Source organism: Miscanthus floridulus, chromosome 3, assembly GCF_019320115.1.
Source record: "Miscanthus floridulus cultivar M001 chromosome 3, ASM1932011v1, whole genome shotgun sequence".
Taxonomy (NCBI): domain Eukaryota; kingdom Viridiplantae; phylum Streptophyta; class Magnoliopsida; order Poales; family Poaceae; genus Miscanthus; species Miscanthus floridulus.
In genome coordinates, this window is record NC_089582.1 from 94543001 (window position 1) to 94613996 (window position 70996).

The 70996-nt window shown below is 47.1% G+C and overlaps 2 protein-coding genes, 1 long non-coding RNA gene and 2 pseudogenes across 12 annotated transcripts; 1 reads left to right on the top strand and 4 right to left on the bottom strand.

The window, feature by feature from the left end:
* Positions 1 to 4693: 4693 nt before the first annotated feature.
* Positions 4694 to 23338, bottom strand: LOC136541922 (lysine-specific demethylase JMJ26-like). Of its 9 annotated transcripts, none has more exons than XR_010780539.1 (12): positions 22580 to 23338; positions 22391 to 22496; positions 21806 to 22112; positions 20114 to 20177; positions 19265 to 20009; positions 18767 to 19096; positions 18139 to 18435; positions 17985 to 18057; positions 17811 to 17896; positions 17577 to 17696; positions 9512 to 9626; positions 5102 to 5197 (listed from the first exon to the last, which is right to left on the bottom strand). XR_010780539.1 is itself a non-coding variant. In XM_066534108.1 (12 exons), the coding sequence occupies exons 1-12, from the start codon at positions 23119 to 23121 to the stop codon at positions 9226 to 9228; spliced, it is 2673 nt and encodes an 890-aa protein (XP_066390205.1). In that variant the 5' UTR covers positions 23122 to 23338; the 3' UTR covers positions 9176 to 9225. The 9 variants fall into 9 exon arrangements, 6 of the variants coding, with proteins under 6 accessions (XP_066390201.1, XP_066390203.1, XP_066390205.1 ...); XM_066534108.1 differs by lacking the exons at positions 5102 to 5197; positions 9512 to 9626 and adding an exon at positions 9176 to 9333 and having other exon boundaries at positions 21806 to 21940; positions 22046 to 22112; XM_066534109.1 differs by lacking the exons at positions 5102 to 5197; positions 9512 to 9626 and adding an exon at positions 9176 to 9333 and having other exon boundaries at positions 19265 to 19665; positions 19795 to 20009.
* Positions 23339 to 24933: 1595 nt separating this feature from the next.
* On the top strand, positions 24934 to 26944 carry LOC136544070 (uncharacterized; annotated as a pseudogene).
* Positions 26945 to 27647: 703 nt separating this feature from the next.
* On the bottom strand, positions 27648 to 28830 carry LOC136544071 (protein SOMBRERO-like; annotated as a pseudogene).
* A 12247-nt stretch (positions 28831 to 41077) lies between these two features.
* Positions 41078 to 43609, bottom strand: LOC136546169 (uncharacterized). The gene is made up of 3 exons (XR_010781273.1): positions 43520 to 43609; positions 41234 to 42105; positions 41078 to 41126 (listed from the first exon to the last, which is right to left on the bottom strand). It is a non-coding gene; the product is annotated as an uncharacterized lncRNA (long non-coding RNA).
* Positions 43610 to 44231: 622 nt separating this feature from the next.
* LOC136541923 (uncharacterized) lies at positions 44232 to 54078 on the bottom strand. 2 transcript variants are annotated; one of them, XM_066534110.1, is made up of 13 exons: positions 53355 to 54078; positions 52853 to 52997; positions 52671 to 52761; positions 52192 to 52250; positions 52035 to 52112; positions 51844 to 51927; positions 51384 to 51559; positions 50954 to 51076; positions 50777 to 50849; positions 50452 to 50537; positions 50279 to 50363; positions 45472 to 46236; positions 44232 to 45127 (listed from the first exon to the last, which is right to left on the bottom strand). In XM_066534110.1, the coding sequence occupies exons 1-13, from the start codon at positions 53894 to 53896 to the stop codon at positions 44411 to 44413; spliced, it is 3024 nt and encodes a 1007-aa protein (XP_066390207.1). In that variant the 5' UTR covers positions 53897 to 54078; the 3' UTR covers positions 44232 to 44410. The 2 variants fall into 2 exon arrangements, with proteins under 2 accessions (XP_066390207.1, XP_066390208.1); XM_066534111.1 differs by having other exon boundaries at positions 44907 to 45122.
* Between the last annotated feature and the right edge of the window lie 16918 nt (positions 54079 to 70996).

Genomic DNA, 70996 nt, shown 5'->3' on the forward strand with positions numbered 1-70996 from the left:
ATCTTTTCTTATAAAAACCTTTAGTGAGGGTTGTAAATAAACACTACAACCGTAGCGTGAAAGGAATCCTTTCTAAGCCTACCAGAAGGTTTCCACACACAAGAGTCGGCTCTATGTATCCTCCGATTACCCACAACAAGGGGAATAAAACCCTGAGTACTCGATTATACTCAGCAAGGCTCACCCGACAGGAGGAAAATAAAAGACTCCAAGGATATGCAAGGCTTATTTGGCTTGTGAGTTATTGCATCTACGGAAGCATTGCTAAACGTGCGTCCTTAAATTCAACTTTTATTAGCAGTCATCATTAGTTCATTAACTTACCATTCTATGTAAGCACATATGCTACTTTCAAGTAGGTGGTAAGCAATTAGAATCATTTTAAAACCTTCCATGTTCCAGTTTTTACTACGGTGCTAGAGCATAGCCAAGTCGGTACCATTTCGAGCAACGACGATTCACGAATCAATGTATCCTAGCTGGGTACCCCGAAACACACGCCCCGCTTGTAACCTAGGCACAAACGGAACCAACTCGTCTCACTCATGTCAAGGGGTCTAGGTCCCCGTCCAAGCTTGGACTCCAAGCCCCCAACACCTGAGACACAGTCTTAGTATGGTGCTTAGACCTCCACCTAATACCCACCCCTAAAAGCTGGTCCAGAAAGAGCCAAAACCAATAACAAGAGAGTAACAAGTCTTCCCGCTCCCATAAGCAAGTATGTGCTTAGGATAATAAGTCTGTGATCAGACTACCATCCACGGCAATGGACAATCCTCAATCGACACAGGCGAAACAAGTGCAACCCGAGCCTCACTCGATTGCCTAACCGAATCCAGATCCAAAGTATAATTCCGCCCGGTCTCCATTAGCATCCATATATATTTTATGTGATAGTAATATAACAATAACAATAATATCTTTCCTATCTCTCGCGAGTGACAGGTAATCACTCGACTTCTACCGGATCCTTTAGCATAGAAACCTACACGATCCTATCATACTAGTAAGACTCATGGGATAAGGATATATATATGCAAGTGGTTTTCATTCAACTCCTTAAAACTTAATGCCTAAGCATAAAATAAAGTGTAGAATAATATGGGTTATGCACCGGGGCTTGCCTGGGTAAGATATAATCAAAAGTTAGCATTCCATCATGGTGACCCAATCATCAAGGCACCATCCTTTCTGCTACTCCACATGACTCCACGATCCATCGTTGTTCCTATTATAATATATGTAGATGCAACGCAAAAAAACGTAATTAACCCACGACAACCACAACTCTAAGAACACGATTACGCCTCGCAAGCTAACAGGCTAGCTCTAATGACTAGCGTACTAGGCTACGTATCCATGTCATCAAGTAAGGCTTCGTTTCTAGAAAATGTTTTAGTTCTACAATCCCAAGGTGTTTTGGTATTTTATTGATTAAATATATATTTTTGAACTAGGGCTCATTTAGCTACCCTAGCAACTAATTATTATAGAGCTACAAAAATTACAGTGAGCACCTAATAATGTTAGAAATTTTTTGTAAAAATTCTAGAGCCAACACTACTACTAATTCCTCACAATAATTCTTACAAGTTAATGTTTTAATAATATTAAGTGCTTCCAATTAATTATATTACTCTTGAAATTTCCATGAAACTATGTGAACAAAATACACTAACATGTAGATCATGATTTTAGGAACTAAACAAAATTGGTCTCACAATTTTTGGTCAACTACACAAATTTCTATTGAATTTACAAGTTTGGTTTTTAGAAACTAATTTAGGAAATGCTTTAGAAAAAGGGCCGGTGTCAACTTAATCGGCCCAACAGCCCAGCTCAGGGGTGGCCACGCGCATGTCGTGATGACCCTAGCGAGGCCCAAGACTAAAAGACCCCCCGCGCGCGCATTTTGTAAAAGAACCCCTGGACTAACCGGTTATTACGCGGCGCCGCTGATCACTATTGCACAAGAAACATGTTTTACATTAAGGACCTTGGAACATGTTACCTTTACAACGGGACGGTCCCCGACATACCCGCGCGCGATGGCACGGCACACCGACGGCAACGGCGGTTATGCCGGGCGAGCTAGACCCGCCGCGACAGGAATAAAGGGCCGACCACCATCTATGGCTAAACCCGCAAGCATGAATGGCGGTTGGGAACTCAGCGGCGTATTGCTGGGAGCGGCGGCGGTGTGCCTATTTCGATGAACCTATGCACTCTCGGAAGGGTAGAGGTAGCTGAGAAGCATCAGTAACTCACCGTGGTTCACGCTCCAATGACGGTTGAAACAGGGGGAGCGCTGGGGTGGTTTGGCCACGTGCGACCGAACTGGCGACGGCTCTTCGAACGCAGCACTGTCACGTCACTGCACCCACGATGAGAAACCTAGCCAACCTGTCATGAGCACCCGCTAGAGTGGATCAACACGAGTCCAGAAACGCCACCAATTGGGTTCTTTCCCCACGGATTGGGACTTACCCCCAATCCACTAGTTGCGGCGGCGCCCATGGTCGGTGGCGAGCAAAACGCTAAATTGGCAGTCGGTAGCGCTCGACCGGGCATGGGGAAGATGGGACGCCTAGTTGCCTTCTTATGCCACCTACTAGTACGAGGAATCAAACTGTGAAGCCTTGAGCTAGGCGAAATGGAGGGCGGAAAGAAGGAGCTCAAGCGGATTAAGACAGGGTGGCTCCATTTGATGGCTGTAGTATGAGCACGTGCGCATAGGTGACAAGACCGAGGAGGGCTTGGTGCGACATGCTTGAATTGGAGCGGCCAGACCCGAGCAGGTCACACTGGTGTCTGCTAGCAGGGCGGGACAGGGAGACGTCTCATCACCACAGTGACTGGGGTCGTCGACCTTGGCTAGCATGCCAGAGGCTCGACGCGGTAGGTAGGACGAAGGGAGGGGCGAGCGCCACATCGACAAGGCAGCGACCGACGCAGCTCCGCCACGACCCCGCACACGGCTCGGTGGCTAGACGTTGGCACGCGTAGACCGTGGTAGTGGGACCAGACCACCGCCAGTCGGGTCGGGCCACGCAAGACCTGGGCGCGCCGTGGCTTGGTTGCAACGTGACCCCGACGCCAACCGCGCTGTGCCCGCGGTGACCGTGAACCCAGTCCGAATAGCTGCCCTAGGTGATGTGCACGCATTTTAAAGCATGCAAAAGTTACTAACGATCACAGTTGAGGTTCAACTAACTCCCCTATCGTAAAGTCCATGTTGCCAACGACCTAGCAACGCCATCGCTATGACCAGAGAGCAACCAGGGAAGGAGATAGATGGATGCCAATATGAGCTCGTCGCTCAAAACACTAGTTGGCGAACGGATCGCCAACACACGGTCTCAACACGTTTTAGCGAAGTTTGGTAAATTTTTAAGAGGACAACATGACACCTAACACCACTACCACCTAAGCCAAGCTCAAGTACTCGCTTAGAGGCAACCAACGGTACAAGAACATGAAGTTAGTGTTTAAACAATTTTGTTAGAATTTGAATGTCAAAACGGCATTGTCTACTTCCATTCAGTCTTAGAAAGTCAAAAGTTCACCTTGAACTAAACATCCATTAACACTTTTGCCATAATTTTTAAAATGTCTAAACCTTATTAACTTTAACCAACAAGTATTTCACACAATAGTTCATACTTCATACTAACCCATAGGAGCAAAACATTTAAACACTCTTTAATTATTTTGCTCAATATAATTCATCAAAAATAACACTTTAACTACAATTTCAACTTCTTGCTGATTCAACGAAAAGTTCTATTTAAATTTTGAAGTCGATTTTTGAGCTCCCAAAACACTAGTTGACAATATTTATTTTTCAAAAGTTAAAGTTGCATTTCCATCTACTAAACTTGTACTTCAATTTTTATTTAAGTACTAAATACAAGTTATGTTTTATTTTTATTTATAGAAATTGTTTTTCTGACAAACAATTAAAACTACTTATCATATTTTTCTTGTTAGGATTTTCATTAGCTCATTTACGCACTGAGTAAATTAACTTAGATATTTATTTGATTTCTCTCAACCATAAAAGTGAGTCGCACAAGGTTTGTTTATCATTTCATGTGTGTTTTAAAATTTTAAAACTCGATAACTTGTTTTGCTAATTTCTGTTAGGCCTTAATCTAGGTGCTAAGCAAGCTCGTAACGCCATAGATGTTACACAGAATTAGCGGTATCCAATGGCAATGTCGAATTTTGGGCCTGAATACCAACATCCAAACTGTAAACAATATTTAAGACTCTAAAAACAATATTTAAGACAAGAACTTTGGTTGCACGTGATCGACATGTTTAGTCTTTGAATCTCTCTATAAATATTACCCCACGAGAAGTATTTTTAGTATTGAGTTTTTTCAATCTTGCTATATGGTACATTTTAGACTAGTAATTTATGATTAACAAAATGTTAAGGGCATGTGAATATAATAATTTGATGTAATCCTTTATTTCCAATTATAAGACGTTTTGACTTTCATAGATATATTATTTTTTCTATATATATATATATATATATATATATATATATATATATAAATATAAATAATATATATTTAAGTAAGGATTGATTTGCTTATGCTGTTTGGCTGTGACGTGTGAGCAGCAACAATAATTAACAAGTACAGTATGTACCTTGGTTGGACTTTTCATACCACACAGGGAGCACCTAGAAGGATGGAGGGCCCATAGCTCAGCAGCACTGCAGTAGGACGCATAGCGCCAGCACCTGCTCTTTTTGTACGGCGCGCTCACCTTGCTGCCGCAGGAGAGCCAAATTGGCGCGTTTGCCTGGGCAAGGATTTTCTTGCCAGAGCAAGCTACCTTTCCAGTGATCAAGTCCGACAGTCAAGAGATTGAAATTCTGTCCTAACAGATAGTATGGCATAAATAAAATATTTAAATTTTCAGTACGCCCAGCTCTTAGTGATGCACACCATCGGCGAAATCTACCCTTTTAGTTATTCCAAGACTATTATTATTTGTGCCGACAAGGAAAGCAACTAGCACTGCTGAACGTCTACTGTCGCACAACATTGCATCATGTTCTCTAGTTTCCCTCGCTGACTAGCATAAACCCTTAGCGCGTTCAGGCGGACTCGGGGGATGTGCAAGGCTCTTTCAGAATCGCCAAAGCATGCTCAACGGCATAGACGATCATCTTCTTCACCTGCAACCATAACGAGGGGAAAAACAGTGTCAGTGGCATCTCACGGTTCTTGATTCAATCATTTGCTGTTAAAGTACAAAACTGTACTTAGCATGCGAAAGTATTTTCTATTCAAAGAGAAGGTTTTCCGCTTTGCCCGTAGAACAACCTCTACCAAAAAAAAAAAATCTTAGGTGGCGTGACGTCTTCGAGGACCCTATCCAATTTTGCACGGTGCACAACTTCGGCCTTGGATTGTCAGGTCAGCTAGGCCTAGGGAGCATCTGTGCTACACGTGACGAACCTCACCTAACCATTTAAAGTTAGTCTGTTGGTCAATTGTTTAGAAGAGGTATAGAAGAACATGTTCAATAGCCCCGAGAAATGACGTTTTCAAAGGAGCTAATCATCGGTCAATGTTAGAGTTGGTGCCATCGCTAATGCTGTAAAAGAGGCAACGAAACATTAGAGTGTGGTGATTTTTTTTTTTTTTTTTTTTTGAAATCGAGTGTGATGATTCTTGGTGTGGTGATTCTTAGTGAAATGTGTATAGTGGAGGATATGGTCCAGTGCGGTGGCTTTTCAAGTGGCATCACGAGGAGCTGAAAGGATCATAGGGCCTGTTTTCTTGCTCCTAATTCTACATGGGAACCCCTCATGCCTTGTTGGACAAGTCTTTATCTCCAGAGATGATGCTTAAGACAGTCCTAATAACCCTTAAAATTACAAGTAGGTTCCATAGTTGTCAAATAGACAACCACTCCAAGAAACTCCATGACACAAACCCCACGAAGTTGACACTGTGGCTAACAAATCATCATACTTGTGGTAAAGTTTAGCATAATTATGACAAACATATGGCTAAGAAATTTTGACATATCATAGTTATGACATGAACCAAACACACTCATGTAAAAGTGCCACATGCCAAATTCAGTGATATTTGGCTTCCATTTGGTTCTCATCCAAGTTGACCTGGCCAACAAAAAAATTGGCACCGCCCGCTGGCCTGATTGATTTGCGTTTCTATGTTCAGCGTGACTCGGGAGCGGTTCTTACAGGCCAGGCCCACTCTATACAAGTTGCAAGGGCAGGTGATTGGTTCCTGTACGAATACAACCTAACTGCAATGAGGATGCATTTGTTTGGTTGCCAAACTCTGCTGCCGCTCCTAGTTCTTTTCTAGCCGTGCGCTTCACTCTGCATCATGCATCATGCATCATGCATCATGCGATCCAGGCCTGAAGGAACGAGCAAGACTGGCTGGAGGGCTGGTTTTGCTCAGAGAAGATCAATAATAAAGCCAAATACTTAGCTATAAGTCAAGTTATAAGAGCCAAATTATACAATACTCTCTTTGTCTATTTTTAAGTGTTGCTACAGTATTCATGCCGGTCAAACTTTATTTTAAGATGTGGAAAGCTGTCAGAAGGGCCGGTAGGAAGCTGCTATTTTGAGCTTCACCGTGCATGGCCAACCAGCAAACAGGTGAAACGTTTCCGTTAGAAACGATTCTGAGTGATTCACACTTTTATTCCTACGAACGTGGAACGGTGAAAGCCTAATTTTGCAGTGATTCTATTTTCATAGCCGAACGGTCTAGTCATTCTGATTCGCTATCCGAAATGTTTCTTGAGAGAATTTGAATCTAAAACGTTTTTATAAGAAACTAAATCCCTACCAAACGGGCCCTAATGATATGTTTGGTAGTGATCCATATTCTTGTACAAACGTTTTGCATCCAGATTCTTTCAAAAAACATTTCGGATAATGAAACATGATCATTTCATGGAACAGTTTAGCTAGCTTGTTAGATTCTTAAAACTAGAACTGGGATAAGGATAAGGAGACAACAGATTCTGGGTCTTTCACGCCTAGTACAAAAATGAGAATCGGTTAAGTTATTCTACCTAAAACAATGAAACATTTATCTCTTTATTATGACGTTTGGCAGCGATTCTAATGATTCTACTGAGAATCTAAACATTTTTCTATTTCATTTCTTTCTGTTCCATTCACTTGGCCTGCTGACGCGCAAGCTCCCCCCCCCCCCCCCCCCCCCCCCCCCCTTGCCGCTCGAGCTCTGCCTCGACGGCTTCTAGGTCCGCTTGTCGAGCCTGCAGGCGAGCTACCTTCCCTCGAAGGTACGCCGCATGGCTGCAGGGACTCTGGTCTGGCGGTGTGAGCTCGAGGGCATCGTCGACGCGGTTGTCGCCGTCGATGCGGAAACACTTGCGCGATGGAGAGTAGTAGTCGACGTCGTCGGAGTCGCTCCGGGCCGTTCCCTGAAAGGATTTCGAGGAAGGCGCGCAGCGAGGGGACATCAGTCCCCGCCGCGCCGGAGAGGATGGCGCCTTGCGGCGCCTCTCGGCTGATGAGGTGCTCCGGCTCTAGCTGGAAGGACGCCGCAGCGTTCTGGATCTCGAACTGTAGGTCTGGGAGGTAGTACCAGAAGTGTTCAAGTGGCGGAAGCACCCCACCGGTGGCAATCTGGTGGTGGATCTTGGCCAGCATGTAGAACATCAGGCGACGTTCTGAGATGGTGGGGTTCGGGCCCAGACTGTTCTGTATCTGCCTGGCCAGGACCTTAAAATATGCTCTCAAGAGGCCCGACGGAGAGGACAGCGCCAGGGACTCATTGTCCACCAGCGTGGCCTCCTCAAGCGGGTGAAGCTCACCGTAGCAATCGGCGATGCAGGCTAGGCTCCCAAAGTTGAGGACCTAGCCAAGGGCGAAGGCACCGGCTATGGTGAAGAACTCGCCGGGGAGGAGGACGCCGCCGTCTGGGCAGCGCCTCCTGCTCTGGCGACGAGGCGGGTAGCACCAGCCACCGTAGAGCCAATATCACACTTGACGCGCTCCCCTACCTGGCGCGCCATCTATCGTGGGGTCAAAACTATGGCAAGTAATGTTGTTCATCAAGTGTCACTGAGTGTGAGGTCTCTGGTGGACTCAAGAACACGGAAGAACTCAAAGATCACATAAGGGACACAGGTTTATCCTGGTTCGAACTATCGAGGCCCTACGTCTAGCAGTTTGAGGATCTTTGTATTCAAGAGCACCCAAATCGAGGGGTTACAACGGAGTGTAAGAGAGAGATTTAGTAGGGAATCACTTGGTGCTAATCCTTGGCGCATCGGTAGTGAGGTCTCCTCCTCGTCAAAGAGGAGGAAGACGCTGGAAAGGGTGGAGGAGCTCTCGGTACTCCTCTCGGGGTGGCTCTGCTCTCGGTGCAGAGCTCAAGCTGTTCGGATGTGAGAACATGAGTGATTTGTTTTGTTCTCCTCGTCCTCTCCCTCTCTGTAGGATCAGACCTCCTCTTATATATCGAGGTCGGTCGGGTACATGGCGGTTTGAGTAGTCTAGTCTATGGTCTATATGTGCTGAAGTCCAAGAGGGTCTTGCAGCGACACGAATGGACCTTGAAGTTGTCGTGGAGCCGGAGAAGCCCTAGGCGTCGTCCGGCTACTCTGCTCTGACGCTTTGACCGTCAGGCTTTGTCGGCTTGGACCGGCCTCCACTAGGTGCACCGCTTCTTGGTGGTGAATGCATCCGGCTTGAGGGGCTGACGTGCGGCTCGAGAGCCCTCGAGCCCCTAAAGCCGTCGGAGGGGGATTTGTCCCCTTATGTCACGCCCCGTGCGTGACCTTATCGGAGGAGTGGTTGACAGCGCCGCGCCCGCTGTGCTGCGCTGGGAGCCCCCGAGCCCTAAGCGCTCGGGGCGCTTGCTTTCAGCCTAGGCCTTGGCTAGCGCTGAAAATCAGGGGCCAAGGACCGGGCTCAGACTCCTGTCGATCAGGAGCTCGGGCGAGCCCCCAGGCCCCGAGCAGAGGCAGAGGGCGTGCTTGGGCTTGGCCCAATCCTTGGCCGGAAGGTGCGTGCGAGCGCACCTGAGGGGTGTATCCCCCGAGCCCTCGGACGATCCTAGAAGGATCGTTCGGAAATTCTTATCTCGGGAGTTTAGCATACCCCTATATTAGGATCTCGTCAACCTGCAATAAAAACCTCACAAAAGAGGTAGATTAGAGAAATCCAAGGATGCAACAGGCCTAAGTGTGGTGCAGGTAGCAAATCCTCAACCCGCTGTAAGGCCCGCATTTTATGACACTCAGCCTTCGTAACACCCTACGGGTTAAGTTTTGCACAAGCGCCCACACCTGCAGGTTTTGCACACATCAGGTGGGTGAATGACGCAAGTAATATCATTAAGATTGCATTAGTAAGTACAGATTGTTGAAAACAAATAACTATTCCTATCTTCATATCACACGCAGTATCTAGCACGTAGCTAACAATTAATTATGCATGTTATTAAAATTGACTAAAAAAACTTACGCATAGATACCAATCATGGTATTAGCATTAGACGCGACCATGCAAGATACATGGTTACATAGAATGACCCTTATATATTTTGAGCCTTGATAGATATCCACATGCAGGGGAGGACCTGTTCATGGTAGGGGTGTGGCCGTACCCACGAAAAATCATAAAAACAATAGTTATGTTTAATTTTTCACCACACGCACTCAATAAAAATCTATGTACACAAAGACTATCGCACCTCCCTTGAATTTGATCCGGCTCCACCCGTGTCCACATGTGCGATTTGACACCCACATCCTAATCCTGCCCCCTCGATCCGTGGGTCTGATTCGCATCCACCTACCCTGACAGGTGCAGCACCCGCAGGTCTGACTACCGTCCCTAGTGAAATCCCAAAAATTTCAAGCACAAGTACGTACAAACACGACACAATAGACAAAATTTGCTGACCGATGTTCACTCCACAAAGGAAGCTAAGTCTCTACTAATGAGCGCACTACGAGCCCGATCTGTTTCAACCATATCCTCTCTTTTTTCCGAGAACACGTCCGTTGACGTGTGTTTCATTAAAAGGTCAACCCTATCCTCTCAATGAAGGTAAAAGCTTGAGCTTGAAATTACTCGAATTCCCCGTAAGGGGGTGTTTGGCAGGGCTCCACCGGAGGAGCCGGAGCCGTTTTGACTGAAAAATGGCTCCTATAAAACGTTTGGTACAACTCCTCCGGAGGAGTCAGAGCAAGGAAAAACCCTATCAAACAAGCCCTAGATGTGAAGGCCTAAATGTGAGCGGTACAAACTTCCCAGGGAGCTTATCGGGCACCGGCAATGCTAGCTGTCTGCGAGCTCGTGGCTCCAGAAGTAACAAACGCTAACCATTAGCTTGAGGGAGCCTCCAAAATACTTTTTTTTTTAATGAGAACGAAGCTTACACTTTGTTTTCTCATAGGCTACGATCCCAGCTCCGTTCGAAAATTTTCTCGACCTGTGTGAAGATTTTCTTCAAAGCAAAATGCCTAGAGACGTCTTATCCCCGTAGGTCAGAGTTTTTCAAGCAGAAGAGCATAAGATATTCAGAAACAAGTAACTGGGTAAGGAGCCAACTGTAACACCCTCGGTGTTACGCCTTAAACAAATTACTAAACCATGTCATGAGCATCATGTTTACGTGAAAATACATGTGACAGAATGAATAGATGAAGTATTGCAACCTAAAATGACTAATAAAAATGCTAAATGAAAGTTGATTCAATAGCTCATGTATATCAAGTAGGGTTGAAAACCAATTTTTATTGAGCAAAAATACTATAGAACATATATGTGGCACCTAAATAAAGCTTGAAGTACAAATTTTGTAGATGGCAATACAACCTTTGTGGTAGAAAAATAGCATTGCTAGCTAATATTTCTAATAGCTTAGAAATGGAACTTGAAATTAAATTCAACTCAAGACTTAGCAAATTCTTAAGTCTGAAAACAGTGTGACAAAGCAATGTTGGTGAATTAATTTTGGAAAATCTAGCTAAAGGTGAATGTTGTGTTTTTGCTCCTTATGGTAGACTGATTTACCCCCTTTAGCATGGTCGAGGTAGTTTAGCTTCAACTGTGTTAGGTTAGTTTTTAGACGCGCTTTAAAATTCATGCACGTCATATGCCTGGCCTGTGCGCACGGTCACCTCGCGCGGCCGCTCGGCGTCGCGCGGCTGGCCGCGTCCCGCGCGGCTGGCCGCGTCCCGCGCGCCGTGGTGCCGAGCCCGTTCGGTCTGTCTGGCCGTGGGTTGGCCGTGGCCGGCTCCAGCGGGCCGCTGTCATCGCCCTACAGCTGCTGGCCGTCGCGTTGCTGCCCCACCTCGCTGCTGCGCTGCTGCCACCATTGCCGCCCTTCTCGCCTCGCGCTGTCGTGCTGCTGCTGTCCTCCTCGCCTGCACGCGCGTGGGCTTGTCCCGGCTGCCATTGCCGTCGCCTTGCCATCGCGTCTGCGCCCCTATAGCTCTACGCCGCTGCCTGGCCCTGTCTGTTGGCATTGCCACGGTCACGCGCGCACACATGGAACACTTGTTGCCCGACCCGTGTCCGTGCTCGCAGCTGCGGTGTTCCCACATGCGCCCAAGCTGCCGTGACAGCCGTACCCCCCAGCAGCCATCGTCTTTAACTATGTCGCGCCGAGTGCAGGCTAACCTCCCTCCCCACCTTGTCGTTTTTACCCGACGCGATGTTGTTCTTTAAACCCATTAGAGAAAGGTCACCATCACCCGATTCGTCGTGCCCTAGCTCCGCCATTAACCCCCTTAGCCACCTAGCCTTGAAGCGGGCACTGCCAAGCTCCAATTTGGAGTTTTTCCCGCCGCCGTGCCGATAAGGCCGAGCTCGGCCATTGTTGTGGGCAGTCCTCCATTTGTCTACCCCGACCGAATCCAAGTGCACCACTAGCTTCGCTTCCACCTCTACGTCGCCCTGCGCTCCTTAGTCGTACCTCTACCACTACCCTGGCGCTGCTGACGCAGTCATGTCTGCCGTGGTGCGCCGCCGTGCCGCTCGATCGCACGCGGCAAGCCCTCCTCCGCCATCCTCAACTCCAACTGTCACCTCAGCCAGGTCCACGGTGAGCCCATGTTGCTCGCACGTTAGCTGGTTAGGCTTCGAGCCACCCGAGCTCACCGGAACAGTTGCGTCGCCGGCGCGGATGGCCGCACGTCGCTGCAGCCTTCCCCAGCAAGTCCCGCCACCCCTCACCGCCGCTTAGCGTAGCCACCAAGATTGGAGATGGTGATCGACCCGTTAGGTGGGACCGCGCAGGTCCCAGGTGACCGACGTAGGCGCCCAGTGCCGCCGCTCGCCGTGCCACCATGCACTGAGTTGCCGAGGGTGTGCGCGGGTGAATTAGGGAAAGATCGGGGGGTTAAGTGAGAAGGCCTGTGAGAGGGGGAAATAGTGTTAGTACTTAGTTGTGATTCGGAAGAAAATCGGGGACTCTTGCAAAAACACCGCCGTGCGCGGGCTTTCCCCATCGTGGGCCGTCTCGAGCGTGGGCCACGCTCGAGCGGGCCGCACGTTTGTGGGCCGCGCGGTGGAATTCGTTTTTCTTTTTCTTAAGGAATTAGTAATACCTTTCTATTTTAATTTCTAAGCTAGATTTGTATAATTAATATAAAATCGTATAGGTGTCAAAATTTGTGAAACTAATTTTGTTAGGTTCCTAAAATTATTGTCTATCTGCTGGTATAGTTAGTCATACATATCTGTGTTGGTACTAAGGGTTATTAAATCATTTGAAAGTGTTTAATATTATTAGGGTAATTATTGTAGGAATTTTTGTGGTAAATTGGTGATAGCTTTAATCCTGAAATTTTCACAGTAGCTCCATTGTATTATTATGTACTTACTGTAATTTTTGTAGCCCTAAGATAGACTATTTATTAGGGTAGTTAAATATCCATTAAACCTTAATATGAATAAGAGAATAATATTGACTTATGAAATTAAACACTTGTTAGGATAAGCTTGACACTTGATTTGATAGAGCTGATGGTTAGCTTAATATCTTAGTCGTTAGAGTTAGCTTGTTAGTATGGCATATATGTCCTTATTTTAAGAATTGTTGTTGCCTAAATACTAAATAGATGCATCATCGTCATCGCATGCATATAGAGAACGAGTCGACGGAGATCGTGACCACTGGCGAGCACAAGTTCGAGGAGATCGTCGAGGAGTACAAGGAGGAGATTCTCGTGCGGGAGGAGATCCCAGAGCTACCGACTGACTCAGTTGACACCGCGCCTGCCCAAGGTAAACCCCGGTGCATAACCCCTTATTTTTGTTAATCACTATATATATATATATATGATGTGCATTTACTTTACAGAAATTTTAACATGCATAGATATATCTACCTATGAGTCCTACTAGTATAGGTTCGAGTAGCTGCTATGCTTACGTTTTCGGTAGCATGAGTAACCTGCCGTTACTCGCAATGGGTGATTAATATCAATATTCTCATGATAAAATGATGAAAGAAAAATAGAGACCGAACAAGGATATGGTATGGGTATTGGTGGGTGTGACGAGTTGTGTCCCGCGGCCACAGGGCTTAGCTTGGTTACACTGTTTTCCCTGTCCGTGTTGATTGAGGACTGTCCGTTGCTGTGGATGGTAGTCAGGCCACAGGGCTTAGCTTGGTTACTTGCTTATGGAAGCGGGAAGGCTCATTACACTCTTGTCGTGGGTTCTGGCTCTTTCCGGACCGACTGATTGGAGGCGGGGAAATGTGGTCTAAGCACCATATTGAGGCCGGGTCTCAAGTGTGTGGGTTTGGAGTCTAAGTTTGGATGGGGGCATGGACCCCATGACAGAAGTGGAATAGGTTGGTCTTATTTGTGCCTGGGGTACAAACGGGGCGTGTGTTTCAGGGTACCCAGCTGGGATACATTGGTTCGCGAATCGCCGTTTCTATGAGACGGTACGACTTGGCTATGGTATAGTACCGTAGTAAAAACTAGAATATGAAAGATGGTAAAATGGTTCTGATTGCTCAACCCTTGCTTGAAGGTAAAACATGTGCTTACCTAGAATGATTAGCTAATGAAGTAATCATGACTGCTAATAAAACATGATCTTAAGGATGTACTTCTAATAATGCTTTTCGCAAACAAAAAGAAAACAACTAACCCATATTGTCTACCATACCCCTTGGAGTCGGGAAACTATTCCCACTAGTCGGGAAAGTCTTGCGAGTACATTGTGTACTCAGGGTTTATTTTACCCTGTTGCAGGTGCAGCTCGAGGAGTAGCTCTTGTATGGAGGATTCTTCTAGTGGGCACAGACGGATCCTTGTATCGTTTCCGCTAGATGTTTATTTTTATTCCGCTGTTTAATTATCGCACTCTAAACCCCGGTATTGTAATAAATAATTTCCAAGATCTCTTGTTGTATGAAATGGACTAAGTATTGTAAGCTCGTACTCATTATTGGATTCTGGAGGTAAAACGTGGATTGTTTCGAGTTCTCCCGTGGGGTGTGCTCAACGGAACTGTTCGATGTTAACTTTCGGGATACTTAGTGTCTAATGGAAGACGAGCGCCTCCGAAAACGCGTTATTTCGGACGCTCCTCCTCGTATCAAGATCCCAAGCCCAATAACGACTGCAAATTTTGTTTGCTTATTGAGCGTGAAAGGGTCCACATGTAAGTGTGTGAAGAGAATACATAAAAACCAATGCCGTGTCTTGAGCAGAAGGGCAGAAGATATTCAGAAACAAGTAATTGGGTAAGGAGTGTCGATTTGATCTCGTTGCCCGCAACAGGTGTGATAGGTGGTATCAGAGACAACTATCCTCAGCGTCGGTACCGGCAGCATGCCATGGTGGAATTTTTCGGTGCCGTGCGGTGGTAGATGGCGGTGCATCACCGACCTACATATCGGCTTGATTTGGCGTGGGCGATTGGGGATTTTGGATTATCAAAGGCTACCTTCCTCATCGAGGGTGACAGCAGACGGGGAGTTCTTGACAGAACAGGCAGCGGCAAGAGTGTCGATGGCACAGGTGGCGATGGTTTCAGATTTCTCAATGGCTTGGTGGCAATGGAGGTGAAGGTGACAGCGTCAGCGTCATTCAGGAATCTATGGACCACCATGGCGCAGGATGTGGCCCAGGTGTGGCTTGAGCAAGTGGTTTCTAGGAGGTGAAGGTGACAGCATCAGCGTCCTTCAGGAATCTATGGACCAACATGGCGCAGGATGTGACCCAGGTGTGGCTTGAGCAAGTGGTTACTAGGATATCGGTTGTGTTTGAGAAGAATGCCTACGAGGTGTTCAAGCAAATGCCCCCACGGCGACACAAGCTAAGCAAATCACGTTCTGGGCTGCAGGGGCATCTTGAGGAGCTGCACAAGGATGAGGAGCTTTGCATGGCCTAAACTTGCAGGACGGTCTATTGCAACAAGTAGCAGAGTTTAGTTAGTACTGGGGTGGTTAGAAAAGCATTCTAGTTGCTGAGCCGGCTATGATCATATGTTCTCAAATCAAACAACACCCACAGTCTCTTCAACTGGGTAGGGATGTTGCATACGAGTTGTTTGTTGAAATCTCTCTTGAGAAGGTGGCAGCAAAAGCAAAGCATAGAGACAATGTTGTACAAGTGCTTCTTGATGAAATGACTTGTGAGCATTTGGTGTGGGACAACATGTAAACCTTGCTGTGTATGAAGGATTACTGCAGCATTTAGCATTGGGCAAAGAGTACATGAATGTTCCACTTTGGCATAGATTCTAGGGATGGGTTGTCTGGTGAAATGCCCAGTGAAATTGTGTGGACTGAGCACATCCTATAATAATATTGAGACACATGGTAGTTTACTACAGCAGCAAGCCATAAGCACAAAGGATTATAGAGAATGAGAAGAAAAAATTGATGGGTGAAGCTTATTGAAGATGACATGGCTCGCTGTTATTGGTAGTTTTCAGTTATTGTAGGAGCGGCATGGATGTTGCAGACCAAATGCTTGAACATATACAGCACAAGCTAGTCGATTTCAAGGCATCGGTGCTGTCCGAGTGTGATGCCCTCAAGTTATTTGATGAAATATTTCATGTAGAGGTTGTGTGGGATGAGGACTCATTGCACTGCTTTGATTTGCATGGTGGTTATCTGCAACAAGTCACTCAATTTGGAGAGTATTTGGTAGATCGAAACAGCAAACAGATGGCCAAGGCAGCCATGGAAGATCATATCATTATTGATAGAGATAATCCCTTTATCTTGGTCCTTTGCATGGATCCAGTGGATGTGATGCCAACAAATTTTGGTGTGCATGAGGAACTGACACCTCCAATTCTGACATATGACAGTTTATGCAGTAATAAGCCTTTGGTAAAGCATATCTGGATGATGTGAAGAACAAGCTAATTGTTCGGCTAGGTGATGATAAGGTGCTTACTCATGTTGGTGATTCATCACGATATCCGGAGGTTGGTATGGTTGCCGCAAATCATGGGTTCAATAAGTTACTGAATGAAGTTGGTGCTGGTTTTGGCATTGATGTTGCGCTCTGCTGAGTCTGTGGCAGCTCACTTCTCCCCACAATATCTTAACCAACACAGTAAGGATAATTTCATCCTTGTATTTTATGAAGCATGTGCTGGCCAGGAGATAAAATGTGACCATGCGAACCTCGTAGCCTTTGATGAAAAGAAGAAAAAGGGTAGTGCTTGACATGTGGTAGCTGAATTGGCACCATCGCCCAAGAAACAGTGATATGGAAGTGGTTCATTTTTTTTCTGACAAAATACTTCATGGAATCGAAGTGGTTTAGTCCTTGTAGACGTGAGAAAAGGTTTTTCAGTGCCTATTCTGATATGTTTAATGCTAAAAGTTAATCTGCATTATTGGAAGATATTTAGAAACAAGTAATCGAGCAAGGGGTCAACATCTTTTTCCTCTAGTTTTACTCACGTCCGCAATTTGATCTCGTTGCCGGCAACGGTCGTGAATAGCCATAGGGCATCCTCAATGCCATCTTGACATTCTCATGGACCGCTGCCACCAAAGTAGATTTGAATCTTCACCATTACAAACAGCATCGCATGGTCGTGGCGCCTACTCACCGAGTAGACATCACATCTATGACCACATGAGAGGGAAAATGAATCCATGGAAGCTCAAGGGTGTGGCATCACTACTGAAGCTCGTAGCAACATATCTTGAACTAATTTACATGGTGTCCTCAAAGAAAAAATAAATTTCTGGCAGAGGCAAAGCTTGTTGGGTGTCCGCAGGCCTTGGTTACTGGACAGACACTCCTATTTGGCCTCAAACACTAACTTCTATGCAAACTGTATGTTGTTTTGCAATCCACAAAAACGATGCATTTGTGTTATTTATTAAATGCATGGCATGCATGCTATGCTGTGATGTATTTGGGTCCTTACGTTTTCTTAGATTATAAATGGCACTGAAATGCTGAAGCAATGGTGATCGACCATGTGAGCTTATCTCTGTGTATGTCCTATGATGGTCTGTCACTGATACTAACGAGCTAATAAAAGGATAAGTTCAAGATGGATGTGCATTAAAAGTTCGTACCTCTAGTTTATCTTCTTTTGCCCTGTGGCCCACTGGAAGTCTCCGGAAATCCTCAGTTAAGCTGAGACACTGCTGAATGTTCTCCGGTGATACAAAATCCAGAGCAATCTTGGTGCAAGACTGCAGTCATTACACATTCAGCCAGAACATGTCAAAATTGAGTAGAATTTCTCCTAGCCCTCATCTAGCTGCATTTGAAACTTGGGATATGTAAGAGTGCATTGGCAAGCTTACCTTTAGATTCCGTACTTGATGAGGACACCCAGCAGGTATAAAAACCGCATCTCCAAGTCTTTGCACAAAGGTCCATGGCTCGATTCCTACAACAGCACATCAAAATTTTGAGTACTGAACGCTCAACTACTCACACCAAAGGATTTATAAACACGAATAGATGGACCAACTCACCATACTCCTTCTTGAGCTCCCTCTTGTGTTTGTTAGTCAGATAAAATTTTTCCTCATGTACAGGGTTAAATATCTGCATTAAAAACAAGTGTCACAAAGAGATAAACGTCTACGGTTTTTACCAAGCTCATTCATAGATAAGATTAAGATTAACCTTTTCAACTGGACAACAGTACATATGGCGAAATTCTTTGGAATGTTTTATGAGGTACTCTTTCAGCTTTCCAACATCCTCCCTCCTGAAAATATCCCATAGTGCACCTGCTTCATCATCCTCGCAGGAAACTGATGATATATGAGCATGCTCCATGCTTGTTTCATTTCCATCTATTGATGAATTCCCCAAACATTCCTTTTTATCCTGTTCTGCATGCCTTAATTTCAAATTTCTTATCCCCTCCTTTTGTTCTTCAGAAGGCTTAACTTTGGCAATATGCATCAAAACATTAACCTAATGATGGCCAAAATTATATTAGAGTTAAAGAAAAGAAGAGCACAACAAGATGCTATGCATTCTCTATGGATAGAATAAGAGTATGCTGAAGTTCTCTTGTATCATCAACCAATGGTAACAGGTGAGATAGTCTCTATTGGGGTTACTGTTGGATCCATAGAATTCTCTGATGTAACAACAACAACAACAACAACAAAGTCACCGGGGAAAAAGGTATAATTGGAAATATTTTTTTCTGAACAAAGAAAAAAATCAAGGACTTCATGGACACAGTTCAGTATAATATAATTATGTCCACTAGATAAGTTGTTCTCAGTTATTTACTTACCGCATCAGACAAATCACAATGAAGCTTTGTAACAGAATCTCCTCTAATGAGTTCCTGTGCATAGCCATAAGCTATATATGATTTTGGGCCCATGTCAAGCTTTAAGATGTCACCAGGAAGCAATGCAGAGACATTTAGCAAACCAGATTTCAAATTTGTGTAAGGTTGAAAAGGCAAACAATTGATGTATGTCTTTCCATGGGAAGGCAAAATATTTTCAAAATGGTCTGAAGTAGGCCAATCCTTCAATTTAAGCATTTCAGGCCAACCATTAAGATACATCCGACCATGATAATACCCATTGAAAAAGTCCTCAGCACATATCTCAACCTGCATATATAAACAGAGATAAGATTTCTAACTTAATCATTTTACACTGAAAATAAAAGACCGCACTGGTCAGAGTCTATCAGTCCACTAATTCAGCCTCGATATAAAGAATCAAACTGCATAGAAGTATAGCATAGTTTTACGGTCATAGGCATGTATTTTACTAACCTCACAGCAAGACATACAATCAACGGTTTTCACAGTTTTCATGTCAGAACCAGTATTGGCACCATGTACTTCAGCCCACATTTTTTCAGGCTTCCAGCTCAAACCAGGCATTTTATTTTTTTGAAAGCAAAAATCAGACATTTTATCATGCACCCCTTGCACTATTACAGGCTCTCCTTTCACCCAGTGCTTTTGGAAGTGCTTGAGACCATCTGGCTTACCATCATTTGATATTGGACAGTATATGTAGTTATCTGTGGAGTTCTCTCTGGTGGCAGCTTTCCTTGAACTTGCATGATTAGCTGAACATGAGCATTCACATATATCTATACTGATAATATCAGAAGGTCCTATCTGGTTCCTCAGTCGCAATGCCTCCATTTCGAGCTTACTTATCCTATCTGTTTCAAAAATTTGTTTCAACTCAAGGACATGGTTACCACACCCACCAAGTTCAGATGGAGGGCAACGAATGGTCCCACCAGGATCAGCTTCCCACTTGATAGACTTAGATTGGTAACTAGACAAACCTGTTTCTCTGTCATTTTCTGAATTTTTAGGTGGGTCACAATCACCGCCATGCATATAGTCAACTCCTCTAGTTATATCCTTAGGTACCAGTCCCTCTTGACAATTGATATTAAGACAGTGTCCTCGGAGCTCCTTACTACAGGTGATGCATAGCTCGAACGAGCAGTTTGAGCAGCTTCTATGTAGATCAAATATTGACGTACTGCAATTGTTACTGGTTCACATGGAAAGGAGATGACAGTTTAAAGACTTACAATACCAAAAACTATAAGCAAGAAACATACAAAATTATTCATAATAACTGAAAGTGTCCCATACCAGAACACCCTCTCATCATTCCAGGAGACAGCTTTCTCAACAATCAATTCCGACAATTGCAATCCTGTTTGGAGAAAAGAAGGGGATAGGGTTTTTTTTGGATTACTGCCATTATAATTTTGCAAGTTTGGAGAAATGCCATTACTATTCGCCTATTTGGAAACCTACCATTACAATTCATCTTCACCTTGAATCGTGCCATTTTCTACGTATTCGACAGCGTCAGGCCCACGTGCAGGTGACTAAAGGTCCATGTATTCTCGTATGTCCCAAAATACCCCTGCTTCTTCTCTCCCTCCACTCACTGACGTGTGGGCCCCACATGTCAGCTCCTCCTTCAACCTCCAGCCAGCGCATGGTCTAAGTCCAATTCTGCTTCACGACCGAGCTCAACACGGGAGGCTACCGGACGCCGGCGGCCGCTCCTCCCTAAGCCGCCCCCCCCCCCCCCCCCCCCCCCCCCCCCCTGCCTCCTGCTCGCCCAAGGACGCGCCGCCCGCAGGCCAGGGCCTGCTGGTGGTAGATCTGGTCGTCTGCGCCATGGCGGACGGTGGTCCCATGCAGCCATGGCAGACGGAGGTCCCGCACGGGCGGTCGGGGCAGTCGTCGTGTCGGCGAGATGCCGTGCGGCGTGGCACGTGCTGCTGCCCCCGAGCATGATGAGCTCCATCATCACGAGCGCCATGGCGAAGAAGAGAGATGAGGCAGCGGATCCGGAAGTCATGGCTACTAGCTAGCAGAAGTGCGTGCTCAGGAACCTAGCTAGCTAGAAACTGAAGGCGCTTGGTTGCGATGGAGATGCAAAGACATGGGTCCTTGCCGGGCGCTCCCTCACCCTCTCCGCTGTTGCGCGTTGGTGCCATGGTCGCGAGCTCGAAGCCGAGCTTGTCACCATTGTTCTTGGCTACCCCCACCGCCGCTACCAGCACTACCAACGCCCCTAGGCCCGCCCCATCTTCTTCTCTTCCGGACGCGTGCTCGCATGAGCTTTTGCCGCTGGAGACAACCGGCCGTCGCCGTCTTCGCGACGCCCTCGCCGCCGCACGCCGCCTCTGTTCCACCGCGCCATACGCGACGCGCGACGCGCACTCGGGGTCCCGCTCCTAGCGCTCGGGCCACCGCTGGCCGGCCGCTGCAGGTCCCGGGGCCGTAGGCCCGGCGAATCCCACCGGCCTGCCCCGCTCGCTGCTGCCAGGTGCACGAGACGGAGCCGCAGAGCAACCGCACGTCGTTGAGCTCACCGCCCACGACCGCCTCTGTGACGCCTGCGGCTCTGAGATGGTTGGTGATGCGACGCGACGCGGCGCGGCCGTGCGCGCGAGTTGGAGGGGCGCGAGCACGAGGCGTGGCCGTGGCTGCTCGCCAGCTCGCCCATCGCCGGTGGCTGCTGCTCAGCAAGGAAGATGAGGAGAGGGGGAAGAAGAAGATGACTCAGTGAGTGGAGGGAGAGAGAAGCCGCAGGGGTATTTTGGGACTTAGGAGAATACATTGACCTTTAGTCACTTGCATGTGGGCCCGATGTTGTCGAAGACGTAGAAAATGGCATGATTCAAGATGAAGAAGAATTGTAATGGCAGGTTTCCAAATAGACGAATAGTAATAACGTTTCTCCAAATTTGTAAAATTGTAATGGCAGCAATAAAAAAAACAGTTCAAAAAATTGGTAAGTCATTTAATAAGAATCCGTTATACCTTGAATTTTGGCTTCTGCTTCTCTTTCTTCCATCTGGTCCTTGTTCAGTTGTGTCAAACATGGCAACAGGTAGTGCAACAGGTAGCTGGCATATTTGCGTTTTGTTTCAGGATCAACCTCCTCAGCGCTCACATCTGATGTATCCACCTCAGCCGACATGGCAGACACATTATTCATCCTATTTGTCGTCACATCTGATATACATGGTTCTGCATTACGAGCCTGGGGTGATTTCACACCTGCAGAAGTGGACCTCTTTTTCCTTGTAGATGATCCATTGCTATTGCATTTCCTGAAAACCAAGCTCTACAAGGGGAGAAAATAAACACTCTCAGAACTCAGCCAACTATGATATACTTTCAGCTTATATTACAAGAGGCCACGTCGGGTAAAATTAAAAAAAAAAGTCCTCAACCTGTGACAGAGTTCATTACGGCAATCTAACAGAATGAACACAAAAACAAAGAACAATGCTCTCTAAACATGAAACCACAGGAAATTCAGAAGCAAAATTGCTTCAAATCATGCTGAGCTGCAGATGTATTTATGTACTAGATAGAGCGGTGGACTCAGAAGGCGGTCACCTCGGGTCGAAGCTGCTTATCCTTGTTAAGACATGGGGTACAGGTGCAGAGTTCACGGCAGAAGGGGCACTGCTCTCTCACATCATCCACTGACATCATCGTGTACCTGCAGAATCACAAAGTTTGCTGACGATTCCTAGAAAGAACAAAACAGTGCGCGGTTGTGGCAACGAAGGGGTCCACATTTACCTGTTCGTGACACAGCGGACGCAGTAGATCCCCTCGTCACAGCGCTGGCACCTGATCATCATCGTCTCCTCCGGATGACTAACCGTCTTGCACTGGTGGCACGACCTCCTAGGCTTCCTCCCGCCGCCGCCTCTGCCACTGGTGCTCGGAGCCAACACGTTCTCCCCTTCCTCCTTCCTCAACCCGTCTTCCTCCTTGACTCCCTCCGCCACCACCGCCGCCGCCGCCGCCGTCGCCGTCGCCGTCGCAGCAGCATTGAAGCCCTCTTCTGGCGAAGGCTCGGCGGTCCCCGGGCACGGCTCCGACGGCGACCTCGTGGGCGACGCCGGCTCGGGCGCCACCGCCGGAGCGGAGCGCAGCCGCTTGGGTCTCGGGCGGCTCCGAGGCGCGGACCTATTCCGCTTTCTCCTTCCCTTCCTCTCCATATCGAGAACCCAGTCCTCGTCCGTGCCATCCTCATCTCCCACCCCCGGGCTCTCGTCCTCAACCTCATCATCCATCGGCCAGTCCAGCGGCCCGATCCTGAGCTCCACCGCCGTCATGGCCAGGACGACACAGCGGAAGGAACGCGGCGCGGCAGATCGGCCGACGACGTGAGATTTGAGAATCTATACCAGATCAGGCGCAAAGTCTACGCGGATCGACGGAATCGGACAATCGGTTGTGTTGGGTCCGATTGAGCTCAGGTGGATTGGGATTTGGATGGATTTTGGGGTTAGGTGCAATCGTCGTTGGCGTTGTCGTTGGCGTTGGGGCTGCGCGCCGAGCCAGGGCCGTTGGGAAGCACGTGGAGGCGTGGAGCGCGCGTAGGCGGGGGCCTTGTTATTCGGACCGGACCGGACCAGACCGGCGGTTCGACCGCTAAAAGACCGAACCAGAGCCTACAACGGTCCGGTTCACTTAAAAGACCGTCTGTGCAATCGAACCGCTATAAACCGGTTGAACCAGCCGGTTTTTTGTCGAACCAGTGAACCGGGTGGTTCCCTGCGAACCAGTGAGGTTTGGAAATTTTCCAAAATTACCCCTCTGTGCATTCAGGATGACCTTATCTAGTTAGGGGTATTATTGGAAATTAGCTCCAAATGCCTCTTTATGGTCATTTTGGCGCTGGAGTGACTCAGTGGGAGGGAAATATTTCCCCTTTTCGTTTATGGGCGGCGGCGCGGGGCTTCTGCGCGTGCGCCGTGGCGGCGAGGGACTGAGGGTCTGAGGCCTGAGGGTGAGGGACTAAGGGGTGAGGGCCGAGGCGCTCGGCGGTCGGCGCTCCTGCCGGCTGCTGGCTACGGGCTACGCCTCTGTGGGCGGGTCGCGGGACGTGGCGTCGCGCGCGACCGCGGCGAGCGGAGGGTGGCCACGGCGAGCTGCGACTACGAGCGGAGCGCGACCGGCAACCGCGGTGAGCGCGCGTGCGACAGTGCGCGTGGCGGCGAGGGACTGCAGGCGGCTTCAGCACTACGGCGAGCGACCAGTCTCCATCTCCACGACTGCAGAGCTTGCTGTTCTTCGATGATGAGAAGCATGGCTAATGGTGAGCATTACCTGGCATCTCTGTTCTCCACTCTCTAGTCTCCACTCATGCAGCCACTGTGGCAGGGTTCTCCTGATCTAATTAGTTTAAGATTGTTTCTACAAGATTTGGCTAGTAACAAATATGTTCCATTTCTTAGCTGCTGGACTGCTGGTAACTTGTCTTCCCCTTTCTTATGCATATAGTTGATTCTTCAACGACTCCAACTCCGGGTGACACTGACAGTGGCCAGAACCAAAGTGCAACACCTGCTACTCAAGAGGCATCTGCAGAAGTGAGAACAAGAAAGAAATCTGATCCAGCATGGGGATATTGTACACTGATCACTGAAGGAGGAAGAAAGAAGATCAAATGCATGTTCTGTAATGATGTATTTGTAGGAGGAGGAATCCATCATTTCAATGAGCATTTAGCCAAATGGCCTGGTAATGTGGTAGCATGTAAAAAAGTTGATCCTGAGGTTGAGCATACAATGTATCAAAACCTGGTTGATTGGACTGAGAAGAAAAAGAAGGCACAGCGGGACTATGAGGAAGGGAATGCATATGGGCCAGAACCTGGAGAACAAGATGACCTGCAGGTTGCTGACACTTCTCGGCGTGTTGCTGCTGCACCTGCAGGAAACAAAGGAAAAAAGAGACCTGCAGCTACAACTCCTAGTGTTGGCAAGTACTTCAAGCCTAGAATTGGCCCAGGAGATCAACCAACAATTAAGAGTGTTCTTCAAGGGGAAGCAGTCAAGGAGAAGACAGATTTGTGCATGGCAAGATGGTTCCGTGATGCCACTATTCCATTCAATGCAAGCAATTCCATTTTTTACCAACCCATGATTGATGCTGTGTGTGCATATGGTTCTGGATACAAGGGGTCAAACTTTAATCAGCTGCGTGGTTCATTGCTTGCAAAATTAGTTGTGGAAACTAGGAATTTTGTTGATGGTTTCCGCAGCACTTGGAGGGAAACTGGTTGCACTATTATGGCTGATGGGTGGACTGATAGAAAAAGAAGGACCCTCATCAACTTCTTGGTCTATTGTCCCAAAGGTACTGTTTTTCTCAAGTCAATCGATGCCACTGATAGCTCCAAAACTGCAGATTTCTTATTTAGATTATTCAAAGATGTGGTTCATTTTGTTGGGCCTGAAAATATGGTTCATTTTGTCACTGATAATGCCTCAAACATGGTTGCTGCTGGTAGAAGGATAGAAGATGAGTTCACATCCATTTATTGGTCCCCTTGTGCTGCCCATTGTGTCAATTTGATATTGCATGACTTTGGTAAGGAGGATATAGTGAAGACCACCGTAGCTCATGCATCAATCATTACAAAATATGTCTACAACCATTGCTTCCCATTGTATTTAATGAGGAAGTTCACTAAAGGTCATGAGATTCTTCGTCCAGCCCAAACTCGTTTTGCTACTAATTTTATTGCTTTGCAAAGCATATATAAGCACAAGGCTGATCTGCATGCAATGGTTATCTCTAATGAGTGGACAAACTGTGCATATTATAAGGAACCAAAAGCCAAAAAATTCACTAGAGCTGTGCTAGATCAAAAGTTCTGGAAAAACTGTGCTATTGTTTGACAATTATCAGAGCCACTAGTTCGGGTGCTAAGAATAGTGGACAGTGATGAGAGACCTGCAATGGGATATCTATTTGCAGGATTCCATGCTGCAAGAGATGAAATTGAAAAGAGATTTCAGCGAAAGAAAGAGTTTGTAAAGCCTTTCTTGGAATACATGGATGCACGGTGGGATAAGCACTTTGATAAGAATCTTCATGCTGCTGGCTTTTGGTTCAATCCTAATAACCAGTACAATCCTCAACTACGAGAGAAGTACAAGTTCGCTACTTCTGGAGTTCTTGATGTCATAGAGAGATATGCTGGCAAAGATGTTGCCCTTAGAAATATTTTGACAAAAGAAATGAAGACTTTTAGGAATGCAGAAGGTGATTTTGGGCGTGCAAGTGCTATAAATGATCGCTTGGGCATGCTTGCTGGTAACTTCATTCACTACATTGTTGTTCTTACTTTTCCAGTTCATTTAAGCATATTACTAACTTATGTTTGTCACATAGATGAGTGATGGGAAACTTATGGCTGCAGCGCACCAAACTTGCAGAAGCTTGCCTTGCGTGTGTTGAGCCAAACTTGTAGTGCTTCTGGATGTGAGAGGAGCTGGAGCTACTTTGAACATGTGCACTCCAAGAAAAGAAATAGATTAGAGCATCAAAGGTTAAATGATATTGTGTATGTTCATTGTAACCTGAGGCTGCGTCAAAGGTACCCCTTCTCTTGAAAGACTAAAACTTGCATAGCTAGCTGCTAGCCTATTCTATAACCTAAAAATAATATTGTCAGTGTGTACTATTTGAACATTAGGTCCAAGATCAGGACTAGAAATTATGACCCAATAAGTTTGGAACAAATTGGAATGGGAAATGAAGCTTGGATCTTAGAAGACAGTCCACCTCGCCTTAACTCGGAAGAGTTGAATGCCTTTCGCAGTGAACTATCCGCACTAAGTATACGATGCAGTGATGGTAATGTCTCTTGTCAATTGTGAAATAAATTCAACTCACATACCAATTTTTTTTTTGCTTATTTAACATCATGTCTATGTTGAAAAAATAGAATTGGTGCTGGACTTGAATGCTATTGAGGCTGATGCCATGGAAGACAATGACGAGATTCAGGACATTCAGGACCAGGAAAGGCCCCAAAGGGATGAAGATCTATTTGATTTTGATGGTATGGCATTTGATGTTGGTGGATCAAGTGCTTGTTATGCTGCACCACGAGATGAATGGGATCCTGTGAATTTTGATTGAGTACCATCTAGCTACCATGTTTTCTGATTGTGTTCGTAATCTTTTTAGCACGAACTTGTTTGGAACTTTTAGCATGTCGGTGTGTTATCAGTTAGCATGCACTTGATATTCTGTATTAAAGAACCTATGGTTGTGTTGCTGTGAGCCATGAGCCCGCGACTATTTCTATGATGTATGAATATGAACTATGTATGAAGCGAAACTTATGTTATTGTTATCAGTCACTTGATGTTTTGAATTAACATGTCATTATATATATATATATATATATGAATCCAATTATTAATTATAGCATATATATATACACCGGTTCATAGTATTTGTGACCGGTTCAACTAGTCCGGTCCAATACAATCGGACCAGCGGTTCAACCGGTTCTATACGGTTGGACCAATGAACCGACAGTCTCGCCGATTCGATCTCTGGTCCGGTCCTAAAAACTAGGGGCGGGGGGCGAGCGAGACCGGGAAACCCACGGGCCCAAACCGGGTTGTTTCTGCCAGCGAACGCCGTGAACCTGACCGGGTTTTTAACTTTTTTTGCCATTTTTACCGATGGCACACCTCCGTTTCTCATCTTTATAGGTGTCCCTACATATTTACTATCGTAAACAGTAACTCTCCTATGTTTTTGCCATTTTTACTGAGGTGGCATGCCAGCGTGGCAGAGAGCCTAGGAAGGCATGCAAAGCATGCGAAATGACCTATATACCATTGTTGCTTCTCTCCCTCCAATCGCTGATGCATGGGCCCCACATGCCAGCTTCGTCTTCAACCCCCCGCATCACCCGCTCAGCATCGGCGGCGGCACGTACAGCGCCATCCCGTCCTCGACGGTGGCCCCACCGGGCACCGTGCAACTGGCCACATCCGTCTCCATCATCAGGCGGTGTCATCGACGTGGCGGCCATCGCCGCTGCCGAAGCCGAGGACAGCGTGAAGCTCCACAGGTCGTCGTCGCTGCCAGCACCGCTGGAGCCAGCGGCGGAGCCGAGCAGCCGGTTGGCGGCGGTGGAGTAGAAGGTGAGGCTGGCGTCGTCAGCGCCGGTGGCATCGTTGAAGCAGCTACCGAGGTGGTCCGCGGCGAGCACGACGTCGTCGGGTGCCTGCCTGTTCAGGTGCGACGCCCCTAGTCGGTCCATCATGGCCTAGTCCGTGATCCCGATCCCGCCGGCGCGGTGGAGGCTGAGGAGGTCATCGACGACGACCCTGGCTACGACGGTGGTGTCGCCTAAGACGGCGTGCTACAGCGACGTCGTTAGCGCCGCTGTGGCCGCGGATGGGCTCTCGAGCGGGGGCAGCTTCATGAACCCATGCCCACCCAACAAAGGTCTCGATGGGGCAGAGGTACCTAGACGTCGCCCGCCTCAGCGGCGGTGGCGGCGACAGCAGCTCGTGCTCCTGCTTGTAGGACCTGCCCATGTACTGTAGGATCTGGTCTAGCGCGTCGTCGCTGGAGGAGTACTGTAGCCCACCGTGGTGCTGGTGCTGGTGCGCCGCTGCCGCAGCCGCAGCAGCAGCCGCACCCTTGCCGTCACCGTGCCCGTGCTCGTTGTTACTACCGTGCTTGCTGCCCCCACCTTCGCCTGATGACTCCCTATGGTGGTGCTCCTTCTTGAACACCCTGCATACCACCCACCCGTCCTCCTGCCCGCCATCCGACGACGCAGCAGCGACGACCTATCCACCACGACACCGCCTGATGATGGAGACGGACATGGCCAGTTGCGCGGTGCCCGGTGGGGCCACCGTCGAGGACAAGATGGCGCTGTACGTGTCACCGCCAATGCTGAGCAGGTGATGGCGGGGGGTTGAAGACGAAGCTGACATGTGGAGCCCACGCGTCAGTGATTAGAGGGAGAGAAGTAGCAGGGGTACATAGGTCATTTCGCATACTTTGTCGGCCTTCCTAGGCTCCCTGCCATGCTGGTGTGCCCATCTGCGCGTGCCACCTCAGCAAAAATGATAAAAAAATATAGAAGGGTTAGTGTTTACAATAGCAAATGTATAGGGGCGCATATAAAAATAGCAAACGGAGGAATGCCATCGGTAAGGATGAAAAAAAAATAAAAATCCCAACCTGACCTGGTCTCGACTCTCTAGTCTTTACTACTCCCAGTACGAGTAGTGGCTTGGTTGGTCTGCTGCAAGGTGGCAGCTGCGGTTTGCGGACTGCGGCAGCCAACAGGGGAGAGCCTCTGCTATGCTTTGACTGCCTTGGTTTTTTTTTGTTTCATTCAATTCAAAAACATAGTTAGAAAACGAAGCGAAGCAGTGTGATCCCTGACCCTTTCCAGGGCCGGCAGGGCCTGCGCGGCTACGCGCCAGCGGGTGGGCGGAGTAACGGTGATGGTCCAGCGGGTTCGAGTGTCATTGAAGAGCATCCCACACCATTGGGGTACGCGTGGCCTTAATCAAACCTCGTGAGTTGTGAGCAGATTGCAAAGTGGTTTTTTAAGTATCATTATAATTTTTTAGATACGCCACTACCATTTACATATTCAGAACAATACCATTATAATTCTTCTGTTGCCTAAAATATGCCACTTTATGCACTTTTCGAGACCTTCCAGCCCACCTGTAGTCAACTGTATTCTCGTATTGCTCGAAATACCCCTCTACCTTTATCAATCTCCATGTGACTGACGTGTGGGTCCTACTCGTCATCTTCTTCCTTCCTTTCTTCCTCCCGGTGCGATGTGAGGGCTAGGGCGCCTTCCACGTGGTTGGTCATGGTGTCAGTGTGGGAGGCCGGGCTCACGAGCTAGAGCGGCGGCAAGGCACGAGTGGTCGTGGGCCATGGCTATCGATGTCGGGGAGAGGCCTGGCCGGAGTTCCCGCGCGGCCATGGCATGAGCCGGGCTCATGAGCACAAGCGGCCGGGCTCACGAGCAGGAGCAACGGCTCCGACAGTGAGGCACAAGCGGCCGTGGGTCAGCTGCCAACGGTCGGGAGAGGTCTGGCCGAAGCACCGTGTGGCAAAACACACAATGCTCACAAAACTTTAGCTTACTAATGCTATATTCATCAAGAAGACCTCTTTTGCACAATTCATGCAATGCTTGTTCACTCATATGTCCAAGACATATGCCAAAGATTAGTAGCATCATAAATGACAACAACATCACCTGTAATTGTAGTAGAATGAAGATGATACAAATTTAGAGATTTCAAATCACCTTTCATAACAACAAGAGAACCTTTTGGCAACGTTAAGACTCCGTCTCACCGATGTACTTGTATCCTTTACCATCAAGAGTACTTGGAGAAATAAGATTCTTACTCATGTCTAGAATATGCCTCACATCAGTAAAAGTTCTAATTGAACGGATCCAATACAACAATATCACGTGGATTGTCATCACCCAATCTAACAGAACCAGTGCCGGTCCTAGGATTTTAAGGTCCCTCTGACGATCTCGTCGCAACGGCTCTCTTCACCATGTATAAAATCTTATAATATATAGGCACTAATTTTACTTACAAAACGAAAGCAAATTCAATAGCATATTTTTAATTTAACATGTCTGATAATTATCGAGGAACAATGTAGATTAAGCAATATATTTATAGATATATGATAATTATTGAGGAATAATGTAGATTAAAAAAGCAATATATTCGTTTTCTTTTCTCACCCATGACAAATGTTTCTTAGGTAACATTCTAAAATTCTAACACCTAAATTAGAAGAAAAATATAACTATATGGGTACAAAGTACTAGAAGTCTGGAATACTATACAAATAATTAATTTGGATTAAAAATAAAAAGGAAAAAATATCTTGGGCCTAAACAACTGATCGGTGATCGTAATTCATAAGAAGTCAAGAATCAAGATGTCGTCGTCGTCGTGGAGCCCTGCCTAGTTGCCGTCCTCGTGCGCCGTGTCTGTGTTTTCGGTAGACGGTTGTCTAGCTCTTCACGGCGCAGCTCGCTAGCTCTGCGTGTGTAAGACGCACGTCGCAAACTCACGATCAGAGTGTGCTATGTGCAGCATGACTCCTCGCCTCCTCTCTACCCGAGGGCCGTGGGGAAAGAAAGCTAGGAAAGAAATGCCGATGTTGTCTTTTTGGGCCGTCTAGCCAGTTCTATGTCTCTCTTCTCATTAGTTTGCTAATACCTAATGGACTATAGAACTTGGGGGTTTGTATACCTGGGCTTGGACCCCTCCTCCGCTTGGGCCCTCGGCCGTCGCACCTCGTGCCTTGCCCCTAGGGCCGGCACTGAACAGAACCTCCACCTTGTAGAGAATCATAGTTGCAAACCAATTTCTATTGATGCATATATGAAAAAGAAGCAACGGAATCAAGAATCCATTCATCACCGCTATTTGCATATCCAGCAAAAGCCACGAGCATATCACCATTGGAATTATCTGCCTTCAAAGCAGCAATGAAAGCATTACCTTCACCATTGGATTTACCTCTCTTTATATGTGCTAGCTCTCCTTTTCTTGTTCTTCAATAACACACAGTGATAAAATAATTGTCTTTCTTGCAATATTTGCAGAATTTATCTTCCTTGCTTCAAGATTTTGAATGGCCTTTGTAACCATTAGAATATTTGCGTCTATTGCCATTGTTTGATTTATTTTCTGTCCTCCCACGAATAGACAACCCTTCTCCATTTGTGAAAGCCCTAGTTTGGTTTTGGATAATTGATGAAACCTAGCATTAACCTTTTTATCATGAGTTATGGTAAGAGCTAAGTTGGTGCAATCCAAGTGTGGAGCATTGTGGTGAGGTCCATGATGGAGGTGGACATATATTGAAGACGATCAAGCTCAACTTGGAAAAGAAGAAAGAGAAAAATAAAAACTGAGATGATGAAGGCAAAGGTATATGATAGGTTTTTGTTTTGCACTCAAGACACAATAGAGGGTGTGAGTGACTTAGGATCGATAGCCGTACTATAAAGAGAGAAAATCTTTGGCTAAACGGTTTATCGAGTGTCACTTGGTGACATGACTCATGCATTGCATCTAGGAACTTAGTGTGCTAACTTTGACGCTTGTAAAATGCTTTGAAAAATGCTAACACACGTGCACACAAGTTCTACACTTTGTGATTAGCAAGTTGAAAGCAAGGGTGAAGTAGTTGTGGACTTAGAAAAAGAAAAGGAGGAAGAAGTCCACGACCGGACACTGGCCGTGGGGTGACCGGACTCACCCCGGGCGCGTCCGGTCATTTATAGGCGAGATAGCGTGGTTGGTCGAGAGCATAAGGCAGCGACCGGACGCAGGCTTGGTTTGACCTGAGCGTTCGGTCATCTTCTGGCTGGCGGCGGTTCCACGCGATCGGACGCGCAGGCCCTGAGTTAGGTGCGTGTTGACGTACGGTGACGTCAGCCTCGTGGGCGAGCTGTGAGAGGCACGGTGTGGACCAGACACTGGGCCACGTCAGGTCACCTCTGACCTGAGGTGTCCAGTCAGTGAAATGCAGCTCGGGAACCTCTTTGGAAACGATCGGACTCGGCTTCGCGCGATAGAGGAGCGCGCCCGGTCGAACTTTGACTAAGGCGCTGACCATTTAGTTACCGTTGAGATCGAACGTGTTGAATTCAAAGCGGTGACACATGGTGTGATCCACGCGACCGAACGCTGGCGCGGGCACGTCCGATCAGTACGCAGAGCGGCCTCCATTGACTCTAACGGCTCTATTCGTTTAGGGACGTCTATAAATAGTGTTTGGCCAGCTCCAAGGCATTCCTCTTGGCATTTTGACATTCCTAACATATTTGTGAGCCTAAGCAAACACCTACCACTCATCTTCATCATTGATTCATCATCATCGTGAGATTGAGAGTGATTCCAAGTGCATTTGCTTGAGTGATTGCATCTAGTGGTACTTGGGGATCGTTGTGGCTGTAGATTTGTTGTTTCTCTTGGTGGTTGCCGCTACCTAGACGGCTTGGAGCAGCGAAGGAGTTTTGGCACGAGTTGGTGATTGTTCGTGGCCGGCTCCGGTGATTGTGAGGGGTCTTGTGCCTTCCCCAGCGGAGAGCCGAAAGGTGACTCTAGTGGATTGTTCGTGTCATTAAGTTACCTCGCTTGTAGGTAGGTTCTTGCGGTGTTCAATTGTGTGGACAAGGTTCGTGCAACACCTCTTATCCACCGAACCACGGAGTGTTGGTCGACACAACAGGGACTAGCGTGCCGGCAAGCATGTAAACCTCGGGAGAAAAATCGGTTGTCTCTTGCCCCTTGGTATTCTTCCGGTGATTGAATTGGTATTCATCTATGATTGGTTCACTCTCTACGCGGCGGTATAATCACCTTACTTACTCATTTACATTCCCGCAAACTAGTTGTAGCAAACTCTTTAGTGTAACTAGAATTAAGAGCTTGCTTTGTAGCTTAAGTTCATCTAGTGGTGCTCTTTAGTGTAGCAAGTTTGAGAGCTCTTAGTGTGTAGCAACTTAGCTCTTGCGTGTGCCTAGTGATTATAGCAACTAGAATTGTTTGGATAGGTGACTTGCAACCCTAGTAGAGCCAAAGCAAAATTGTATTACACCGTTTGTCATACTAATCAAATTGCTCTAATGATCTTGTAGATTTTTAAATAGGCTATTCACCCCCCTCTAGCCATATTAGGACCTTTCAATTGGGAGTGAAACTTTTAGAAGACACCATCTGTTTCATCTTTTCCTTGGCGTGCAAAGCCTCCAAAGTAGTATCATGACTGCATAAAAATGTATCTCTGAAGTTTGCAAAAGAACTAGGCAAATAAGCATAAAAGAATGAGACCAAAATCTTCATCATCATAATCTACCTCCATAGGCTGTAGATCTGAAACGATCTCCTTGAAGACCGAAAGATGGTTAAGCACAGAACCACCCTCTTGCAACTTGTGCGTATATAACTTCATCTTCATATGCATCTTACTTATCAAATCTTTAGACATGCAAATCAACTCTAACTTGAGACATAGAGAAGCTGCAGTTTTCTCGTACAAACAATCTTGCAAAATATTATTTGGTAGATGAAGTTGAATTTGAGTTAAGACCTTACAATCTTTTCTCTTCTCATCATCGGTTCACAAGTTTGAATCTTTGTTACCAAATTTATCAAGAGCATCATCCACTTCAGCTTGTAGAAGAATAGCTCTCATCTTGACTTGCTATAGTACGAACCTTGTATCACGATGCAAAGGTGGAAGATCATACTTCACTGACATGGTGAAAAAATAACAGTAATAATTAGAAAAATAATAATCTGAAACCTGTCTGATACACAATTGTGTAACCACCCGAAATAAAACTGGAAGAATAGATCTCCTGGTAGCCTTCACGTTGCACGTAGCTACGCCAATTTTGATTTCACCTGACCTCGGTTCTCCTCGGCCCGTGTGCGTAAGCAATGATTGAACAGCAGCCTTGACGAGCGCCACCACCGAATTCGACCTGGGCCCTTTTTGATCATGGGTCGCCCACGAGGCTATTTTGACTCGAGGGCTTAAGATTAAAATCGCCTATTTGTCTTTAATTAATACTCATATGCAACTATGCATAGAGATGGATATGATAATATACGTCTTTTCTCCACGGGATCACTTTTAACTCACTTTAGCTCACATTGGAGGGGCTAATGAAAAAGAAGTGGGCTAAAGTTTAACCCCACTTTCGCACCAACATATAGAAAAATGGATTTCGTCCTCTTTCCTCGAGTCTGACTTAGGTCGTGTTTGGCCGGGCTCCGCCCGTGGTGCTCCGTCGATGGAGCCAGAGCTGGAGCGGCGAAGCCACAAATCCGGCCTCCACCCATGGGCGGATCTAGGGGTATTCCCTGGTATTCCCAGGAATACCCAACTTTTTTGAGATACTTTTATGTAGATATGTGTATATACTTGTGTGTGTGTGTGTGTGTATATATATATATATATATATATATATATATATATATATATATATATTGCAATATTCTGTACTGTTTTCGCCCATTGCAGCCCAAATGAGTCAAAAACACGGCCTTTCGGCCTTGCCTCCAAACTTCCTCCTTCCTAGGACGGCCCACTAGGCCCACTCAGGCACTCCACCCCTTCCTTCCTGGCCTCTGACCCACCCCGAGCCCCCGATGCCCCCTCGCCCCTCTGCCTCTGCTCGCACGGACATGGACGGGACACGATGGACACCGTGCGGCTAACCCTAGGCGGCGGCAGGTTACGAGGAGCGGGCTACGGCTGGCAGAGCGCGACGTGCGTGGCCAGCGCAAGCTGCAAGGGCGCAAGGCAGCAAAAGCTAGTGGCAGGAGGCCGGCGGGGTGGCAGGTGCCAGGGGCAGGGGCGCAGGGCTGCAGGGGGCGCCGCGGCGGCGGCCTGGCCAACCGGGCAGCCGGCTGCTGGCAGCCCGCAGCCACTGGCCAGGTGCCCAGGTCCCAGGACGGCAGGACTCTAGGTTTATGATCAGTTTTTACTTACAAAAATCATGGCAATGCTAATATGGCCTTATGCAGTGCAACATATAGGTCCAAGTGATCAATAACACTTATTTATGTTTTGTCTTCCCGTAAGAATGTAGCTGTTAGTGTTATAGTTCCATGCATTCTCCATATGACATGAGGGAGGTAAAGTAGTGTCTATTTTATTTAATTGCTTGAGCACACAACCTGTTTCTGTGATGTGATAATACTACTATGAATTAGTGTATTTGAAATCTAAGCTACCATGTATTGGATTTTTTTTTCAGACATGGAAATACCCAACTTTAAAATCCTGGCTCCGCCACTGCCTCCACCTCTGTACGTGCAAAAGGGCCTCGGCTCCTCTGGTGGACGGGCAAGAGCGGCTCCTCCGCCCAGCGCATTTGACGCGGCTCCTCCGTCGGAGCTGCCGCGGAGCCAGAGCCGAAGCCCGGCCAAACACGGACTTAGCAGAGGCAGCAAGAACGCGCCAATCAGATCGGCGCAGAATAACGACGGCGCAAACACGCCTTCGGTTTCCAGATAGATTCCGATGACCAGCGGCAGGGCTTGCTAAAAATACGCTTCAAATCTGTATAAAAAAATCACAAGAGAAAAAAAAGGCAAACAATAAATTATTAATTGAACTATTGTTTAATCACAAGAGAAAAAAGCCAAACAATAAATTAATAATTGAACTATTGATTATTATACCTACAAGCTACATCCGTGTGTAATGGCCTGAAATTTAAAATACCTTTCATCACATATTTGCTCTTCTTCTTCGGTGTCAGTTGCACAGCGGATCCACAGGCCACAGCCACCGTCCACCGGCCACCGCGTGGCCGTGTCAAGTCGTCACGCCACCGTCCGCTCGCTGGCCACCGCTCGAGTCGTCGTGCTGCCGTCCGCCGGCCACCGTGTCTACGTCGAGTTTTCGTGCCGCTAGGGCGCTGTCTTTGCACACTCTAGGCTCTGACCGGATTCGAATACGAAGAGACGAAGGACAGAGCAGACTCGAGGAATCCGTCTCTATTCCATCAGGCCGCCATTAGCTTCCTCCGTTCTGGACTTTTGGCAATTGAGGCCCATCAAGAGGAGCCCATGAGAAGGTGTAGAAGACCAGAACCAACAGAGTAACAAACCGGTTGGCTTGTATTAGGCCACCCCCAACGCAGGCTAACGAGTGTGTTAGCTTGAAAAAAAAGCAGGAATACACGTAGGCATGGAAGGTCCTGGACTTCGAAGCCCTCAATACAAACTACAACAATCCTAATCCACCTGCTGCAGTACTAGGACCCAGTGCACTGACGTATCCTACTTTTCTTCAGTGTTTTCTAAGCTTTACAGAGCAAAGGCACCATGTGGCCTCGTTTAGTTGGCCACCGGATTCGGCGCCGCCGGATTCGGGCGGTACTGTAGGCTACTGTAGCGTTTGTTTTTATTTGGTAATAATTGTCCAATTGTTGACTAATTAGGCTCAAAACGTTCATCTCGTAAAGTACAACCAAACTGTGCAATTAGTTTTTGATTTCGTCAACATTTAATACTCCATGTATGTACCGCAAGTTTGATGTGACAGAAAATCTTCTTTTTGTATAGTACCAAATTCTGGAATTTGTGGGAACTAAACAACCCTCTAGCAGCATCACAACACGCTCCTACATGCTGACTCCAACTTTTGTCAGATGGAGCGGTTGTATCTCCTGCAAGAGACTCTGACACCTTGCAGAGCTACCGTTTACGATGACATGGAGAACCAAAGCGAACGTGGCCTTTGGGGCAGTACTCCACGCTGTTGCGTTGGAGAAGCCCTTAGCGAGGCGTATGTATTTTATATGTATATGTATTTATTTACTGGTATATATATCATACATATATTTAGTACTTTATACAAGTTTTTGTAGAAACTGTAGATAGATCTAGCCTTTGACTGTTCTATTCGGTATAAAAGGTGAAACGGTAGATCCTAGTACGTGTAGAACGGTCTAGAGAGAGACAGGGAGAGAAGGAGAAAGGTATCGAACCTGAGACCGTAGGGGTGGAAGATCCAGTGGCCTCCATCAGGTTCGTCGATGCAGACTGCGCACGGACAGCGATGGTCGGAGAAGACGTCGATGTAGTTGCCGTCGTCGGAGCGAGGTAGCGCGGCTGGTGGCTTTCCGTCACTGGCTGCGCCCCTCTTGATCGGATTAGGGTTTGAGTGTCGGTGGGGAGCTCGGCTCAGGTCAACCTCATGATTAGAGCCGTCGGCCCCCACCTCTTTATATAGCGCAAGGTGACAGGGGCTCTCCAGCCATGGTGGGCTGGGCGCCCCCGATCAAGGCACAAATCAAAGGTCCAACTGGGTCGTTGGGTCCAGTTAGGTTGGAGATCAATCTAACAATCTCCCCCTTGATCTCTTTCCATCTTTCACTTCATATTCTTTACTTTTGTTCATTCCATTACAGATTAGCGCATAGAGCATGTTTCATCGTCACGGTCCATTGCCGATAGATTTAACAGCTACAACACACTACTCTATTCTAAAATAGATACTTATCTTTGTGCCTTCTTTTGTTCAGAAATTATAGGATTTTCCTTAAACCCATGCCGGCTACATGTTCTCTGAACACGTTGGGTGGTAAGTCTTTTGTAAGCGGATCCACGAGCATCTTTACTGTACTTATATACTCAAGACTTATGACTTGATCCCGGACTTTATCTTTCACAACATAATACTTTATGTCAATGTGTTTAGAAGCATCACTTGACTTATTGTTGTGAGCATATTGTACTGCCGGATTATTATCGCAGTATAACTTTAGTGGTCTATAGATATCGTCAACCACCTTCAAACTGGGTATGAACTTCTTTAACCAGTTCACCCGCCCCATTGCCTCATAACACGCTACAAACTCGGCATACATTGTGGACGATGTAGTGACAGTTTGTTTTGAGCTTTTCCATGAAATAGCTCCCCCTGCGAGAGTGAATACATATCCAGACATGAATTTTCTATCATCTCCCGCATAATCAGAATCTGAATATCCCACTATATGGAGTGAATCAGATCTTCTATACGTCATCATAAGGCCTTTCGTTCCTTGCAAATAACGCAAGACTTTCTTTACCAATTTCCAGTGTTCTATTCCAGAATTGCTCTGGAATCTGCCAAGTAACCCGGTAACAAATACCAAGTCAGAGTGTGTGCATATTTGAGCATATTGCAAGCTTCCGATAGCTGAAGCATATGGAACCACTTTCATTTGATCGATCTCATATTGGTTCCTGGGGCATTGAAAATCCCCATATCTGTCGCCCTTGACTATAGGAGTAGGTGAGGGACTACATTTGTGCATACTGAATTTCTTTAAGATTTTCTCTATGTATGCCTTTTGTGACAGTCCTAATACCCCTTTACTTCTATCTCGATGAATCTTGATCCCTAGAACGAACGAAGCTCGACCAAGATCTTTCATATCAAACTTTGAGAACAAAAACTTCTTTTTCTCCAGTAGTAGACTGACATCACTACTAGCAAGTATGATATCATCCACATACAGGACAAGGAAGATGGACTTCTCATTCTTAAACTTTGTATAGACACAATTGTCCTCTACATTCTCTTTAAACCTAAAATTATTTATGTCTGATCAAACTTCAAGTACCACTGTCTTGAAGCTTGTTTTAATCCATAAATGGATTTCTTTTGGCGGCACCCCATTCGTTCTTTTCCTTCTATGACAAAATCTTTCGGTTGTGCCATGTAAACATTTTCCTCCAAGTCTCCGTTGAGAAATATTGTCTTTACATCCATCTGATATAATTCTAGATCGTAATGTGCCACTAATGCCATTATGATTCTGAAGGAATTCTTACATGAGACTAGAGAAAAATGTCTCATTGTAATCAATCTCTTCTCTTTGCGTAAAGCCTTTTGTCACAAGTCGGGCTTTATATCTCTTTATATTCCCTTGAGAGTCAAGCTTTGTCTTGTAGACCCATTTACAGCCTACTGTTTTGGCTTCTTTAGAAATTATCTCTAAATCCCAAACTTTATTGGCATTCATTGATTTCATTTCATCTTCCATGGTCTCAAGCCACTTTGATGAATGATTACTTCTCATGGCTTCTTCAAATGAGGTGGGATCATCCTCCATTTGAAATTCCTTAGTGTTGTACACTTCATAATCTGCAGGAATAGCTGATTTTCTAACTCTTTGAGACCTTCTAGGGGCCTCCACATTTAGCACATCTTCTATTTGAGGTTGTTGGCGCTCCCCCTCATTTGTGACAATAGGTTCTATAGGATCCTGAAGAATAGGTCCCTCATTATTATTCATTGTTGCCACAGGCGGGATAACAATAGGTGCTGGCACCATAGTGTCTTGCACTGTCGGTGTAGCGACAACAGGTAGTGAGAAAAATGGCTCATGAATCATCGAAGTGGGTGCATACACCCGCTTCTCTTCAAGGTCAATTTCTTGAGCTACAATGCTCTCCCTCATCATTTCATCCTCTAGGAAGACAGCGTGTCTCGTTTCCATAAACTTTGTATGTCTATTTGGACAGTAGAAACAAAAACCTTTTGACTTTTTTAGGTAGCCAATGAAATGGCAACTCACTGTTTTGGGATCTAGCTTCCCAATATTCGGGTTAAATACTTTAGCCTCAGCAGGGCTCCTCCACACACGTAAGTGGTTAAGTGAGGGTACTCTTCCTGTCCACAACTCATATGGTGTTTTGGGCATCGATTTACTTGGTACTCTATTGAGAATATGAATGGTGGTTTTAACGTCTCCATCCACAGGCTCAATGGTAAGGTGGAGTAGCTTATCATACTGCACACCATATCCATCAGGGTATGGTTGCGTCTTTCAGCTACTCCATTCTGTTGAGGTTCGCCCGGTGTTAAATACTGGGCAACTATGCCATTCTCCTGTAAAAACCTTGCAAAAAGGTTTAGGAACTTGGCCATATGGGGTATGCCGACCGTAGTACTCCCCTCCATGGTCGGACCTGACTATCTTAATCTTTAAGTTGTGTTGGTTTTCAACTTCTGCCTTGAATATCTTAAATTTATCAAATGCTTCTGTTCTTTCTTTGATTGAATAAATATAGCCATAATGGGAGTAATCATCCGTGAATGTTATGAATAAATCATAACCATCCACACTCTTTACGGGGAAAGGACCATAGATGTCTGTGTGAATAATCTGTAGAATTTCCGTGCTTCGTTTGGCATCTTTCTTAATTTTCTTTACATACTTTCCTTTTATGTAATCTCTGCATTGTTCTAAATCTGAGAGCTCTAATGGAGGAAGAATATCATTCTTAACTAGTCTTTCTGTTCTCCCCCTCGAAATATGGCCTAAACGACAATACCATAATTTCGACAACGTATTGTGAGCTCTCTTTCATTTTCTGTTTACATCCGCAAACGAGGATACATTCACATTGTCGCACACAATGTTCCCATTATCGCATACAACATTCACATCATCACATAGTGATAACAAATAAAGCTCATTTTGTAAGATAGCATTACCAACACATGCATCATTATATGTTATCTTACATTTGCCATTTCCAAAATGACAATCATAACCATCGTTGTCCAAACATGACACACTAATCAAATTCCTCTGTAGGGAGGGAACATAAAGAACATCTCTTAGTATGAGTTTGAAACCATCAGCTAGCTCTAGAGAAAGATCGCCAATGGCTTCAACTTCTGCTTGGACTCCATTTATGACTTTAATGTGTCTTTTGCTTCTTTGCATAGTCCTCGTCGAACGGAATCCCTGTAAAAAATTAGCAACATAAGCAGTTGCACCTGAGTCAATCCACCAAGTAGATTTCGAATACTGTATATACAGGGATTCATTTATGAACGTAATAATGTTCTCACCTTTCTTTGCCATAATCATCTTTAGGTAATCGGGACAATCTTTCTTATAATGCCCCGTCTTCTTGCAGTGAAGACATTGATCTTCATCCACTGTGAACTTATTTTGCTGAGGCTGATGCAGCATGTGACCCTTTTCCTTTGACTTTGAGGAGAAGTTGGTATTAGTATTCTTTTTCTTGTTATCTTTCAGATAATTGATAGTGCCACCATTGGCAGCTTTTATTCTCTCCTCTTCTTGCACACACATAGCCATGAGCCTCTCCATGTCCCATTTCTCGGGCTATATGTTATAGTTGACAATAAAAGTGTCAAACTCTTTTGGCAAGGAAGCAAAAACCAGATGGATAAGGAACTTATCCTTGAGAGCCAGATCCATTGGTTTTAGCTTGGATGCCAAATGGCTCATCCTCAGTATGTGCTCTCTTATGCCACCATTATCTGAGCATCTCTCTCTGTCACCAGCTGCTTTATCAACTGGGTAGCATATGTCTTTGAAGAGCCAGTGAACTGACTCTTTATTCTTTATAGATACTCAGTGACGATGTCACACTCTGGGATTGAGCCCACAATTGCAGGCTCAATCGTGTTCTTTATCACAGCAAAACACTTCTTGTTGGCAGTGACCCATTTCCTATGCTCAAGGTCATAGGACATTCTTTGGGATGCAAAGTCCCTCTCTTTGGTTGCCCAGGCGACATCAGTCTCGTTTGTCTCCCTCACCGGTGCCACAGGCTCTGTGGGACACGGTGTGGTGACTACCCAGTCCACCTCAGCGAGGATGAAAGCCAAGTCGATCTTTTTCTTCCACTCAATATAGTTATCACCTTTTAGAGTGGGGATCTCTTTGATACAACTCATCAAGTTGTATCCGCCTGAAAACACAATTCAAATGTTGTGAGGACATAAATAATAACAATAACAATTGCATGCCTTATTTCTAACGTTGGTTAAAATTAAAACATACAATTATTCTCTACACTAATTCTACATCACCGTTGGGCAGAAATAGAATTAATGCAAGACAAAACATTATAATATTGCCATTAATCAACATTGGTCAGAATAATAACAATATTATAATTGATTAAAACATACCCTTTTTTCAAAATTAAATTCTCCCGTTGGTTCAAATTTAATAATGAAAATTACATCTTTAAATACGCAGCGGAAAATCATTCAATTTGATGAATTTTACCCACAGGAAAAAATACTTTTACTATTTTCTTTTGAGCCAATTTTCTAGAAAAAGAAAAATGCAAAACTGGACTTAATCTTTTCTGTTATGGCCCAAAACCGTAGAAACGGCTTGGCCCACTACTTCGCACGCGCGCAAGCCGCACCTAGGCCGCAACCTGGGCCTGGGCCGGCAAAGTCCCACGCGCCCGCCTGGGCCGCGATTTGGCCCATTCGATCTTGGCCGTCCGTCTGCATCCGACGGCTGCGCGCGCATCTCGCTCGGATAAAAGGCAGACGCGGCGTGCCCCGAGCAAACCCTAGCGCCATTTTCATTCGCTCTCTCTCTTTCCTCAGTCCTACCGCAGCAGTCACCGAGCGAACGAGCGAGCGAAAGAATGGAGCAGTGAGCCCCGGCGCCGTCGCCGGCCCCCTCGCCGGCGTGCGCGCTCCCCAGCGGGTGAGCACGCCGCCGTCGAGCGGCCTGGCCGCGGCGCCCCTGTGGCCTGTTCTGGCGAGCAGTTCACCCTCGACTGGCCCTTTCTTTTCCCCGTGCGCCGGTGTGCACGACAGCGAGGTAAGCCACCCCCTTCCCCTTCTTACCCCTGCGGTTTTGATTCGTTTGTTCGGATTTCATCCGATTTCCCGATTAGGGTTAGGGTTAGGGTTAGGGATGGCACATTTTGTCTTTTCCCGAATTGATTTCGGGTTTTAGGGTTCGATTTGACATGAAAAACAAGCCTTGCTTCTTCTTTAACCCAGTTAGGGTTAGGGTTCATCCGAACCCTTTTTCTTTTCTGATTTGCTTAACCCAGTTAGGGTTAGGGTTCATCCGAACCCTTTTCTTTTCTCAGATCCGAAGGGATCGAAGTTAGGGTTCAACTAAACCCTTTGTCGGCCGAAGCCCCTTTCTACTTTCTAAATCCGCACTGGATTTCTTTTTCTTAAGCCAAATCTATACCTAAACCGTGGCTCTGGTACCAATGTAGAAACTATAGTATCATAGATCTAGCCTTTGACTGTTCTATTCGGTATAAAAGGTGAAACGGTAGATCCTAGTACGTGTAGAACGGTCTAGAGAGAGACAGAGAGAGAAGGAGAAAGGTACCGAACTTGAGACCATAGGGGTGGAAGATCCTGTGGCCTCCATCAGGTTCGTCGATGCAGACTGCGCACGGACAGCGATGGTCGGGGAAGACGTCGGTGTAGTTGCCGTCGTCGGAGCGGGGCGGCGCGGCTGGTGGCTTCCCGTCACTGGCTACGCCCCTCTTGATCGGATTAGGGTTTGAGTGTTGGTGGGGAGCTCGGCTCAGGTCAACCTCGTGATTAGAGCCGTCGGTCCCCACCTCTTTATATAGCGCAGGGTGACAGGGGCCCTCCAGTCATGGTGGGCTGGGCGCCCCCGATCAGGGCGCAAATCAAAGACCCAACTGGGTCGTTTAGTCCAGTTAGGTTGGAGATCAATCTAACAGTTTTAGGTATGGCGGCTGCCAAGCCTCGCCAAATACCTGCCTCCGCCCAACGACGGTGGTGGTTGATGAACAGGGAATTAAACCCTAATTGGATCTGATATCCCTTGTTAGCAAATACAGTATAATGCAAATATAGATCAAACACGAGACAGAGATCTTTACGTGGAAAACTCTTGTGGAAAAAAACCATGGTCGCCAACCGGTGATCTTCACTATACGAGGAGAGTTGCGGCTTACAAGATGTATTTCTAGGACGCTGCAGTCAAATACAAAAACAAATCCACTAAATATATAACCCGAACCATGGGCCCTCCAGGCGTTTCCGTAAGACTCACGTTAGAATTCAGATCATATTCCATCAATAAGACTATGTTAATTAATCTTCTTCTTCTTTCAAAAGACAGTTAATCTTCTTATTGTGGGAATACATACAGAGCAGCGTATTTACAAAGAGCTCATCAGCCATACAATATACTACATTTGCAGCTGTTCCCAGAAGATCTGGAACCGCAAGTTCCTCAGCCAAAATCCGTTACAGAGATACAAGTTTCGCAATGCTTGACGCCGACCTATGCTGCTCCGGGAGCGTCCTCCACCACGCCACGAAAGACGAGCTCCCCAGAAACACGTCCTTGCCCAAACTTCCAGAGTTATACCAGCCATGTGCATCGTTCTCAAGTTTAACCACCCGGTCTCTCAGGTCCTCGAACGCCCTGCCGTCAGCCATCTCGGCCTGGAGCTCCTCGACCACCGCCCAGAAGCAGGACTCGAGGCTGGACCCAACGGGTGCGCGCTGCAGCTGCTCATGCCACTTTTGCGTGTACTTGTACCGCCTCGGACGCCCCTTGGAGAGGTAGGAGCCGGTGTCCTCATTCTTGGAGTGCCGGTAGTAGTTGGCGATGTCCAGCGGCTCGACCAGGCGACGGAACAAGGTCCCCAGGCTCACCCACTCCTCACGAGCCTCGAAGCCGTCCGGCAGTTCACGCCTCCGCAACATCTCCACTATCTCGTCCCAGAGGCCAGCTAGCTCCAGCCTCCGCACGTTTGCATCGAAGTCATGCACCTCACGTTGGAGCTTGAAGGAATCGTAGTAGCTAACACCACGGAGTTCCCTTGATCTTTTGTACTTGTTTAGGGACCCGAGGGCTTCCTGAATCTTTTGGCAGCTTTCATCTATTTTTGTTTGGTTTCTCTGTCTTTGCTTCTCCCATTGCGCAGCTGCAGAAAGGTGCAGTATAGCTTCCCTGCTCTGCGATAAAAAAAGAAGAAGGAAGTTTTCTTTTCTACATTAGAAGAATGCATGTTGGTTAGAAAATGCTTTGAACACGAAGAAAAATATGAAAATAAAGTTTATAGTCAATTACAATCTAAGATAGGATAGAAAATGCTCGTGTTAGACTGAACTACAGCAGATGGTCAATGACAACTTTAGTGATTTGCAACTATCAAGAGTGACTTCACGGTGACGAACACATGATCACTATCGTGAAGGAAATGCAAACTACTTATAATGAACATATGTACATGGCACATAAAGGAGGAGGACGGGGTGGGGGGGGGGGGGGGGGGGGGGGGGCGGTGCTAGTTGCTTACCAATTCAATGCTTCCAATGGCCACTCTGTCTGTCTGCCTACCAGGAACAGTTGATGAGATTGTTCCCAGGTAATCCACACAGATTATATCCTGCATGCACTCTTTAATTGGTTCATACTGCCAGTGAGCACTTAAGCTTCTAGCAGCAGCATCAAGCAGTTGTTGTTGGGGATCCAACTGAAGGCAGTAAAATAACAACTGCAGTACAGCATCTGAATTTGTGAGAACAATCAATTGCTCACTGCTTGTCAAGAAATGATAAGTCCCACAGGGTCTGTAAGGGGAGAGGTCAATGAAGGAAGTCAATGTCCCCAGGATGGAGCTGGTACATCCCATGAAAGAACAGGCTTCATAGCTGGCAATAGATAGTGTGCTTCTCAATAAAGTTTCATAATATCCAGGTATGACAAGAGACCTCCCAGCAGGGGAGTTGTTTGGCGTCTGAGGAGAGAACCAATCCAGAACAGCTTGAATTTCTTCTCTGAAGGACGCAAGCGGAGTCAGTGGTATGCGTGGGACAATGTCCAGTGGAAGAAGGAAATGCAAAATACACTGTGACCAGCCCTCTCTTTTAACAGCATGGTTGAAGATATTGTCTCCAATAAGAGGAGCCCCAAAGGTCACACAAAATGGGTGTGCTTGATTAACACTTCCTCGTCTGGTGCACTTCTCAAGAAACCATATAGCAGCAAGGGTGGCTATTGAACCTCCTGATGAATGGCCTGTGAATACTACACGTTTCTCCTCCGCCACAGCTCTTGATACCTGTATTTGTGGGGAAATAATTTTACTTTATGTTCCCTTCGCTGAAAACACAAATCCAAATCTAATTTATCATTTCAAGACTACCATTTTTAATAAAACATCAATCATCATGATATAGAAATAGTACCCCGTGCAACCAAGACTGTGAAAAGGCCCATGGTGATCACCCATAAGAAAGGAGGAAGGAACAGAAATCGTTACTTTTTTCCCCTCTTTTGTGTTTGTGAAATAATGCAAATATTGTTGATCATGAAAACAGCACATGATAACACTAAGCAACTGGATGGGTGGAGCTGGAGCATCGAAGTGGCAATGCTACGAATATGCTATGGAACTTACCTGTCTGAATTTTACTAATTCCTGGAATCTCATCACCTCCCCTTCCATGTTTTTATAAGCTCAAGTGAAACAAAAATAACAGAAAGCACAGATAAATTGAATATTTGCTAAAATATTTACATTGTCTACCTACATGGCTATTTTGCAGTCTAAGCCTAGATGCAAACCTGCTGCACCACCCTTTTATGAGATGTAATTATATAACTATGTTTCACTCAGACAAAAGGATACCACAAAAGCTAAAAGGCAAGTTTTATAGGACGGCGATTAGACCTGCTATGTTGTATGGTGCAGAATGTTGGTCTATGAAAAGACGACATGTTCAACAAATAAGTGTCGCAGAAATGTGTATGTTGCGTTGGATTTGTGGTCATACAAGAAGGGATCGAGTTCGGAACGATGATATACGTGATAGATTAGGGGTAGCACCAATTGAAGAAAAGCTTTTCAACACCAGTTGAGATGGTTTGGACATGTCCAACGGAGACCTCCAGAGGCACCGATGTGTAGTGGAATCCTAAGCCAGGATAGTAACGTGAAGAGAGGCAGAGGAAGACCGAAGTTGACTTGGGTAGAGGCAATAAAAGGAGACTTGAAAGGATGGAATATACCCAAAGACTTAGCCTTAGATAGGAGTGCTTGGAAAATAGCTATTCATGTGCCTGAATCTTGATTGCTTCTGCTGGGTTTCAACTCTAGCCTACCCCAACTTGTTTGGGACTTGCTTTGTTGTTGTTGTTTCACTCAGACTGGCTACTTTATTTGGAACTGTGTGACTTTATTTATGGTTTCTGCTATCCTGCCCCTGACAAGAGATCTGGGTTATGTAGTGTGAGCGAAAATGTTTTGCTTCCTTTTCTAACAAAAATAGGTAAATCAAAATTTTGCCAAAGAAACATCATGTCAAAGACCAGCCAGAAAAGATGCTCTTGGTGGCATCCACTAGAGCAAAGAAAAAACACAAGTATAGCTGTATCTCCAATCTCATACTACTGAGTAGCTCAATATCAACCAATATATACATGAACAGACAAAGTTAAACTACATTCATGTTGCATGTACGAAAATTGTGTCAGCAGATTAATATTCAAAATACTTTTAAGACATGTTAATTTTGTAGCAATTGACAATATGGTCACTGAGGAATCTACTTTTGATGAGTTTCTCATTCTAAAACATGCCTTACATTACTAGACCGAGGGTCCGAGGGAGTATTTCAATACAGCAGAAACAAGACTTAACACACCTTGAGCTCAAAACTTTAAACAATGTATACTTCATAAGTATTTTGGAAGGAAACAAGCTTCCAAACTATCAATATAATCTCATCTCCAGCTCTTAGTCTCAATATAATTGTACTACTAGTAATATCATTTCCATTAGCAACAACAATATTGGGGCACAAAAATTCAAAAAGGGTATATCAAGCTAGCTACCTCGGACTGGAGCGTCGATCCGTCGAGCAGCCGGCGGAAGGCCGCGAGGAAGGCGGCGTTGGTGCGCGCGGGGATGCCGCTCCCGACAGCGCGGAGTGACGGGAACAGGGCCGGGTCCACCTCGGCGTCCCCGAACGGCGGGCGGCCGCCGTCGCCTCCCATCCAGTCGGCGGCGGACCAGGAGGGCGGGAAGGCGAAGGCGGCGCAGGGGTAGGGGTGGGACGCATGGTGCACCTGGAAGGAGGCGGAGGGGGAGGAGGCGGCGGCGGCGGCGGTGGTGGTGGGGGAGCTGGAGGGGAAGGTGAGCGCGGCGCAGTGGGCGACGAGCAGGCGGTCGTCTTCGGACAGTGACGCTGCTGCGCTCGGCGGCGCGGAGTCCGTCGGCATCGGGAGGGGTAGGGCCGGACCGGGAGGCGAAGGCGGCGCTTGGAATTGGAAGGTGGAGGAACGGAGGTGTTTGGACTTTTGGGGAATTCATCGCGAGCCACCCGTGAGCCGCCGGAGAAAATTGGAAGGTGGAGGAACGGAGGTGTTTGGACTTTTGGGGAATTCATCGCGAGCCACCCGTGAGCCGCCGGAGAAGTTCAGGTATCTTCGTTAACGGTGTGAAATCGAAGGCACGAAAAGTCAAAAATATCCTTAAATCTAAATATATCATTAATTTATTTTAGCATCTTAACGACTTCAAATAAACTTAACGACTTCAAATGAAAAAACTCAAAACTAGAAAATTGTAAATCTCATTGAGATCTATAATTTTCATAAAAAAATATCTTCATTTAATTCCACAAAAAAAAATTTAATATAATTAATATATCTTAAAAAAATTGTATCTTTTATACGGTATTAAAAGAAGATATTTTTATATAAAAATTATAGATCTCGACGAGATCTACAATTTTCTAGTTTTGAGTTTTTCCATTTGAAGTCGTTAAGATGCTCAAAAAAATAATGATATATTTACACTTAAGAGTATTTTTGACTTTTTACATCTACAGTTTAACGTCGTTATAGCCTAATTTGACGGCAGTGGTATAAAGGACAACAACAAAAAAAAAAAAAAACAGCAACGCTGAAGACCACTAAACTTTTCTATTAGCTCGATCTTTTTTTTTTTTGAATGTCTCACAAGCAATTCTCTGCAGAGGCGGCTGAGCGGCGGTCCCAGGGTTGACTTGTAGCCGCGCCGAGGAGCGACGAGTGCTTTGGAGGCTTTCGGCTCCTGAAGTCGCGCTCGTGCCGCGGCCGCGGCCGCTGGCTCATGGTACGACAATAGCCACGCGGGACTACGGACGATAGCTGGACGCATAACGCTGAGGCTCTTCTCAAATACCGTGGTGCAGGCACGAGTCTGAAACAATGGAAGAGTGCCAACAGAACTGGCTACACACATGTTCGCATGCATGCTATACACATATGTGCAGGTTTTGTTTGAATACAGTCGAATCTTTCTCAATCCACATGTATTGTAATAGATTAGGATAAGAAAATTAACTAATTTTTAACACAATCCAATCCAACGCACATGAATTGACGTGAATACGAGTGCATCCAAAGAGGACGACAGTATTTTTCAGCTACAAGTTCCAGACGGAAAACGAAATCATAAAGACTGAGTTAGGCTGTCTCCAACAGGAGATGCATCAGGAGACCCAAACCTAAAATATATCTCCAACAGAATACATATAGCCTCCAACAGAATACCTATATGGAAGACCAATTTTGAGTGTTAGAAGAGGTATAACCCAAATTTGAGTGCCCTCTCTCCTGTATACTCATTTGTAGAAAGGTTCATTTTTGGATCTTCTTGTTGGAGAAGACAAAAAATAGGTACTAAACTATTTGTCTATAGCGCTACCTAAACGTTAAATGGGTCTTGTATTTTGGGTAACGGTTGTTGGAGACAGTCTTAGAGCCCTCAATTTGTCACCCTTTTACAAACTACGCGCAGACCAACTCAGAAACATATGCCAGAAGCTAATAGGACCTACTTTTACAGTAGTATTTTATGAAGCCTCATGTTCACAATGAACAGGGGAAGAGCTGCAATATCCTATCAATGTAAATCATCTTGGTTCAAAGTATCCAATGACAGATAAAACACCTCAGGAAGCAAAGTCCGTTCCAGAAATGTTTTGTCTCATAAATCCTTCAGCTGCTACAGAATTCTCAATGTGATACAAAAGCAGGATGACAAAAATAGCAGTAACAAATGGGGCAGTTCAGTCAAAATATATCGGTGTAAAGCACAAGCCAATATTACTAACCTCAAGATACTCAGACAGGCTCGGTGAAGAGTGGATGAGCCCTGTACTCGAATATGATAGTGCATACTCTTCTATGTTCTCTAACCTGTTATCATAGTTATAACACATTGCCCATGAAATGATGAAACCCATCCAAAGGTATTCAGATCACTAGTACATCAATAGAAGCATACCTGTAAAGATAATTGACCATGATACCTCCACTTTGTTGAATGCCCTTCTCTGATTGGTCGGCCATCCAGTTTATTCTCTCAATCATCTACCAAAATACCAAGTGCTGTTATCTGATTTGATTAGACCCAAAGTTTACGCATAAAAAAATAGCATATAACGCTTACATAGTAAAGAAGGTACTCCAACATTGTTTTACAAAGTTATTAAAAATATTTTTTTTCGGGTATAGGTTAACCAAATATAAATTTTGTTTTCCAAACATGGAAAAATGACATCTGTTCCTCAGCAGCACCATTTCAAACTGAATTTGTGATAGTAGCTTACTGCTCCATTTTGCAAGTGAAAATTTGCAACAGCATCTAGAGCTTTTCCTCGCTTCTTCTCTCTGGCAAGATACCTAGACATAATAGGCATTAGCACAAAACTATCAACGATTGCATTATTGCAACTAATTCGCGTTTTCTAATGTGCACATACGGTGGAAATAATGTTTTTGCATACCTTGCACATAAACGCATAAGAGGCGGTTTTAATGCAGAAGATAATTTGCCAGACTTTACCCACTGTCTTGATTTCAGTATATCTTGCAATAGTTCAATCCCTTGCTTTCCATCAGCTTTTTCGCTGCAGCAACAATAACAACACAGCTGATCAAAGATCAATAGTGAACTTCTAAAGTTTTTTACCCTATTGCTTTGTTGGATAGAAATATATTCACAACAAACATGAAAGGAGTTGATAAATTGCAGAACAGATGCATGTTTATAAAGTTTAGAACATCTGAATTCCCAGAAAACGGAAATATGTGGAGTTACTAGGTACTACTAACTTCCAAAAGGGAAAGGAACTTAGAACAGTAGAAGTATAAGACAAGAATAGTCCTGGCTACAGATGAAACTCAATTTCAGACATTGTCTCAGAATTAACATACATGGCATCATGAATCATTCTCTCTTCGTCAGGAAGAAGGATGGATTCTTTGAAAGTAGAACAAGCTCCTAGTGAATTCCCCTCCTGTGACTCTGCCTCTGATAATTTTATTTGGGAGGCCAGCTTAGCAAGAAGCCATTGCATGAAACCAGGGATTGGGCTAAGTGTTGCAAAAATCTGCATGAAATACCAAAAAAGAAGTATATAGCATTTAAGGTATTAAGAAACACAGCCAATGTCTTAACATGAGCTTCATGAGCCTGATAAAATTACTCTGTAATGTTACTATCAATGCCTTAACTAATTTTGAGGGAACCAGTAAGTATTACGCTTTTAAGCGAAACAATTAATTGACACTCAGAAGCACAAGGCTATTGCATTCGAGTGGTTTAGAACAAAATGGAAATAAAAATGGCGTATGTTTAACAGTGATGATTAATATTGGATATTATAAGTGGTACCTGTACTGATGGCATATCTCTTCTCAACATGTCAATCACACGCTTGAGAAGAAACTTCCCTAGATTAATACCTGATAAACCAGGCTGGCAACATTAATAGACGATTAGTTCGAGGCACCAGTTTGTTGGTCAAGCTAGTGCCTATAATAATAGAACTATATTTGTGAATTATGTTTACCAATTTTGATTACCTGGGTTGACGATATTGAGTAAAATAGTGCACAGCTGGCTTCAGATTCAGGAGTCGGGGGGTCATCCCACAAGACCTCCTACATGATAAAGGAAGAGCATAAGGTGCAGCGGAGGAATAGGATACCCATTTAATCGATATGACAAACTTTAAATAACCTGTATAGATGCGGCCATATCTTTGAGTAAAGCAACTTCAATGAAAATCAGGGGCTCCCCTAGTGTTAAAAAAAGATAGTGAGAGCACTCATAGAACGTCAACTGCAGCAAAAATAATACATGCTAGGATAGATGCAAACGTGCAGTCATACACTAATTCCGCCGTTATGGAAAATTGATACATGGTAGGATAAGGTGAAACTATACAACTAGATATCTGCATCAGGTTAGGCACATTTGCAGAGTTACTTAGAAGACTATATTCATTTGTAGCATCACTAGTAACAGTAGGCAGCAATACTCTAGAAATGCAGAAAGCCACAACTAGCAAACAAACATTTTTATGTCTCTTACTTATCAAAATGAGCTAGGAGACGGTGAAGCCACTATTTTTGGCTTCACCAGCTTCTCGAAGGACCATGTAAAGTAGCAAAGAGCAAGAATCGTATGCAGCCGTGCCAATGGGACCTCAATCCTACCTGGTATTGCTGGATGGAAGTACCCAAAGCATCGGCGGCCAATGCCCAATCTTCTCTTCAAGTCCATCAGATTCCTGATTGGATGCACGGCCTAAATAATTGAACTCAAAACCATCAGTTGAAACACCGTAGTAACAATTCATGCTGCACCAAACCAAATGAACAGGGAGCCGGCCACAAACTTCATATGCCACAATCTTCTCTAGCAAGGAGGCAGGATCATCCCAGGTAATCTGGTGGAGCGTCAGTGCCGCAGTTCTAAGCCAAGTCACTAGCTTCTCCTTCAAGTACGAGTCCAGAGCCCGCAGCGCTGGAGCGTTCTCCTCCCTGCATTGTAAAATTGGGATCAGCCAGGGTCCCAGGCACCATAAATCCCCAAGTTTCTCGTAATGAAAAAGGAAAAAATCTATTTAGCCCCCAACTATCATACTTGGTCTACTTCACCCCCAACTATGAAACCGTCTGTTTTACCCCCTGGGCGGTTTTTCAGCGGCGGTTTTGCTACAGTAACAGCAAGTTTGCTACACCCAGGGTAAACAGACGGTTTTAGATAGTTTAGGGGTAGACAGTTTCATAGTGGGGGTGAAGTAGACCAAGTATGATGGGTGGGGGGTTAAGTAGACTTTTTCCTAATGAAAAATAACAAAGTATGGCAATGGTAGTGTTAATTGCAATCAATCTCACCCCAGCATGGCGAGGAGATCGGCGCGGAGCACGGCGAGGAGCCTGAGCCCGCCTGGCTGCGCGTTCATGGCCTCGAGGAACCCGGCGTACCGGGGCCGGAGTGCATCCCGGAGCCCCCGCTCCATCCGGTACAGCGCCGACGCGGCGCCCTCCTTCCCCTCCGCCTCCACGTCATCCCCTCCTGACGGCTCGGCGGAGGCGACGCTCATGTACTGTCTCATGAGGTCCCGGACACGCGCGCGGGGCACGTCGTAGTCGATGGCGAGGGAACGGAGGACCTCGCGGCGCCCGACAAGGTCGAGGGAGCGGTACCCATCGGAGAAGCCGTCGAGGGCCGCGGGGGGCGGGGAGGCGGCGGAGGCAGACGCGTGGAGCCAGTGGCGGACGAGAGCCACGGGCGGGGCGGCGGGATCGGGGTCCGTGGGCGGCGGAAGAGGGGTCGGCTGCGGCGGCGGCGGCGGCGGTGGGGAGGAGATGGGGTTGGGCTGCATGCGGGCGCGGAGGAGGACGGCGAGCGACTTTGATATGTTGTGTCTTGTCATGTGACGCGGCCGTCCGTCGTCGTCGCTGGCGAGGCGGCCGAAGGCCGGAGGCAGGGAGGGTCGCGGCGCCGGCGGTTGCGTTCTCGCGGTCGCGGGCGGTGCCGCGGTGCCAACTTTTGCGGTTGGGTTCGGCCGGTGGTGACCGGTAAGGTGTCAGCGTGTTCTAGGAGTCACTGCTCCTGCTCGAGACTCACGAACGACTTGGATAGTTTGATACTTCGAACCAAGGACGGCCAGTTTGATTACTTTCGAACGAATTTGTTGACACTCAGAAAAATGATAAGGTGTGTTGGACTGGAAAGAAGCATCAAACATAAAAGGATTAAATTCAAATCGAGTTACATTTAAATAGACAAATTTTGGTAAACTCTATAAACCCTGACAGTATTGAGAAACCGGTCTAGACCGGTTTAGGCAAAAGTTATGCTTGTGCATGGTCTGCCCAGGGCGGTTTTGGCTGATTCTCCGTGTGGGGTTGTGTAACCGGCCTAGACCGGTTTCGTTTTTTTTTCTTGCGTGTAGAATAAGTTTTTTATTGGATAAGACTACATTTTTCTCTATTTATACGAGAGGGTTATGGACGATTGAGACATTCATCTATCCAATCGACAATTCTAATAAACTTAGCTGTTAGTTTGGTGCATGAATGTTTTTTTTTCTTATTACTCTGTTTGCTCTTTAAGAGCTTTGTTATCAATTGAAGGACGGACTTGTAATAAAGGATGATTAAGTACATACTTATATAGAGGTCAGAATACAAATTTTTTAATGATGTCCTTTTGTCAACGAAAGGTTGGCGATAAATGATGATTTTTCAATATATTTGTGTGTAATGTTTTGTGGGTATTTATCATAATTTTAATTATAACCTTGTCGGTGTTTCGAGTGGCCACCGACTAGTAAATTTCTAATATTATGCGTCTGGCTCGGATGGTGTGCTAAGAGGACACGAGGTTTATACTGTTTCGGACAGAATATCCCTACGTCTAGTTCGTTGCTGCTGCTCGTGTTATTAGTACTGAAAGTTCCTAATAGGGGTTATAAACGGTCGAGAGAGGGACATGTCCTAATTCTTTGGTGAGAGGAGCGAATGGGTAACGAGAGCTCGATCGCTTTCCGGTTGTGTGCTTGTGTGTTCTGGTCGGTTCGGGGTTTGATGGATTTGAGTCCGAATTGATGCGATGTGTTGCGATGTCCCTTATATGATGTCCTGCTTTCCCTTTTATAGGTTAAGAGAAAGCACGGGTTACAGTAGAGGGAAAAGAAGAGAATGAAAAGGAGAAGAAGTCCTCTAGGATCGCCGGGTCCTTCTTTTCCTTCACGCGGGTCCCGCCGACCCTGTAGACGTCAACAGGGACAGCTCCATGTCGCGGCCCTGTCCGTCACTGGCGCCATGCGCAGGCGTCGTCTCTCGGTCGTGGTGCTCCACTCCGTCTTGGCGGACGTCGTGGTGAACTGACGCGCCTGTCAGTCCTCGTACGAGGGTTAGGCAAAACAGCACCGGTACGCCCGACGCTATTCCTGATGTGAATCCCCAGATATGGCCCGTCATGGCCACGGGTTATATTGGGGCGTGCCGGTCACCTCCCTGGTGTTAGAGCTTTGACCTAGGCCCATTCGCTTGGACCTGGAGTGGTTGGTGGCGATATGGGTCTACGTCGGGCGAGACGGATCCCCCGGCCTCAGGGTCGGTCGAGGCGGAGTCCCCCCTGAAACCAGGCGAGGCAGAGCCAGCCCTCAGAGGTCGGGCGAGGCGGAGCCCGTGGCCTCGGTGTTAGGCAAGGCGGAGCCCGCCCTCAGAGGTCGAGCGAGGTGAAGCCAACCCTTAGAGGTCGGAAGAGGCAGAGCCCGCAGCCTCGGTGTCGGGCGAGGCGGAGCCCGTGGCCTCGGTGTCGGGCGAGGTGGAGCCCGCCATCAAAGGTCGAGTGAGGCGGAGCCAGCCATCAGAGGTCGAGTGAGGTGGAGCCCACGGCCTCGGTGTCGGGCAAGGCGGAGCCAGCCCTTAGAGGTCAGGCGAGGCAGAGCCAGCCCTCAGAGGTCGAGCGAGGTGGAGCCCATGGCCTTGGTGGTGGGCGAGGCGGAGCCCACAGCCTCGGTGTCGGGCAAGGCAGAGCCAGCCCTTAGAGGTCAGGCGAGGAGGAGCCCGTGGCCTCGGTGTCGGGCGAGGCGGAGCCCTCCCTTAGAGGTCAAGCGAGGTGGATCGCAAACCTAAGGGTCAGGCGAGGTGGAGCCCACCCCCAGAGCCTAGGCGACATAGAGCCAACCCTCAGAGGTTGGGCAAGGTAGAGCCCACGGCCTCGGTGTCAGGCGAGGCAGAGCTTGCGCACCTAGGGGTCGGTTGGAGCTATAGTCGCGCTCTTGACTGCTCGGATGAATCAATGTTGATAGTTATTAGCTCCTCTTTGAGTACCCTAGTATTGGTCCCCGACAGTAGCCCCCGAGCCTACGGAGGAGTAGAACACTCCTTCAGAGGCTTTTCTGAATGGGAGGACTCTGAAGGCCTCGGCCTTCTTTTGTTGCCCACAGCGTGACCTGAGGGCGGTGATTCCCGTAGTAGGGGCCCGGTCGAGGATCGGTTAGTCTTTGCGATTATCTTCCCTCAAGTGTTTTTTCTCGAGGGGCCAAGCCATGCCATGATTCTCCTCTAAGGATGAATCATGACACCCGGTGAGCTATTAATGGGCTAGTATGAGTATGGTCCCCGGCATCCCATTCGCGGGGATCCGGCTTGGGTTAGTTTGGTGACTGACCCTAGATTCTCAACGGTCAATCCATATAGTTCTCTTGTTCGTTCGACCGGTCCTAAGGGCTAAGTACCTTTCTTCGAAAAAAACCATGGATCATAACCGGCCGAGACTCGAATGTGGGATGGGATGCCGCGACGCTCGTGCGCCCGAGTACTGGCTGCTAGCGGGCCCATCCCTTTCCTCCTCTCACCCTAAAGGTGCCTAGAGCGGTTGTCGAACCCGTCGATGGGTCGAACTACGAACTCCTAGGCCCAGTCGGGCCATAGAGGCGCTTTTAGATCTGTATTCCCCTTACTCGTGATGAGTCATGGCCCGTTCAGAGAGGCGAAACATCCGGTGAGTTTCCCGAGGGAAAGGACAGAGATTGCGTGCGCACGTCCCTTAGTGGGACGTTGCAGCAGATCATGGTAGGCATGGAGATCTAGGCAAGCGGTTGGTTTCCTCGCATCCATCGCCCCTATAAAACCAAAGGGTTCACCCCCCGGATTCCATACCTTGCATCCTTGCCTCCACAGCCATGACCGCCACCGCTAATCACTCAGATTTCCTGTCTCTACATCCCCGCCGCCATCGAGCTCGCCTCCACCTGCCCCCATCTCCAATGGATCCATGGTGCCACTCTGACATCACCTTCCAGTGCATGAAGGGCCTTCTCCATCGCGGTCTTCTCCACGCGCGGACCGCGATCGAGAAATGGCTGCTGCCTAGCGAGGAGGACATGCTGTCATCACCCGATGGTTATGTGGTGTTGTTCGCCCACTTCCACGAGCATGGGTTTGCGACCCCCACCCACAGATTTCTTCGGGGGCTGCTACACTACTACAAGATTGAAGTGCAGCATCTCAGTCCCAACAGGATCCAGCACATAGCGGCGTTCGTCGCCCTATGCGAGGGGTTCCTGGGGATCAGCCCCCACTTCAATTTGTGGAGGTACTTCTTTGCTGTCACCCTCTAGAAGAAGAGGGAGAAGAGCGGCAGGCAGGAGCTGCACATGCTGATGGGGTGTGCCGGCATCCAGCTCCGGAACAATCGGGTCGGCGAGTACCATCGATGAGGCTATCAACGTCCAACAAGGGGTGGCACTCGCAGTGGTTCTACCTCAAGAACTATGCCGCCACCCCTCTGCAAGAGTTCATCAGGCGCTTGATCGAAGAGGCCCCAGAGTCATGGAGGAAGTGGGGCATCCCGAAGAAGGGCAAGAAGAAGATCTAGGACCACATCACCGCCGTCCACATCCTCAAGGAGAATGGCTTGAAGGGGTCGAGCGTCATCGGGGCCTACCACATAAGGAGGATGGCGCCGTTGATGACGCGCGTGCTCCCGCTATACGTGATGGCGCCCGAGGCGTCGCTCGATGGAACGGAGCTTGTTGAGGGGGTGCTCCCTAACTCTGAGATCGCACAACGCATCAAGAAGGCAATGGAGCTCTCGTGGGATGATGCAGGAGCCACCCTCGATTTTGTCTACCCGGTGCCAAGACATCCTCTGATGTGGTCAGAACCAGGCCACGTCGTCTTCGTAAGTTTACCCTTCTCATGCCTTCTCTTCAATAGATTTCCCAACCTCTCGATACTAACTTTGAGAGGGGCAGGACAAGCCGAGGGACCTCATCTTCATAGATCACCCAGTGCCATAGCTAAGGGATTCATCTATGAGGGCGGCGAATCACGCCGAGGGTGAGCAGCCAAGGAAGACAAAGGAGGACAAGAAGAGGAAGCGGCAGCAGAAGCTGCAGGTATGGGAACAGGGAGAGGACACTAACAGTGACAATAATGATGACAATGAGGTAGCCGACGATGTCGAGTGGGACATCTTAGAGAACAAGGATGCACTGATAGGTATTGGTTTGTCCTTGTTGGAGTTGGGACCCTTCCTGTTCCATAGAGGGGAGGGTACGTTCGGGGAGCCGGTGGAGGTGGGGCGTACTGTCGGCCTCCCTCAGGAGTCAACAGGGGCGGGCGGCTCTACTGCCATGCCTGAGATGTCAGCGGAGGAGGGTGATTCTGCCATCATGCCCCAAGAGTCAAGGGGAGCGAGCCCCTCTACCTAGGAGTAGGAGGCGAGCTCGAAACGGCCTCGCCCTGATGAGGCAGAGCAGAGGTTGGGGGGTTCACCCCCCAAACACGTCTGCCGCCCAATGGCACTGAGGCGAGTTATCAGTTCCTCTATTTTTTTCCTATTTTAGTTGGATTTTGTCATGACTTATGCTTTTTGTCCCTTGCAGCATCGACGGGCAGCGCAATCCTTAGCGTCGCCCTCCAATTGAGGCGGCAACCATTGGCTAGTGTCACGCCCATTTTGGGCGAGAGTGGCACCAGTGTGACCATGTCGTCGACCGGTCGGATGCTACCCATGGTGGCGCCTGTGCCCTCAGTGGGACGGGTGAACATGGGGGCTCAAAGGGCGCCTTCAAAGGTCATGGAGTAGCCGGCCATGGCCATGATACCGCTATCGACGACGGGGCGGACGGGCTACCGATTGCGCTCGTGGCGCCAACTATGGTGGGTGCAACACTATCAGTCGTGACCTCTCCAATGCAGGTGTAGGTGGCGGTGGTCGTGGTAGACGGGTCACGACCGGGCACAATTGCAGCGGTACCCGAGGCACCGGCGTGACCCACGCCATCGGTGGCCCAAGCAACGACGATTGGCGTGGATCGGACGGAGGGGGAGTCATGGTGGTGGTAGCGAGGTCGGTGGTGCTTGGGACTAGCGTGAGTCATCCCTGGCGCTGATGTCGGTAAGCAGCGACTCGCCTATGCAGGGCGAGCCCCTACCTCGGTGGACAAATCCACAGGATCCAGCATCGATGCTCTTCACCCTCGACGACGATGCCGAGAGCATGGAGTGGGAGAGCCTCGACATGGGGATCGTGTCTATGCTAGAAGCCTTGGACCATGCCAGGGGTGGCTTGCACGATGTTGTTGTTCCCTCCAGTCGGGTATTTGCCTGATCCTACTTCTTGCCCTTTTCTTTCTCTATATACTTTTTGTATTTTGACCATCGTTTCCCTATAGTCCCTCATAGTTCATAGCCAGGGGAAGTCTCAGTTCCTTCATCAATAGAAGGAGACCTGGGACCGCCTTGTCGAGGAGGCATGGCTACATGGGGAGGTGATCACTTAGCTTGTTGCCACCCAATAGAGGGTGGCCGAGCTGACTCCCCTCGCCGAGGAAGCAGACAACCTTCGATCGTGGGTGGCCGAGGCCTATCGAGACATTGGCGAGGCCGAGAAGGCGTTCAAGGCCCTATCGGCGAGGTCATGGAGGGACAATAAGGAGGCCACCCGAGTTAGGAAGGAGTAGGATGAGTTGCTCTAGAAGGACGCTGAGACCCGTTAGCGGATCCTCGACCTTCTGGCCAAGGTTGAGAAGGAAAGGGAGCTGAAGCTTGGGGCCGAGGAGAAGCTCCTGGCCCTAGAGAAGAGGGCATGCCTAGATGCCACGGCGGTCGCTTGGCTATGCAAGGAGCAGGATGAGCTGCTCCAAACCATGGAGAAGCTCTACTCGGAACGCGGCGTGGCTCACAAGGAGCGTGACTAGGCCTTCCGAGAGCGTGATGAGGCCCGCCTAGAGCGTGACAACGTGCAGTAGAAGGTCGGCTCCCTATAGGCCGAGCTTAGAAACACGATGACCTAGAAGCTGGAGGCCAAGTGCATTTCTGCTGGGCTGGCCATGGACCTCACCGAGGCAAGGCAGAATCTTTAGGCGGAGAGCGACGAGCTCGATATGCTAAGCGCCACCCTCGGAGTGGTCTACGATGACCTTGAGGTGGTGTGGTCGGAGGGGACTAGTTCGCTCGTGGCCCATGCCATCAAGATCATGGTATGGGTGCGCCAGCTCGAGAGGAATGCCCTTCGCACCAAGGTCAATCAATCCTTCATCATTGCTCATTCTCACTATGGGGACAACATCGATCTAGAGATGATGAGCCATGGCTTCATGCCTGGCTATGAAGTCCATGAGCTGGAGGAGATGGAAGCGGTGGTGGCTCCCCTTTTGTAGGACCTGGTGGATAGGATCGAAGGCATAGTTCTCCCCCGAAGGGGTCAGTTAGTTCAATAGGTTGGTCGATCATTCTTGTAATCAGTGGACAAGTGCCGACCCTTATGTATCATTAAAACAAACTTGTTATTTTATTTCGTTTGACCAAGTCCGCTCTTTTGTTTTGGTGTGAACAAATTTGTTTTTTCTCCCTTTTTATGTGTGAAAAGAAGGGGTAATGCATTCCGACCCTTCCGTTTGTTAAGACTATAGAGTTCGAGGTGTAGGAGGGAAACACTGATCATGCTGGTAAGCAAGAGTGCCATAGCTGCTAGGGCGTAGGTTTCTTGCAGTCCGACTAGCCATACTCAGTTGTTCATTTCTACAGACCTTGCCACTAGGTTTTTTAACGTGAGGAAGGGGTCAGGCGCAGTGACTATTTCAGAGAGGGTGTATATATACCCTTATCAGCCCTTGAGTGAGACCCAACCCCTTGCCATTGCTGGGGTTAGGTGTCACTAAAGATCGAGGAGAGGATAGCGAAACTAGTAAGAGAAAGCGTCTCTTATTTTCGTACGTACCCCCTCCCTGGGATCTAAGCCATCGTTCTATGACTGTGCATATGGTCTTCTTACGAGTCCAACTTTCCTTGAGCCCCCATGCATAGTGGGGGTCTGGTCGAGGGTCGGCCCCTTTTTGTGATCATCGCCCCGTTCATGATTTCCTTAACCGGAGCGGTTGAGCTAACATCACTTGCCTCGATGGCTCGAGTGACCGCACTTGGCGAGCTAGCTAACGGGAATGTTCAAGTGGAATCTAGGTCTATTGTTTGTGATGGGGTCAGCATAGCCCTCATGTGGCAATCCACTGCTCCTTAACCCGCCTCCTAATAGATGCCCGTGTCGCTCTAGAGAGCGACTTAGGTGGCCCGCTGGCCTCCCCTCGATGGAGATTCTGTGGGCTCGACTCGAGATTAGGATCGAATGAGAAGGTTGAGATAACTCTATCCACTTCTAAGCGGGTTGGGTGAAGGCTACTAGGGCTCATCTGTATTTTCTCCCCTGGCTCTATTCAACGTGAGGCAGCCTCGAGCCCTTCGTGGGCTAGCCTTCGAACCTCGGTCAGGTGGATTCCTGAGTTCGGGTAGGGCGGCTCGAGCCCTCAAGTCCCGTGGGGCTCAGTGGGGGTTGGTCGTGTTTCATGCATCACCCTATCTATGGTTATTGCAATTGGAGGGGTTGAGCTAATGACACTTGCCTCGAAGGCTCGAGTGTCGCGCTCGGCGAGCTTGCTAATAGGCATGTTCGAGTGGAATCTGGGTCCATCATTCGCTAACGGGGTTGGCATAGCCCTCATGTGGCATTCCACTGCTCCTTAACCCACCTCTCGGCAAATGCCCGTGTCACTCTGGAGAGCGACTCAGGTGGCCCACTGGCCTCTCCTCGATGGAGATTCTGTGGGCTTGGCTCAAGGTTAGGATCAAACAAGAAAGGTCTAGATGTCCCTATCCGCTTCTGAGCGGGGTCGAGCAAGGCTGCTGGGGCTCATCTACATTTTTCTCCCCTAGCTCTGTTTATCATGAGGCGGCCTCGAGCCCTTCACGAGCCGACCTTTGAACCTCAGTCGATCGCCGCTCATATCGAATTAGACGACTACCGCTTCATGACATGACGTGAAGCGTTGTGATGCAGCAATTGCATATGCAATGCTTGGCTGTATGGGATGAATATATGAATGAATGAATGTATGAATGCATGCATGAGAATGGATGAATGAATGATCATGCAATGGAAAAGAAAAGTGGGGGTCGGTAAAGTTACCTCAATGGCTCGAGTGACGGGTTCGAGGAGCTCTTACCAGATATGTCCATGTGGGGTCTGGGTCCATCATTCATGACAAAGTTGGCATAACCTAAATGTGGTATCCCACTGCTCCCTATCCGTCTCTCGGTAGTAGCCTGAGCCGTTCGATCAACTTTGGGCGATTTGTTGGCCTCTCCTCGATAGAGATTCTGTAGGTGGGCCCCTACAAGTCCTTCCTAGGAAGGCAAAGGCTAAAGCTTGGAGTGCAGGCAACAAACTCTGATCATGCTGGTGAGCAAAAAACATCGTAGCCGTCGAGGCGTAGGTTTCTTGCAGTCCGGCCAATTTGACCCAGCGTTTGTTTCCACACACCTTGACTTTAGGTTTTAGCATGAGAAAGGGGTCGGGCATCGAGAATGTCTACCGAATAGATATTCTTGCCAGCCTCCGAGCAAGACCCAACCCCATGTCGTTGCTGGGGTTGAGGGCTTGATAGCGAAATTAATGCACGTAAAGTAAGGGTGACCCGTCTCTCGACAGCAGCCCAAATTGTTCGATCGACTTGGGTGACCCGCTGGCATAGGAATTACCTTGATGGCACGAGTGATGGGTTCAAGGAGCTCTTACCAGATATGTTTGAGCAGAATCAGGTTTTGTCGTTCATAATGGGGTTGGCATAACCTGCGTGGGGCATCCTGCTGCTCCCTACCTATCCCTCAATAGCGGCTAAGCCAATCAGTCGACTTGTATTGCCCCGTTGGGATAGGACTTACCTACGGAGATAGAGGATGAGAACATCCCGTGCAAGAATTTAGTTAGGTAGATAAGTCAGGCGGTGAACTTGTAATAAATGGACAAGCTCTTAAATTTAGTTATAGCCAAACAACTTTTTAGCCCTTCTCCCCTTTTCGTATAAAAAGGTTAGTGCATTCCGATCCTTTTTGTCGTTAAGGTCATAAAGCTCGAGGTGCGGGTGAGCAAGTTCTGATCATGTTGGTGAGCAAAGGCGCCATAGCCGCCGAGGCATAGGTCTCTCATAGTCTGACCAGTTATACTCAGAGCTTGTTCCTACAACCCTAGCTCCTAGGTCTTAACATGATAGGGGGTCGGGCATAGAGAAAGTAGGCCAGGTAGATAAACTCTTAGACATGCACCAACACTTCTCGTGACTAAGGCCAAAAAAGCCTAGGGTGTGGAAAAAACTTTGATCACGCTGGTGAGCAAATGCATTGTAGCCGTCGAGGCATAGGTCTCTCACAGTCTGACCAGTTTTACTTAGCGTTTATTTTCGCAAGCCTCGCTTCTGGGCCTTAACGTGAGAGAGGGTCAGGCATAGAGAATGTCTACCAGATAGGTACGCTCTTATTAGCCCCCAAGTGAGGCCCAACCCCCCACCGTTGCTGGGGCCGGGTGTCACTAAAGGTCGGGGAGTTAGATAGCAAAACTAATAAGAGAAAGTGTGCATTTATTAAGGATAAAAGCGACGTAGTTGCTCGGTATTCCAGGCATTGACAAAGACTCCGCTGTCGATGGTCTTGAGCTTGTATGCGCCCGGTCGGAGCACCTCCGCGATGACGTATGGTCCCTCCCATGGCGGAGAGAGCTTGTGGTGGTCCTTGCTACTCTAGACATGGCGGAGGACCAGGTCTCTGATGTTGAAGGCCCGACCCCGCACTCAATGGTTGAAAGGATCAAGATGCCTAAGAGGGGGGGGGGGTGAATTAGGCTAATTCTAAAATTCTTTGCAATAATTAAACCCTACGGTTAGCTCAATTAACCCCTTGTGCCTAGAAAGTGTTTCTATTGAACTACCACATAAAAGTTTAGCAACCTATGTTCCAATCCTACTCTAGCATGGCAATTCTATGAATGTAAATGACAAGAATTGATTTGCTCAAAGTAAGTGCTCAAAGTAAAGAGAGAAGGAGGAACATGGTGATGTTTTGCCAAGGTATCGGAGAGTTGCCACTCTCCACTAGTCCTCATTGGAGCACCCGCGCAAGGGTGTAGCCCCCTTGATCCGTGCAAGGATCAAGTGCTCTCTATGGGTTGATTCTTCGACACCCCATCGCGATGAATCACCCACAACCGCTCACAACTTGAGTTGGGTCATCCACAAGCTCTTTGGATGATCACCAAGCTCCCAATCACCACCAAGCCATCTAGGTGATGATGATCACCAAGAGTAACAAGCATGAACTCTCACTTAACCATGACAAGCCTAATGAGAAGGGTGGATGCACACTTTGCTACTCTTGCTTTCACTAATGAGGGCTCGCTTTGAGATTCTCAAATCTCAATCACCTCACTAGGACCTTGCTTTTCTTGGCACTCTCAAGGGTGTTTCTCAGCTGTTAGAATGAGCAAAAGTACCCCCACACACAAGTGGAGGAAGTATTTATAAACCTAGCTAAAAAATGAATCGTTATGTGCCTCTGCGGGGTGACCGAACGCTCCAATCATGTTGACCGGATGCTCCAGTAAGTTCTCCCCAAAATCCAGTGTTTAAGTTGTGACCGAACACTGGACAACGTCCGATCAGCACTGACCGGACGCGTTCGGCCGTGATTTTCCCTCTCTGGAACCTTACTGGAGTCGACCAGATGCTAGCACCCAGCGTCTGATCACTCACCTCTCAGTGTTCGGTCACGCCAGACGATTTCACCTTGATCAAATGAACTGACTGGACTCTGAGCCAGTGTCTGGTCACTCTGGAACCAGCATCCGGTCAACATTTGACCCTCCATTCACCTCCAACTCTCGATCATGCATGAATGAAGTTTGCTCCAATGGATCTAAGGGCTTTTTAGGAGCTACCTAGTGCTAGATTTAACAAGTGTGCACCACACTTAACTCACTAGACTCACCTAGGTCAAGCTACCCGTCCATACCCCCCTTAATAGTATGGCCAAAGGAAAAACAAAGTCATAAACTACTCTAAGTGTCTGTTCAACACCAAACGACACTTAGAACTAGTCCATCCTTAACCTTGTTGTCCATCCTTTGAAAACTAAAATGATTTCCATCATAGGGGCAAGACCACCATGATTGCCCAATCGATCTCCATTACCGTGACCTAACTTAGTTGCCTCTGCAAAATACACGTTAGTCACAGTAATCACATATTGTCATTAATCACCGAAACCCAACTAGGGGTCTAGATGCTTTCAATCTCCCCCTTTTTGGTGATTGATGACAATACCACCTCGAGTATGTGAAAGAGATGAGGTTTTTAACATGCTTGGATCATATAAGCTTTTGACAATAAGAACAAGAGAGTTAGGCAAGCCTATATGACCCAAGCCAATATGATGTACTCAATAGATATGAAATAAGCATGAGTACAAGTAATAAAGCTCATTTGCATCAGAATAAAATGCGGAAGCAAAAGCAAATGATCATAGCACAAGTGATATGACATATAAATAATTCAAATTAGAGAGCACACATGTCACATATCACATAAATATCATGATCACATTAATATCATGATTATGATCACACTTGTGTAGTTCGATGCATAATAGTAAATCTGAATGCATAATGTATCACACATAAAACTCCAAATGTAATAGATAATCTAATAAATAGACTAAGCTCCCCCTAGATATGTCGCTCCCCCTAAGACTAACATACTAGAACCCTCTCCCCCTTTAGCGTCAAACACCAAAACCTAAGGGTCGGTCGGTGGGGCTACAGCGGATGAGCTGGGCGCTGAGGTACGAGGAGCGAGCTAGAACTAGGTGCCATCATCATCTAACCCTAAGCTCTGAGCAGTTTGACCCTCTATAGCTAAAAGCGATGTTGAAGCGGTCTAGGTTGGATCAGGGACTGGAGTGGCCGTAGACTGTGCATGTACCACTAAAGCAGGCGGCTCTAATGATGCAATAGAAGAAGGGAGCGTCTCTATAGTCCTGGTAATAGGTGCAATTGTAGAAGGACCTAGGACATGTAGATATGGTGGAGTAGGCTACCCTATCAACTCACTAAATGTTGCTCCAAGGCTCCTTGAGACTGAAGTATCTGGCACTAGCAGTGAGGATGTCTGAGCCAGTGTGAAGCCTGTCTGAAGAGGTGTGAACTACGGGGCTAGCACTGGCAAGGCAAACCACTGGGGCACCTACTCTGTAGGTGAAGTAAATTATGCTGGTGGCTGTCCCTAACTCTGAAGCCCACTGGGCTATAAAGCTAGAATCATAGAAGTGGTGGTAGGCTGACCAAGCTAGGGTGAACGCTATGGCGAAGGAGCTCCAATAGCTATCACAACATGCTGCATAAACCCAAGTAGCTGCTACTGCATGAGAAGCTATTGCTGATGCATGGCCTACTGTTGCTGCTGTATAGCCTGCTGCTGCTGCTGAATCGCCTGCTACTATCGCTGGAACTCGTCCTGCCGAGTCTAGAACTGTGCAAAAGTAGCAGCGGTCTCCTAAACCTGGCAAGCCTGATCCTGCCTCATTTGCTCAAGTATAGCATGTAGAGCGGGGTCTATCTGCGGTGCAGGTGGAGTTGAACTAGAGCTACCGGCCTTAGCATCATGTTGTCGTGGAGGCATCTAAGGGATAGCCTAGTAGTCATCATCCAAGCTATCACTAGGGTCTCTCTCTACCATGCCCTCCTACTGAGCATCAAGCTGCTCCTCCTCTATAGCTGCAATGCCCTTGATGGTCTCATCCTGCTAGGCTGCAGACTCTGGCACATCTAGACGATGGCACGGCTGACTAGGTGGCCTCACTACACTATGGTGGATCATCTGAGTCATGTTGTAGATAGAAAACTCTATAGTAGCACCACTGTACTCTACTAGCATCTTAGGTGGCCTCACAGTAACTGCCCTATGAATAAGAAAAGTGATCCAGTGGGCATAGGGCAACTATCGATGACCTCTAAACCCCTCAGCAATAGTATCCTCCATCTCTGATAGAAGAAGATCCCAAATATCAAATATCATCTGCTGCATCAGAGAGTTGAGAAGCCATAACTATATGCGAGTCAAGCCCTTGTGATACCCCATCCTAGGAAGCAGTGTCCTCCTAATGATAGCCTCAAGCACTCGAGCAGTAGGAGTGAGATCACTAGGTGTCTTGCTCGACCCCTCGCCAAAAGGCTCTGTGAAGCAATGATGAACCAAATCTGTAGGGGGCACCATACCGCCATGAGGGCGTCTGGGAGGCGCTGTCTGACCATAGCAAAGCTCATGTAGCCGGACAGGCTGCTCCTGAAGCCTGAGAATCTCCCTAACCCTAGAGCTCATCAGCCTATAATCTCTGCCTCTGAATGCAAAGTGTATAAATCTGTGGTGCGGGTTAATCCAGAGAGTAGCATAGAACTCACGGACCCAAGATGGAATATATAAGCCTATCCGTCTGAGTAAGTCTGTCAGCCCTAGCAAGTAAGATAGGTAGGGGTGAATATGCTCTTCAGCTGCTGCTATAATAGACTCAATGTTGCACACACTCTGAGATCTGAATACAGCTCCACTGTTAAGATATGCATTATAGAAATCCTCCTATAGTGGTGTGTAGAAGCCCTCTGAAGCTCTGTCATCCCTCCTCGGTGGGAACCATTGCTCAAACTCCACAAATCTAAGCTGCTACACCTACTTGGCTATGGCAGCCCTCAAATCTAGATGAGTCACTAGAGGCAGACCCTGTGGTCTAGGCAGTGGACAAGAACCCCTCCACTGTGTCTATGGCCTTAGTGTGACTAGAGCATGGGTAAGACTAGAGCGGCATAGCTGTGGCTAAGGTGCTTGCTCTATCTCCTGTGCCTGCTCTCCCTCCTGAGTCTGCTTTGCTGGCTGTGGCTCCTGCTGTGACTCTCCCTGAGGCTGACTCTCATCCAAGACAACTCGCCATCCCACAAGCATGACAGTCCTAGCTAGACCACCATGACAGCGCTCAACCTGCTCAAGTGTAGCCCTCGTTGCTGGTGAAAGCTGATCTACAATAACAACACCACTCCGAGCACCTCCTCTCTAAGCACATTTTGCGGCCTCTACAACTATGGCTGCTCTAGTTGTATCTGCATCTGGATACTTCCGCTTCTTCATCACAGTTTTTTCGTTGCCTTGCCTTTTATATCTATAGGCTGGCGAGGCGAGGGCCTCGGATCCTCATCACCGGGACCTCCTCTGACATTCTTAACATGAGTTATCTGATGGATCTGAAAAGAACAACTACCGCTGACAAAGATCAACTGCCAACTGTCACTTCTGAGGCTTGGTCTCGATCCATACTCATGAGCTTGGCCCCGAGTTGACTGACAACTGCCACTGAGACCTCAAAAACACTAACTCGCTGCATGTTAGAATAGATCAGATATAAGAATAATTTCAATATATATCTAGAGATGTGAAACCCTAAGAAAGCAAGCAATAGGTACGAAATTAAATTGAGGGCTTGCTACCTGATGAACCAACGATCGACGAGAAAAGGAACGAATCGGGAAACCATAGGGTCGGCGCTGCGAAGCTAGGGTTCCGGCGAGGCAATATGCCGTGAATCGGTGGTGCACTGTGGTGAAGATGCTCGGTGAGCAGTGGCTAGGGCATCAGTGAGGTTCTTGAGGCGGTGTTGGCTTTAGGGCACTAGAGCAGAGAGCACAGCGGCGGCGCTGGTGAGGCGGCGCTACTGTTGTGGGAGCTCGGTGATGTGCGGGCATAGGAAGGTGTGGTGCAGCAGTGAGTGGTGGCACGAGGTGATGTCGCGGCGGTGCGGGTGCAGGAGTAGGGTGGCGTGGCAAGCTGTGGAGGTGTAGCTAGGGCACATGGCGTGGCGGCTCGGGTACAGCGAAGTCGGTGTGGTGGATTATTTTAAACACGGCACGTCACTGCAGTTATATTGGGTCCCCTGATGGAATAGATAAGGAAACAGAGAAGAATCTTGATCCCGTACATTTTCTACTGACCGGACGCTCTAGTGGCAATGACCGGACGCTACCACTCAGAGTCTGATCAATTCTAGAGAGGTCCAAAACCCCTAGAATCGCGACCGGACGCGTCCAGTGAACCTCGACCGGATGCAGCCAAAGTCCGGTGCACACTGCCTTGATTGCCTTCGCTTGATCAGATGCTGAACCACTATCTGACCGGACGCTGAACAGCAGAGTCCGGTCACTCCATCGCAGCGGGTTCACCTCCTATGAACTAACCGGATGCTAGACATCAAAGTCCGGTGCAGCGTCCGGTCACTCTTTTTCCAGCAAATCTTCAAAGTCCTTCATGCTGCCTGTTTTTAATCAAGTTCCAACTCCAATAAGATCCAAATAAACACCAATTGGGACTGATGGGAGTGACCTCTCTCAAACCCTCAAATTTTCCTAAAATATTTTGCCTTAGGCTATAATTCTTTTTAAGAAAATAGGCAATAAGAGGACAATTGAAGATAAACGACAAAACAACATTCATGCATATGCAATGCAATACTTGAAAGTAAATCTAGTTGCTTGTCAAGTTTGATCCAAGGTTAAGCTTCTTCACTCGCTTTACGGCGGTTATCTTAACCATGTTAGACAAGCCCTATATGTGTTACCAAACATTGAATATGTTGTATATTACAATGCAATGCAAGGGACAACACAAGCTCATTTTCTAGTGAAGTTGCTAAAATCAAGAAGATTGAGCTCATTCCACAATCTACAAAATGTTTCCTCATCTAGCGGTTTAGTGAAGATATCCACCAATTGATCCTCGGTCCTTACACCTTCTAGTGAAATATCATTCTTAGTAACATGATCTCTAAAAAAGTGATGGCGGATATCTATGTGCTTGGTGCGAGAGTGTTGAACCAGATTATTTGTAAGTTTTACCGCACTTTCATTGTCGCACAAAAGAGGTACTTTTTCTAGAACTACACCATAGTCTAGCAAAGTTTGTTTCATATAAAGTATTTGTGCACAACAAGCACCCGTGGCAATGTATTCCGCTTCAGCGGTGGACAAGACCATACTATTTTGTTTCTTGGAGGACCAAGACATAAGTGATCTACCAAGCAAATGACACCCTCCGGATATGCTATTTCTATCAACTTTGCATCTGGCATAATTTGAATCGGAATAGCCAATTAATTCAAATTTAGCTCCTTTGGGATACCAAAGGCCAATGCTTGGTGTGTGCTTAGGATACCTAAGGATTCTTTTAACGGTAATCAAATGAGTTTCCTTAGGATTAGCTTGAAATCTAGCACACATACACACACTAAACATGATGTCGGGCCTAGATGCGGTTAAATATAATAAGTTACCAATCATAGAGCGATAGAGAGTTTGATCAACCGTGTTACCTCCCTCATCTAGGTCGAGATGTCCATTAGTTGGCATTGGTGTCTTGATTGGCTTACATTCATCCATCTTGAATCTCTTGAGAAGATCATTTGTATATTTCTCTTAAGAGATGAAAATCCCTTCTCTCATTTGCTTGACTTGAAAACTAAGAAAGAATGTAAGCTCACCAATCATCGACATCTCAAACTCCTTCGACATCAATTCACCAAACTCTTTACAAGAATCTTTATTTGATGATCCAAAGATGATATCATCAACATACACTTGATAAATGAAGATATACCCA

Bases quoted from the DNA above. Each gene is read 5' to 3' on its own strand.
- LOC136541923 (XM_066534110.1), bottom strand. From the start codon at position 53,896: ATGACAAGACACAACATATCAAAGTCGCTCGCCGTCCTCCTCCGCGCC. The intron at 52,762-52,852 runs GTTTGTGGCCGG...TCAATTATTTAG, and splicing joins AGAAGATTGTGGCATATGAA to GCCGTGCATCCAATCAGGAA. The intron at 51,928-52,034 runs GTAATCAAAATT...TAATGTTGCCAG, and splicing joins ACTCAATATCGTCAACCCAG to CCTGGTTTATCAGGTATTAA.
- LOC136541922 (XM_066534103.1), bottom strand. From the start codon at position 23,121: ATGACGGCGGTGGAGCTCAGGATCGGGCCGCTGGACTGGCCGATGGAT. The intron at 19,097-19,264 runs GTTAGTAAAATA...TTATATATGCAG, and splicing joins ATTGTATGTCTTGCTGTGAG to GTTGAGATATGTGCTGAGGA. The intron at 18,058-18,138 runs GTTAATCTTAAT...TTTTTAATGCAG, and splicing joins ACTGTTGTCCAGTTGAAAAG to ATATTTAACCCTGTACATGA.